The following is a 68,190-nucleotide window of genomic DNA, read 5'->3' on the forward strand; positions in this document are numbered from 1 at the left end:
GAGCAGTCGGTGGATCAGGTAGATAGTCTTTGTCAGCATTTGTACGTCATCCTGCAAAATTTCCTATTGATTCCCACAAATAATCAACAGAAGGATATCATTTGCAATAAGAATCGAATTCATATACTGTCCGATTCAACTTTGCTCATGCAACTGGAATTATTCTTAGAATCAATTTATAATAAGTGTAAACCACACACTCCAAGAATCGTTAACTTATATGAAGTTATGTTTTAAAAGGCATCGATGGCACAATTTAAATCGACGAACATATGTTCTCTAAGTAATTTGGAATTCCAATTATCTTCTCATGTTATCTATGTAATAAGACGCATGTACGTATTTTGGTCAAATCACGCGTGACGTCGACGAGTTGAGCGAGAAGTAAATATTGACACGCGACCTGAGTTACAACAAACAATTCTTGACAATTTCAATGATTTGGGCATTTAAAAATTAACAGTGAAATGGCAGGCTGTTGTATAGCTTTTCTTGTTGCTATTGCCTCAATTGATTTAAATTCTGAAGTAATAGTTTTTGAATCATATTTGCCTATTTACTAATTTTTATCTCATCCTCATACAAATGAAAAATGGGGTCTTTCATATTCTGCACTTGTTGAACAAATATTAGCAGTTCAGTTAAATATTAAATTATCCTAGCCATATACTTTAAAAGCCAAAATTGGCGTAGAAAATTAAAGGTTATGGGGGAATCAATCTGTCTTCTTCATTTTTTTTTAACAAAAACAAATTTTAAAACTTTATGCATCATTTATAACTTTAAGTTCAATTGTTATGTACTGCAATTTCAAAACATCCCCAGCAGACGACTATCGACAAATTACCAATATAGTATTGTGTTATACTGGTCGATTTCCTGGGTATACTCTCACAGAGCTCCACCGTAACATAGCAATTAAATGCTGGATATGCAGCTTTTAGTGTAATATTCAGAGTAGGAAGAGGTGTAAAATTGATTAATAGATCTTTCCGTGGCTTCCGGCCAGAGGAGAATAGACTTTGCCTTGTAAATATCATGCCATTCAAAAATTATTTTACATTAAATATTCGCTATAGACATTTCATGATAATTTGATTCTCTTCAATGTCAACAGCTGGACCAGAATTATTCTAACACAACAAAGAGACTGGGCTCACTCGTTACTCCTAAGTAAAACCTAAATCCTTCGCTGGTGCACATTGTACAAGTACTCTTACTGAAATCATTGTTCTGGATGAGGTGTGATTTGCATTTTCTGTCCTTTTATATAAAGAGTCACAAAAGTTGAAAATACATGGCACGTAAAACACCCAATTTATAAGAAAAGTCCATGGATAAATAAAATAAATGCAGAAAACAAACAGTATTCAAGCTCAAAAGCCTATTAAACAAGTCAAAATTAGAGCAAAGCAAACAAGGATCTCCAAAACAACAGAGGTGGAATCAGATGCCATGGAGGAGTGCGTATTCCCTGCCAACTGTTCAAACGAGACTGGTGATATTTTTGTTTCAGCAACTTGCTTGTCAATAATTCACCTCGCTTTAGAAATTGTTCATACGTACATTCACGCGAATAAACTGAGAGATATAAACCCCATATGCATGCAGATGATGAAGGAAAATTGCTGCATATAAGTAAGGGAAGTTGACGATTGAAAAAAATTCATCACGTCTATGATGAAGCTTGGTTGTAAGATTACCATTAACGTCTTTTACAAATATGAAATTGATGTGTCAGACACCGGGATATCGACATAAGAATGGAAATAACCATCGTTAAATAATTTACAATTCGTCGTCAATATATGTAAATGTAGAGTTGAAGGCCACAGTAAGTGTTTCCTTTTCACGTTAAAGATTTTGGACAAAATGGATACATCATTGCCACGTCGATACGATATACAGGCAAAAGTGGCTCACTTAAATTTTATATGAAGATTGATTGTATGTTGTTTAACGTCCCTCTCGAGATTTTTTCACTCATACGGAGACGCCACCACTTGCCGGTGGAGAGCTGCAAATTTTGTCCTATGCTTGAAACTCAGGGCCATTGAGCAGTGAGGGATCTTTTTCGTGCCAGCACCTACTACGACACAGCTGACCTCGGTTTATACGGTCTCATCCTAAAGACCGGTTTCCACTTCCCACAGTTGGATTCGAACCTGCGACGTAAATTTCAACTCCTATTTCGCTCCTGTATAGCGGACGCTCTAACCACTGCTCCACGCGGGCACGAAATTCACATAAATGATATGTGAAATTTTTGCATGGGAAAGACATGAAAACAAGACGTGAAATTTATGTGAAAACATATTTATTTAAGGAATGACTCTAATTCTTGGTCAGATTATCGAGTATAATATGGTTTGGGTCAGTTTACGCTTTATAATCGCGGATTATAAAAAAGCGTAAACTGACCCAAACCATATTATACTCGATAATCTGGCCAAGAATTAGAGTCATTCCTTATAATTTAATTTTAAAATAATTAAACAACTGGGGATGTAAAATTGTGTTGTTTTTATTAGTTCAAATTTACCGCGCAATAATACAACCGTAGTAACGGAAGTGATGGGAAGCAAGGGGAGGTAAAAACTGATACATAGATCTAGCAGCCATGATGCTTGTTTACATGAGGTAAGATCGAGCAGCTGTTTGAAGTAAAAGGTACATTCATTAAATCTGGAATTTTTCATGAAGCCGAAGGACTGGAAATGAGGGGATTGATGGATACAGATGATTCAGCTGGTTGTCAAGGGGGTGTGTCCCCATACCAAACCAGATTATACAAAATGTTATGCGTTCCTTTTTGGAAATCAACCAATGAGAGACAAGAATACAAACAGAATTAAATTATTTTGAAATAACTTTCATCTGAATTTTACATGAAGAGCATATATCACATTGCACCAGGGTGAAAATAGTAACTCGCAAACATTATTGCACATCTACAAGACACTTTGAACAAATCATATTCCAAAGCTGTTAAAAGGAAGAATAGATCAGATAACCATGTAGGTAAAAGAAAATTTCTGCGAATCGCCACAAGGGTGAAAAGCGAAATTCTGAAACCTTATTGCACATGTACAGGACACCACCAATCAAATTCAACATGATGAATATGTTACTGCAAAAATTTAAGAGAAATACATGGTACGAGTTTTTTCCGCCAGATAAAAAATCCTTTTTTGCCCAAATTGTCCGTGATGAACAGTGAAATTCCGAACTCTTTGGAACATCTTTAGGACAATCCAAAACATATTCTAATTTATCACTTTGCAACTGCGAAAAATATCAGAGCAGTTCAGGAAATCAGGTTTTGTAAAAAAAAAAAAAAAAAAAAAGTGTTACGAACCCCTAAAAAAAATGAAAATTTCAAAAATGTTTTTCCACATGTTCTAATAACAATAATCATATTCCCACAGATTAGTTGCAATTACCTACTGCAGATAACGTAATCTAGTAGTTTGATAGAGGAGGAAGATAGTGTAATAGTAGGACGGGCGAACCAGGCCCCAGGATCATGAAACAGACTCAGACTTAAGTCAACTTTTCAATCGCCTGTAAAATGTTTATTAATTGTTGAATTAATATCAAAATTTGCAAACAACCACATTTTTATGAATCAATATTGAAACATATGTGAATTTTGACCTGTTTTCCTGCCATAACATTTATGTACAACATGAAGACTTTGACTTAAGCTTAAGATGTTTCATGAACCCAGGGCCAGGTCTATAACAATATACCCTGACGTTCTACAGGAAGTCCGGGTATAATCGGCATTGTTGAAAGCTGATAAACTGCTCAAGAAAAACATGTAAACATGCAAATTTTATATATGCATGCCTAAATTAAAGTCAAAGAGTACAATGCCCTTGGACGGCATTTTTTCTAATTCTTAATTAAGGTCACTTTTAGTCACTGATAACATAATGCTGTCATTTCTCTTCTGTCGTAGTTTTTCGATAAAATATATGGAGACAACGAACATGATTTAAACTCAAAAGTCAATTCAAACAAAACAAATCAGAAGCAGGGCAAATACGAACCTCTAAAACATCAGAGTCGGGATCAGAGTGAGCATCCCCTCCTGACCGGTTATACCCGCCATGTGCTCCCTGTCTTGTTCGGGAAATGACGGGAAAATCCGACGATGATTCGATGTGAAAATAATGGTCTAACGATTATTATGAAAAATGTCAGTCAGCATTTGACTCAATAATAGATTGTACGTGTTTGCTGACATTGTATAAACCATAGAACTTACGAAATGCTGATTTTAAACGAGACTACTGACTGTCAAAGGCTGACATTTTTTATACCAACATACTAACTACTAATTGTTAGGCTAGAATTTGCACACTGATTTGTCGACAGATTTGTTATTTCCCGATCAAGACAAGCGGGTGTGACCGGTAGGCAGGGGATGCTCTTTCCTCCCATGCACCTGATGTCACCTCTGATCTGTTAGACACTAGTTTATCTTTTAGACACTAGTGTTTGCTTTGCACCTGATTTATATTAATGAGAAGGACTTTTGAGCTTGAATACACTGTTCATATCTCCATACATTTCATTTCATATTCTTATTTCAACTTGTTTGTAAATAAATTACCTCGTTATATTCAAAAACGGTTTATTGTTCTATTTTTTGCAAATACTAACTTAATATCAAAAAGTTGCCCATGTTACGGAATGGCCAGAGCATTTGCTCTAGAGACGCGGACTAAGGAGTTGATCCTTGGGTCGCTGGCTCGAATCCGATTGTGGGACGTGGAGACCGTTCTTCAGATGTGACGGTTAAACTGAGTTCTTGCAGTAGGTGCTCGCACGAAAAAGATCTCTGTTTAATGCCCTTTTTACCGGGTATTAATGTATATTTGGAGCCCTCTACCAGCAAGTGGTAGCGTCTCGATTTGCTTGAAAAATTCTCGAAAAGGAAGTTAAACAAACAAACATGGTCAAAAATTCTGGCATACACGTATACGGCTCAACGCGCTTTTTAAACTCACATGGTTTTTCGCACAAATTAAGGTCACAACCTAAAATTATCGAGCTTCCGTGCGAGACATTACCCGTATATTATTAAATTTTTTGTTAAAAGTGCACATTCTCTAAAATCATTATCTTAAGTTTTTAAAATCGATGTTTTAAAAGGGAATGAGTTTATAAACTGCATGATGTTACACGTGTATGATTCTTCCATAGGTATTCACAAATTAATTAATCGAGCTCTCTTTGATACTACCTTATAGCGGTTTATTTTAGCGGGGTGCTAATTTTGGCTTATTTTGACGTTTTGATGGAAGCCCACTAAAATTTTTATCGCTTAAATAGTCAGTACTCTTCATATAATGTTAATTTGCATACAACTGAAACCCTGTGTCCGCTAAAATAAATTGCGCCGAAATTATTGGCATACCTTTGAGCAGGCAAAACGCCAATTTTCACACCCGCCAAGAAAACCCGCTACACGGTATTTAATAAAAAATGTTCAAATTAACTTCTTACAGATGAGTATTTTTCTAAAAACATACTTTGCACATTTTCCGTACTTGTCTTGGTTTTGTCAAAATGCAGCGACGAAAAATGACAAAACTGCATAAAGAAATCATGTCAAAGGATAGAATAATAAAGTATTGTTTATCTTTCACCATAGTGGATTGTTACTATTGAAAATAAAATTCTTTTACATTTATGATCTGAAATTTTCAAATTTTGCGTTGGAAGGTCTCTTTCATGATGCTAGATTTCAGAAAGTTAGCCTGAAAAAGTATCTTTTTAACATGGGAGGCAGTCGAACAGATGAGAAATACATGTACTTCTATCATCTTGCGCCTCAGTGCCATATTAATGCACAGAAGATACAGAAGTTACATGAACTGCACTGTTTCTGTATTTAGGCAAGGCAATGGTATGCTTGAAAATGAACGGACACAAAGACGCCTTCATTTGAGGAGAAACCTTGAAAAAAAACCATTTGGGAATGGTCATAATCTTTCACCCACGAGCATATAAAAATCCAACCAATCATTATTAGCCGGGCTTATTGCTCAAAGAGCAATTGCCGGCTTATGTCATCCTGTTCAAAACAGGAAGTCAACCCCATAGTCGCCATTTTAAAGTTACGTTCAAAAATATAGTTCTTACTCTCAATCGCTTTTGAGATAAAACAAACGCTAAATAAAGCAACAAAATAAAACGAAGTTTTATCTAAATAAATAAACATTAGAAGTAATGACTTTGAAAACTTCAGTCTTAAGTCAAAGAACATGATAGTTCATTAGCGTAAGGATTTGTGATTAGTCAGCCCCCGGGCTGACTAGTTACGTTAGGATGAAACTGCAAGTGCGCTTGCGTTAATTGGAATTGTGGGAAAAAGATTTGCACAATTTTCTCCGACCAGAGGGCGTGCTTCTTCACGCATAATCACGACTTCGATCTATTTATAGACTGCATTGTTCTTCATCGTTCTCGGTGAAAGTGAATGACATAGACTGTTCAGCAAAAGTCTAGATGGGATAATTGTCAGTTTTAAATGATTCTATGAAAATATTTCAATGCCTCTAATAGAAGATAAGTACATTTATTCCCTCAATCGCCATTGCAAGCCGGGGATTTGAATTGTGTATTCTTCTGGATGCGTGATGCAAGACTCCAATACCTTGCATAAGACATGTACGGGTTGGAATTCACACAAATCCACTTGCCACAAAGGTCCCAAAATAGTGAAAAAAGAATGATCAATTTCTTTTCACTCTAATGATAGAAGTTATGAAAACATCAGAAGACCACTGTAAAACAGTAAATTCTTAGAATTTACATGATGATGGACGTGTAAGTCCGCTTGTTGTGCACGTGAACCGCGCCCACATTTGAGAAATTGACCACAGTGGAAATGCAATAGATGAGAGAACTGTGCTGATTTATAGACAGGGTCAACAACCCCCCCCCCCCAATGAAAGGAGAGAGAGAGGGGGGATGGATTCCTGTATTTTAATCTATAGTTTTGCTATGATGGTAGACATCATCAAAGACATTTTAAGTATACGAACTGCAGGTATAAACATATTTTGAATTTCCATTTTAAATTGTTTTCCGTGGCGTTCATTATTTTTTTTTTTGGAAGCAATTCTTTTCTTTCTTAATAACACTAATAAAATGGATGCTCAAAGATAGAAATTGAATTAAATATACATGCAGTATGCCCCCCCCCCCTCCACATCATGCATTGCCTCGAAATTCACAACTGAAAACTGTTATTTAATAATATTTAAAACAATCTAACACAAAGTCTACCTTCCTTTTATTCATCATAATCTATATCATTTTTATAGAATTCAACCTGATCTTAGTTGCCATGTTGGCTTTTGTTCATTTACCGGTATGAGATGAACTTTCTCTGACGTCTGCCTTGAAGAGAATTTATTGGAGATCATTGCCCAGATAGCATGACTATGTTGGGCCAACATATGTAAAAGGTTGTATGGTTGGCGTTGGGGGAACAACGTTGGGCCAACATTGGACCAATGTTACCAAGCCAACCTTCTTGACCATGACAAAATTCCTATGTTGGCCCAACGTTAGTCCAACGTAGGCAACTTCCATTCAGTTTAGTTCCCAAGGAAGGAAGGATCCTGGTGTTGGTCCAACGTTGGACCAATGTTTATAATACACCCTTAAAGAAAAGTGTATTTACAAGTTGGTAGTAGTATGTTGGCCCAACGTTGGCCCGAAGTTTGTAATACACCCTTAAAGAATGTGTCTTATCAAGTTGGTAATAATATGTTGGCCCAACGTTGGCCCATTGTTAGTAATACACCCTTAAAGAAAATGTCGTATCAAGTTGGTAGTATTATGTTGGCCCAACCTTGGCCCATTGTTTGTAATACACCCTTTAAGAAAGTGCCTTATCAAGTTCAAGTAGTATGTTGGCCCAACGTTGGCCCGATGTTTCTAATACACCCTTAAAGAAAATGTCTTATCAAGTTGATAGTATTATGTTGGTCCAACGTTGGCCCATTGTTTCTAATACACCTTTAAAGAACGTGTCCTATCAAGTTGGTAGTAGTATGTTGGCTCAACATTGGCACAATGTTTGTAATACACACAAGTGTTATTTTGTTTAGGTGTTTAAAAGATGGGATATTTATATAGGGCCAACGTAGGCCCATTTATTATACTGCCAATTAATTGATGGTGTCAAGCATAAACACAATTCAAAAAACACTCTTTGGTGCTGTGATCACCTAAGTGCAAAGTTAACATGTTGAAAATATCATATCTAAACAAGAGCAGTCATCCAATGATAAGCATGGACATAGAAAGTATGATCAGAATGTGCCAACGTTGTCCCAACGTAAAGCTCAGCAGCTAATTATAAAATTGTATATTTATATTTATTTGTAATAAACCAGATAGCAGAACATCGTTGGCCCAATCTTACATTATGGTTGTATTATCTATGTTGGGTTACCTTTATTGGGCCAACAATGGCCCAACATGGAATATCGATAGCTGGTTATGTATAATGGTGCGCTAATGTTAGGCTAACTGTTCGCATTATATCATAAAATTATTATCATGAGAGAAAATATTTGTTTGGGGATTGGCATCGGCCCAACGTTGGCCCAATATACCATGAAGCTGACTGAGCATCATGGGTAGACAACAACCGGGCTACTTGTATATATCCGCGCCATTTTTAATCTGACACGAGCGAGCGTAATGAGACTGATACCTTGCATATCTGCATCCACTTTGTAAGTATTTATAATATGTTTGCCTCGGCACAGCTGAATTAAGGTTTAGTTTTTAAACAATATCATGTACAAATCTGCGCAAAGCAGACACGGGGAAGTGCAGAGGCCAGGTGCTGTTGGGTCAACACTGTACCCCAGATGGCATGATAACATTGGGCCAACGTTTGGCCAATGTAATCGGTTACATCGGGCCAATGTTGGCAAATGACATTGACCCAATTTAAGTTTGCTCATCGGCCCAATGTTGGCCCGATGTGTTGGGCCAACGTTGGCCCAGTGTAGAGTGTTATTTCTACAGATATTGGCCCAACGTCGCGCCAACATTGGCTCGATAAATGCGACATTGTTTGACCAACGTCAATAGGAACATTGGGCCGATGTTGGCAAATGACGTGGGTCCAGTGTCATTTTGCTTCTAGGCACAAAGTTGGCCCGATATTTGGACCAACATTGGGCCAATGTGTATAAACATTTAATTGTTACAAATCTGTATACTGTGAAATCACTAATTTTCGTGGGGGTTTAATTTTCGTTGTTTTCGTTGTATGAAGAGACCCACGAATTTATGTCCACCACGAAATGTAAATTTCCATATGCACAACTACTTATAAGTTCTTCACCCAAGAAATCAAATCCCCATGAACCAGCATTTTTTCCTCAAACCACGAAAATTTGACCCCACGAAAATATGTGATTTTACAGTATTAACAAATCTGATAGTCTCTACAATCAAAAATAAATCTACAACCAATCCTACTTGAAAGTACAAGATTGCTAAAATGAATTTACAAGGCTTGTTAAAATTCTTATAATTTATCAAAACAAAATAAATTATCAGTGATGAAATGTTTTGTTTTTATGCAAGAAAAATAAAGTATAAAATAACAAATGTGTTTTGATACAGTTAAAACAATAAATAATTTGCCCCTTATTTAGATTGAAATGTGTGACTAGTAAAATACATTTCCGAAGTCTACCACTTAATTTACTTATATACACTTAACGTCGGGCACATGATCAAACATTTTGAAAATGTTGAACTTGTTGAAGTTAAAACTAAATTTATTCAGTACTAAACATAAATTGGGTTCTTTCAATTAAAATTTGTTCAGTGTAACGAATTTTCTATACATGTATTTTATATGGGGCAACATTGAATCAAAATCGTTGTGATGATGATGATGATCAAGCGTAGAAATGTTATGCATAAATGCCTTCATCATGCAAGCTAATCACTTAATCACACCATGAAACAAAAAAGACGGTTATTCCTTAATTGACAACTTAAACATATAGTGATATACTTGTAAATTTAATCGTATGTTTACTCTTTACTGAGAAAAGTAACAAATGTATTAAGTACCAAATACTACAATTTTAGTGCTACTGGAGATTCTAAAAAGACATTCAGAACACAATCAAAGAATGGCTAAGGTATGCCAAGGACAGGGATGGGGGAAGAAGAAACGGACAGAGAAGAAAACAAGAGGGAGGAGGAGACTCGGAGAGAGAAGAGAAGACTTAGGAGAGGGATCAGATGGAAAGTGGCAGTGTCTAGCATTTTTCTGTTATATACTGTGACAAACCTGTAGTTCTATCGTTTTTTGTGTCTGTTTGTCGGTTACAAACACGATGCAGATGCCAGAAACATTTTTTTGTGTAAGTAAACAAAATGACGGGATTCATTGTAGTATTATTTTAAGAACAGGGGGGCTTTGTTTATTTGTTGGACCTGCTTATTCATACCAGCAATTTACTTAACTTGTGCATAAATTTACATCAGAGAGGGAGTATACAGTCATGTAACCCTACATGTATCGCTTGAAGTGAGCATCAACTTTTATTTCTTTATTAATGTTTTCTTCATGCAATGAGCAATAAAATACTAGTATGTTATAATTTAATTTTATATTTTGATTTCTTTTTCCTCAGTTTTTTAATTAATGCTATGAGATATATATTGAGAATATGTATTAAACTATTAATCTAGCATATATATCTAGTATTAAAGGGCTTTTACCATTAAATTGTACTACAAAACTAGTATAACCTTAATATATGTATTTGTTTGTCAATTTTGAGGACGAATGGTCAACCAGTGAAGAGCAAATGAGTTGTCATGATGGAGAGCCAATAAGATACAAACCAACGTTGGCCCAAAAATGATGTTTGCCTAATATTGAAAGAATAAGTGGCCCAACAATGGCTCAATAATATCCGTTCGTTGGTCCAGCAATAAGCCAACAAGTTGGTCTGATTAAGGGCAGATGAGCAAATTATCGTTGGCCCAACATTAAGTGCTTACAATGGCCCAAATGTACAAAAATGACGTTTGCCCAACATTGAAAAAATACATTGGCCCGACAGTGGCCTAATATTAACTGTTACATTGGCCCAACAATAAGCCATTAAGTTGGTTTGATTAAGGACCGATGAGCAAATTACCGTTGGCCCAACATATACTGCTTACAATGGCCCAATTGTACAAAAATGACGTTTGCCCAATATTGAAATAATACATTAGCCCAACAATGGCCCAATATTAACTGTTACATTGGCCCAACAATAAGCCAACAAGTTGGTTTGATTAAGGGCCGATGAGCAAATTACCGATGGCCCAATGTTGAATACAAACGGTGGCCCAACATAAGGAGCATTGTTGGCCCAACAAAGGTCCAATAACATCCTGCTATCTGGGTGAGTTACATTAAAAGTTTAAATCTAAAGTTTAAACTTATCTATAACTATCTAGATAGATATAGATAAGTTTAAACTTTAGATTTAAACTTTTAATGTAACAATTGCAATGATCACGATGCAGACTAGCTAAAATTTACTCTATGTTTTATTATTTATTGTGTACAGCATTATGTTACAAATAAGAAAACGATTACAAGAATTTAACTTTTCTTACATTGGCATTTATTACATGTAAGGAACACAACATGATGGATAGATCAAATCATAAACCATTACAAAACAAGAAAGAAACTTTCTGTATTCCAGTGGCTGACCCTCAGCTTTTTTAAAAAAGCTAACCTTGTAATCAGTGTTATCGTAGCTCTCTACACATACGAGGAAAAGCAGGAGAGGGAACCAGACTGGCCTGTTTGTTTACATTCAGCTGCGGTACCAGATTAATTCTGATTCTGACAAAATCGGACCGTGGTATTAGGATCGCAAACTCACTGTCAGTGTCTTATTATTTATATTGATAGTTTTAAAATAATTTTTTCATCGGAAGTTTTAATCTGATATTCTTGTTATTTATCTGTTAATACAATATAAACGTATGATTTATGTAAGAAATTCATTCTACTTTGTAAATGAGCCCAGCTCTCTCTACTTCTGAGTACTTTGATTTTTTAATTATATTTAAAGTAATGGAATAAGATCAAAATTAAATTATAAATCACTTTTAAAATATATTTTGCTATCACGTTACACAATTTTGCATTATGACAGTGTAACCTTAATTTGTGCGAAAAACCATGTGAGTTTAAAAAGTGCGTTGAGCTGTAGTTTGAGTGGTAGAAGATCAAAAAATTACGCATTTCAAGCTTCCAAAGGCTTTAAGGATGGTATCAAAACTTTAAACAATATATTTCACTGCTTCATGTTTAGCAAACAAATGGTTTGTATTTTAACAATAAGCATACAACACTCCTACTTAAAAGTTAGTTCTTCTTGCCCACTAAGTTGATTTTTCTTACACCCTAAGAAATGGCTTTAAGCTCAGTTGATTAAATATTAAAATGCAGTTGATAATACATTAAAATGCAGAAAATCTGTAAAATTCACTTGTTTTAGTGTATGTATTGAATACTTTTGCTGTTGTAAATCAAGCATATGTACTAGAAATTAACAATACAAGAAAGATAACTCGGTTTTCAACCAATGACAATGCTGTCCACGTAACGATATAGGGCTACACAATTATCATACACAAATTCATAAAAAGAGCGTTTGCGTAAAGGTTCAATAACCATATCTGATAGCATCTCAATCTCGTTTTCAATTTGTTTAAGCTTTTGGAGATATCGTTGACGATACTTGGCAATTGTCTGATCTACAACAGGACTGTTTACAGTAGTATCGTTAACGATATTTTGATACCGATTCAAAATACGTAGAGCTAGTGCATTTTTCCTCGATTGGCACAATTCAATAGTTGTTCTCCCATCACCAAGCTTCACCTCTGGATCCACTCCCAGTTTTAGGAGAATAAGAAGCTGCACAAGCAACTCCTGGTTTCGGTTAGGTTCGAAGACCACAACTCGTTCATTAGAAATGAACGTTTCTGGAAGACATTGTAAAAGGACGTGTAATGGAGTCTTCCCCTCTCGGTTTTTTATACTTGAATCGGCTCCAATTTTAATAAACTCTGAGAGAGATTTCCATTTCTCATTTGATTTATTCATCAAGTCAGCTGTTCCCCTTCGGCTGGTCAGTCCAAAATCAACCATTAGATCGCCGTCTTTTAATTTGTTCATCCTCTCCAATACGTACTCGACGGTTTCGACTTCCTTTTTCTGATCGAATACTTGTTCCAGAGCCGTCGGTTCCAGTGATGTATCAGAGAGCAGCAAATGAAGAGGTGTGTTTCCGTCACGATCTTTCCCGTTTATCTTCACAGATTTTGACACGAGAAGTTGTATGAGAAAAACACTGTAGTTCCATGCAGCGAAATGCAACGTGCCTCTTCCGGAAAAGTCACAGGCATGTACATTGGCTCCTCTGTCAATCAGCCATTTTGCCACTGCTTCGTTTCCTGCTCTACATGCTATCAAAAGTGGCGTCATGCCATTCAGTTCATCACGGAATTCCAAAGATGCACCGTGTCTGAGCAGGTAGCGACATACATCGAGCTGATTTGCCCCACAAGCCAGTAAGAAGGCATTGAAGCCAAGACTGTCAGTTTTCGATATTAAGGCACCCTGAGAGCGAAGAAATTTGACCAGTTTCAGATGTCCTCTCTGACTTGCTATCATGAGAGGAGTGGTTCCTTCGAAATAACCATACAGCGCTTTTTGTCCATCCTCAACACAACGAAAAAATCTAGGTCCTTCTTGCAGCTTTTGATTTGGGTCCGGTCCCTCTTTAATCATACATTGAGTAAATTCAAGGTTACCTTCAAACACAGCTTGATGCAGTCGTGGGACATCAAATGCGTTACTTTCATCTGTAGATGAAAGAAGTTTTTATTTGAAAATCAAAAAAGGTATCTTGAAAAGTTATATAAATAATGGTTTTAATTCATATGTCATTTGTATGGTGGCATATCTATCACGTGGTCCAAGAGCACTGGATACTAATAATTTGGGGGGGGGGGTGTAAAAGAAATATTGGCTCATTTCATTGAGTGATTAACATAATTGTATACCGTATAATTAAAACTCAGAGATTAAAAAAGTTAGAGTATTTATATTTGAGTATATAATTTCATGTAAATCTGATTTTGATAAAATAATTGTTTTATGCTTTATTTATTCAGACGCTCTTTTTTACATTTGAAAAAGTACAGGAATAATTTTATGTTTTATATTACCTAAGGTGATGTGTTTGCCACATTGTCCTTGATAAAAACTGACACGATGCACTTCAGACAGAACTATAAGTCGTTGACAGTTGGTTTTAATGTCTTGATAACATTCAGCATAATCTTCCAACTCCTCGGTCTCACACATCTAAGGAATAGGAAGGATACAATTTCAAATTTAACTTGTAATTTAAAATGAAACTAAAATTTTATAAAATGACTTTGTTATGTCTTACCGTGTAGTGATTCTCTTCTAGGCGTGTATGTTATGCGAGACAAAATATGTTGTGAATTATTGTCAGCAGGTATACTGTTTTTCCGCTTCGGTGAAGTTGTTGACAGACGTTACAATTCATCAAAAATTGAAATTTCGACTTCCAACGCTACGCTAACTATTAACATGTACATTTTAAATTAACTAGTTTAAAATATATCACAATAAATAATTGGTTGAAGTATTCTTTTTTTTTTTTTTGGCCATGATAATCCATAAGAAGTATTTTTCGTAATATAAGATACCTCCAAGTCGTTGTTTCCATTTTATGTTGTATTTTGCAACAATGAAACATATTCAAACTATACTCTTTAAGGTCAAGATCTAGTAAATGGAGGGTGCCTACAGATTTATCAAATGCAAGAAATGAATTCCTTAAATGATGCTTTATAACTTTAGTTTGATCAAAAAAGGTGTTTCGGGGCATAATTTGTAGGAAAATAAGATGAAAAACCATATTTCAAACTGTCATTTTCAATGAAAAATTAAGAAAACGAGTCATGAATATGGGAGTTTTTTCCATATCACACAAACAAAATGTATCCAGATTGCCTACAGTCTTTCAGAAAACGGTAATTTGTATGTTCTTGGTCTCTTCTTTTAAATAATGTTTAATTTAATATAGGTATCCGGACTACTTTTCAGGTGATTTCAAATTGAATTCCATGAAAATACTTTATTTTCTACATAATTCTATTAGAGCCGTAAAGTACGGGAAAAAGAAAGTTGAAAGTGATTATGACGTCATAATGGATCTAGCACCAAAAAGTTAGTCTAAAGTCATTTACTAGATTTTGACCTTAATACTCCTTAGACGCAATTTTTCTTGGTCCTCTTGCAATAAATTTAAAAGTTAAAAAAATCGTTCTTTTCTTTGAGTGTAAGGAAAAGCTCATATATTCGTATACTCTTTCTCAAAGTTTCATCCAGTCTAAATATTAAACAGCTTGATTATTAATTTCAGGCAAAATTATGTCATTTCTGGGCCAACATTTTTTTAAATCAGTATTTTCTTGGTAGATCGTATCCATACATATGTTATTTCGACCAAATACAATAATCAAGAAAATCCGATCAGGTTTTATTATCACGAAAGTGAAGTAAAAGAAACAATTTAAAATGAGAATATTAAAACATTCATATTGATAAAAATTGAAAATCATTTTTGGCTAATAGGATGTTAAGATATATATATATATTTTTAAAAAGCATCTTATTGGAAACGATAGGAATAGGAGTTTGGCAGTTGTAGTAAAATGTGTTTATTATTTAGATAATTTGCTTAGACATGTGTGAATTTCAGCCATCTATAATACGTTTTCTGCTTTTCCGAACTGATGCAGTATATTATTTTATAAGTTTGAATAACAAAAAGTATCCACTATCTCTCGAAACACATTTTTGAATCATGATTTTATTCTCTTCTTAATTTACTGTAGATCTAACATACTTTAATTGAGAGATATCATCTGTACTCCTTTCTTTAAATCAACCATTATGAACAAAGGGATTTTTAACCTTAACATGCCTAGAAAATTCTTCCTCAAATGCGAAGAAAACGAATAGGGATCAGTTTACTGTAATTTCAAGGAAGGCCATAATATCGACATAACTTGCAAAATATATTGATTTAATTAAAGAAGATTGTTTATATTTTGGTATCATCACTTATTTGTCAATAACATGGCTCGTTGTAGAAACTTTTCGCATGCGGAAAATATTCAGCCATTCCCCACGATAAATTAAAGTCCAGGCTTTTTGATATCATTGACAGCTGCTTTATTTATAAACAAAATTGGAACTTGTAAATTTACTCACCTTGTCATTGGTCATTTGCAAATTTATTTTGTTTAATTTAAGCATTCTAATTGTGCACAGTAGTACACTGAAGTTGATATTAAAAAGATGGTAGAGTTTCTGATTGACAGTATCAATGTAGTATTAGGAGACCAGGTTTTCCAACAGTCTATTGGAATCCCCATGGGTACCAATTGCGCCCCGTTGTAAGCAGACCTATTTTCGTATTCATATGAATCAGAATTTGTCCAAAATATTAACGGGAAAAGAAGTAAACACCTGCTGTGGCCTTCAACTCGACATTTAAATATATCGACGACGTATTGTCAATTAACAATGTTTATTTCCATTCTTATGTCGATAAGATATTTCCCTGTGAGCTTGAAAGATACCACAGATTCTGACAAATTTGTTTCATATCTACATATTTTGCTTGAAAAAGATGTTAATGGTAATCTAACAACCAAGCTTTGTGACAAACGAGATGAATTCAACTTTCTAATTGTGAACATCCCTTACTTATGCAGCAATACGGGCTTGATATCTCCCAGTTGATTCGATACGCAAGAGCATTCTCTACGTATGAATAATTTTTAAAACGAGGTAAGTTACTGACCGATAAGTTGCTGAAGCAAGAATATCAGCAGTCTCCGTTTAAAGTCATAATTAAAATGGTCGATACAATGCCCTTGTCGGCAAATACAATGTATCATCAAATCAAATGCCGACTAACGTTTTTCATACTAATTGTTAGGCCATTATATACACACTGAATGAATTCTCGGCGGATTATTCCGTTATTTCCCGATCATGACAAGGAACACACTGCGAGTGTGACCGGTCGACAGGAGATGTTCACTCTTCAATGGCACCTGGCGCCACCTCTGTTGTTCTGAAGGTCCATGTTTGCTCTGCTCCTATTTTATTTTGGACTTTTGAGCTTGAATACTGTTCGTTATCTTCATGTATTATATTCTAAAAATTTACAGTATGAAAGACGTCAGACATGTTGTATTTGCAAGCAAGATAATTTCATAGCCCATGGAATATGGAAAATGTTGATTTTTACGGGATTGTTGATATCCTTATATTATTAAATTATTTGTCAATTATAGTTTACCTCGTTTTAGAAATTGTAAACATTTGCACGTAGAACTTATGTATCGAATCCAATGGAAGACATAAACATACAACAAACCAACGATTTCCACAATTGGTGTTGATAAAAGATTCTGCATTTTAAAAGACATTCGTAAGACGCGGTTTACAGGAGAAAATACATAGGATTTTTTTTGGGGGGGGAGGGTTGTTGTTGTTATTGATGATGACACTCATTGAGAATGATTTTCAATGCAAAATGTTTAGGCAGTGAAAAGCAATAAAATATATACATTACTGCTCGCTTATACACGACTTGCGCGGATCCAGAGATGCTTTCGTTTTTTTAAGATCTCAACAGACAATTCCTAAGGAAAAATCACTTCTACATTTATGCTAAACTTCTTACATTTGGCAAGGCACTATGAACTTCGGATAATCATACTGTGACCTCCCATGGCTTATGAAGCTAGCGCCCAATCAAAAGGCTACAGTTATGTGATCAGTACCCCAGTTTTAATTTAAAAGAACTACTTGCATTTATTCATATCATACAGCTGTATTACTAATAATAGTAGTAAGGGTTTGACATATAGTGCACTCACAACTGGGTTGTGCATAATGTGTTAACCCTGACTACTATCTCGGCACAGCAACACTATTTTATAAACAAAGGTCCAGAATGACTCTGCCTTCCTTTCATCTTTTAAGACAATAGAACATTTTGAATTTAATCTTAAAGATAATATAAAATTATTTCGAAACAAGAATTTGTCTATTAAATATGTGAAGGTATCTAAGAGTATTCGAGCTAAAATTCCATTGAAGATTACAAAATAGGAGCGGCGCAAATATAGATCTCCAAAACACCAAGAGGTTGGACCAAGTGCCATGGAGGAGCGAGCACCCCCCATCTCCACCGACCGGTCAACCGCAGGGTACTCCTTGTCATGATCGGGAAAAAAAAGAAAACTACGTGGACAACTCAGTGTGTATATGAAGGCCCAACAATCAGTATGATAAAAGTCAGTCAGCATTTGACTTAATGATTATTGTATTTGCTGATAAGGTCATTGTATTGACCATAGAACTTAAGAATGGTTGCTTTAAACGAGACTGCCGATAATCTTGCTTCAACTACTTGTTTCTCAGTAATTTCTCGTTTTAGAAATTGTTCATACGTAGAGCTTGCTCTTCCGTATCGAAACAACTGAGAGATATATAAACTCCCTTTGCAGGTTACAAAGGTAGATCGATGCATAAGTAAGGGAAGCTGACGACTGAAAAGTTAAATTCATCTCGTTTATCATAAAGTTTTGTTGTTAGATAACCATTAACATCTTTTTCCGGTAAAAATATCCTAATATGAAACAAATGTGTCAAACTCTGTGGTATCTTTTAGTTCAATCTCACCTGGATATATCATATAGACATAAGAATGGAAATACATGTAACTACTGTAAATTGACAATACGTCGTCGATATACATATAAATCTAAATGTCGAGTTGAAGGTCACAACGTGTTTTCTGAAAGGTCTGCTTATAACGGGGCGTAAATGGTACTCATGGGAATGTCAATAGATTGTTGGAAGACCTGGTCTCCGAAAACATATAAATATTATCAATTAGAAATTCGACCTTCTTTTTCATTAAAACTTCAGAGTACTTTTGTGTACAATCAGATTGTTTTTTAACAACGTAGTTTTGAAAATTACCTATAAACAATGTACCATTTAATGTTTCATTTCTTTTTAATTTATCATCCATGTATTAATTTTTGTCACAATTTTATCCGTCTTAAAGTATAACGAAAAAGTCATAATCTATTGTACATTTTCGCTAGTCCTGCAGTTTGAAAAGTAAATATAACAAAGGATTAAAGAATTCTCTCCATTTCCTTGAATAAAGGTACAACTTCCGTACATTTTATGTTTGCTATACAATCAGTGATTTTATCTAAAGCAGTTATACTTGTGTCATGCCTTCCTACAGAATGAATTATATTCTACAAGGCGAGAATAACCTCTGTTGATGAAGAGTCTCCTTTAGTATATTTAAACTATCAAAGAATTAGCCTTCGATTTCTGACAGTTACTGTAGAGTTCGCATGGTATTTTAGTTTACACTGAACCTAGGTTGATTTTTGTGTAAGAAAGTTTAATATACTGTTTTGTTTAATTTCGAAAAGGTTTCCACCTTTTATTACTTTCAATATTGCTCGGAACCAACTCTCGTATATAACTAGCCTGATTTTTACGTAACAAATGCTCTAGTATTTACTTGTATCTACTTAAAATACAAATATGTGTCGCCCGTAAGAACACTTGATGATAGAATTTCTTCAAATTTGCCAATTAGTTGTCACTGTATTTGTAAACTTCGTAAAAATACGTTAATTTTGTTCAATTATGCTTTGAAATAGAACTGAGTTTACTTATAAGTCCGTGCCGAGCAGAGAAGGACCACAGAGTTTAAATGAAAATATTGATTCTTTTTCTTTCTTCGTCTTTGAAAAAATATTTCTTTTATGTGAGACACACCGGAGTTCCCTTAAATCCAGGGTAAGAATTTTAAAGCTGGTGGACACAAATGTAAGTTGGAAAATAAAGTAACTTCTATACAGGAAGGTCCGTGCGAATGGTAAGGGGTTTTCATGTCTTCTTTTTGTCAATTATAAACGTGTAAGTCAAGAAAAGTTCGTTTCTTTCTACTGTACAATTTGTGTATAAAGGACAAATCAACTTGGTATTCTGATGTTGATGTATTTGTATTTATACGGAACATGTAAACTTTGATAGCTTAATATCTATATAAAGTGTTTTGAACTTTCTATAAATGCTTTAAGTGGTCAATAAATTACAGGAAAAGACTGAGTATTGACGAACGGTTACGAAAATTATGAGACGAGCATTCGAATAAGTTGCGATAAAGCATGTCTCCAGATCTTTTGATATCTCTCCTGGGAGTATTTCAATACTTCTTGAAGGACCTGAAAAGAAACTGCAAAACTTATAAAAATTAATCAACAACAGGCTAAATCTCCCTTCCGAAATTAATCTGTCAGAACGGGTCATTTGTACAAGCTCGATATAAAAATAAAATGCTTATCAAAATTTTAAATGGATAAGAAAATCCTCCCATAGAAAACCTAAAATATCTTTTCAGCGAATGAATACAGTTGTGAAGTGCCTCTTATGATTCGCGGACAATAGCGCACTTACAAAGTAACTCTCCACTTAATGGGGACGTCTTAATGCAGGTGAAGAAACAAAAACTTTTTTAAAATAATAAATTTGATTGAACCAAGCACGTACCCTGTTTCTAAGGATCCGAAGTTCAATCAAGATACTGTTCGAGGTAAGTAATGATTAATCACAAAATCTGAGAGTGGTTTAAAGAATTGGGTGATCAAAGATAACACAGATAGTTTTAAACGCGTTATATTACAGCCAGAAATATATAAGTATTATATCCAAATTAAAACGTCCTCCTATTTCAATGTAATAAAAAATATATTATGTCTAGCAAGTTTTACAATGACATCGCTAGTGAAAGAAGCTTAAAGATTTGGAAGATAGCGCACTACGTGTGAAATAAGCAGGATCTTATATTTTTTTAATTGTGTATTGACATGTAATGACTAATACTTGTATTTGAATGATTCTGGGAGTATCATTATAACTCTATTGAAGAAAAACGACTTCTAGACACCTGCAATAAGACAGAGTCGACTACTTTGGAAGATTTACGTGGAGAACGTAAACAGAGGTTATTGAGATACAAAATCTTCCAAGGCTGCTCCTACTCGAATGATTTATCTCTCTAATACCGCGATCAAACATCTTGTTTAAGAACCGTACTGATATTGATCAATTTTTTACGGGTATACCACCGAAAAGGTTACCTTTCCCATTATAAATGAGCACAATCATTGATTTCACGATACTTTCTCTTGCCGTTCACCCCCTGTTGTGGAGCGACCAAAGACCTTTGGAGGAACTTACATTTACAATGCGTTTACAATTGCTTCTCGTTTGGGACATATCAGCTTTAACGCTTCGATTAACTGTTTAAACTTCCAATCGGAAATTAATAATTTTCATTTTTTTTTAAATTGAATTGAAAAATCCATCTTTTCAGGTGTGAAAGAAATGACGAGGAGCATAATGAAAACGGTATACACCTGATTGTAAATGTAAATAGCGAAATCAAACATCACGACAGACATCTTTAGTGAGCAGTAAAGATTACAAAGACTGTAAAAAATGATTTCGGAGACTAGTGCTGGACAGAAGTCTGGGAAGCGAGCGAAGGCGAAGAAAGTGTCAAAGGAGATAGAGGCTGAAATGAATGCAATTAAGGAGGTAACCATCGCCAATAACCTCATCACAGCGGAAGTCCCAGAACCGGAAGACTATGATACAGATCTGGAAGAAGAAAGTAGGTCTTAATTATTGTGTTTAATAGTGGTGACTGTTTTAAAAACGGTACCAAAAAAAATTCAACATCACTTAGTGAACTTAGGATTTTGGAAATTTATAAAAAGTAAGGTAATGTTTTCAAATTGCTTCTAAAATTAAACAGACACTGGTTTCATTTATGCAAATATCATCAACAATATTGACACAAATTAGTTACTTGTGAATTTAATTGCTTCCCATTTTCCTTTACAGAAATGTAATTGGCAAATCAATGTTTCTATTATAGAAATTATACACAATGTAGAACTATTTCTGGCATGTTAATTGGTTAAGCATTGGAATCAGAACATTTGTTGCTTTGTATTCACAGAATTCAATGTAGAATTACGTGTCAAAAATATGATTGTTTCTCAAATTTTGCCACAGCACTTGCCAAAAAATATTCTATGCAATTCAGGTAACTTTTAAAGTAATCAAGAAACAATGGTTTTTACGTTAATGAATCTAATCGTCCTTGTCAATTTTTTTAAAAAGCTGATAATGTTACGGAAGAAGAAAACGCTTGAAAATTAATAAACCAAAAAGAATGCGGATATTTCTTAATTCTCTGATACAGAGAAGGAAAGTAACATTGTGTAAGCAGAATTTAATTATATACTTCAATGTTTTACTATAGCCTCGATCCTTTTTTTTTTTAATTTGAAATATGAAAACCGGTAGGGAAGCTTGTAGAGGGCCTTGTTATTTAAAAGCTGTCGATATCAGTGACAGAATATATTGACAGACTTGTTAAATACATGCTTTAAAACGTATACCAGGTATTTGTAATGTTTAATTTAGGTCGACAACGACATATACGCGGAATTTTGATAACTGTTAAGACATTCTCACGAGTTTTCTATCAAACTCAGTTTAAGATTGTCAATAAATCCAATCGAAGTACTAGTATTTACGGTATTACCCTCAACAAAAATTGTGGATATTTTCTCAATGCATCATGTTGCTGACAACGATAATTTTATCATTTAGATTAAAGCATTTCCAAAGCATTTTGTTTTAATTTTTCTGTTATTTAGCAAGTTAAGTTTGACATTCTGTGGGAGTATTATTGCTGTGAAACATCCATTAGACTTAATTAAGTTTTAAATACAGGGGCATTAATCCGGAGAAAGCAAGCAGACAAAGATAAAAGGAACGGTAATGGTGACAGATTGTATAATAGAAGATCTAGACACAAACCACGAATTAATATTTGTTTTTCTAGTATTTTGGTTTCTTTGTCACAAGGGCGAGTAGTGGATGTACCTTTTAGATTCGGGGTTTTTTTGGTTTTCAAGAATCACAGGCCCGTAGCAACGGTTTCAAAAGTGGGAGGACCAAACCCCCATCCCCCTAAAAAAATCTGACAAGCAGAAACACATATTTAACTGTCAAAATCGTGGGATTTACCAGTGCTTGATCTAACAGTAAACAAGGGGGACGCAACTTGTATCTAAAGAAAAAATTACCAAAGCAAACTACTATACCCTGAAAAAGATCCCGAGCCCCTTGCCTTGTACGGTTCTACGGGCCTGTAAACAATCATTTTACTAACACAGTGCTGGATTCTTAGGAAACCCTTATTGTGTCATCCATTCTGTAACTTTGTTCACTAGGTTTTTGTAGACACACGATGTAAATGTTGTCAAGGATTTCCGTCTTTCGGTCGAAGGTACTTCTTGTTATATGAAATGGGATTTTGTAGTCGTAAATTTGCCAAGATTCAATAATTCAAGAATCTCCTTCTAGCAAATTCATTACATGCTTGTCATAAATTGTTCTAGAAAATTTGAAGTCATAGATGCATTACACCATTTTGGTTTCTTTATATATATATTATTAGATTTTTCGTTTGTTTCAAAGTTCAAACTTGGGTGTGTCTTTGCTTTAGAATACCCTAAATGCTATACGGTGCCTTTAGAGGAACGTCCACGTGTAATTTACACAAAAGCGTGTCAAAAATTCAACTTGACTCCATCTTCCTCCTGCCTCAGGGGAATGACGTCAGGGGTCGTGAACCTGAATCATCAAAATCTGGGACCAGATGGCGCCAAAGCTGTGGCATTAGGCTTGGTTGTAAGTTAATTTGCAAAATTAATGCATTGCCTCTTTCGTTTCAAAATTGTATTTATGTATTTCTATGTTTGAAGATTTTACCGATATCATTTAAGCACACTTGGCATTTTGTTGTTATTGTAGTTATGTGAGACGGTGTCTGAACTTCACATGTCAGGGAACAATATGGGACACACGGGAACCAAATATATCCTAGACATGCTCCGAGAAAACGAAAATATAGCAGTAGTGGTAAACTATTCACATTTTTGTTTAGCAGAAATATATAATTTATTACAAATGGGACAAAAGCATTTAGCGTTTATAGGTCCATTCATTGAAGATTCTGGGTGTCTTGTATTTGGTCTGTTTGCGCGTACATCTCTCTCTCTTTCTCTCTCCAGCTGTCTGTTTGTCCAGAAAAACTTTTAACTTGGCCTTATCCCATGACCGACAAATTTTTCTTTGATCTTCGCAAGGGTGTATTTCTCATATCAACATAAGTGTGGTGATATATTAAATATCACATATGTGATATAAAGCTAGTGATATCCAACGGTTATACTCATGATGTAGGAGGAGCTATGCAAATGAGACAAAAATTCGTTTAGAACTAGATTTTCATGAACTAACAAAAACAAGAGAAAAACAAAACAAAACAGATAACACAGTTTAAATCAAAATGCACAAATCTTTACAAAAAATACATCGACACTGTCAGGCGGAGCATAATTCTCGAAGCGGATAACTTCATCTCCCATGATAGAAATTCGCACATTCAATAGTAGCATTTTCCTTCCCGGCATCCTCTGAAAAGTTCATATAATGAACACCTTGCTCTCATGTACCGTAGAATATCGGAACAAATCGGATATAAAGTCCTCGGGGTAGGGGAAACCATATGCGCACCTGGCTTCAATTACAGTGTACAAAACGTGATATATAAAGTACACAACTAGCGAGTATTTCGGGAATGGTTTTAAACTCACCAAGTTGCTGTTTTGCTGAGATTTCCAGTCGTTGAACACTTGAACCATGTTGACTGCCCAAAATTGAATTTACTTTCTTGATTTTTTAAGCGCACTTATTTCAATGGCCGACACATGTTTTTGGTATTTTCAGTCCATTTAAAACGTTTCAATCCCGGAAACTGTAAATCGAAATTCATAAAGTCCTGGCCCCATGGGTGTGTGCTTGACTCGATTGAAAATTATCCTATGAAAAACGACGATTCTTTACGCTGAACCCCTTCTGCCATTTTCGCCAGATCATAGAACAAATGAATTGATTACCTCAAGAAAGTGATCACGTGTTACAGTACTATGAAAATTACCAAATTTGTAAATCCGTTACTTGGATACCAAAAAACCCTTCGCGTTAAGACTATCACGTGGTTCTGTTTCAGTGTCTTTATTAGTTGATGTAAAGAAAATACCAAATATGGGAAAATCAAATGAAGGGTCATGGGATAAATCAGTTACATGATTGACAGCTCGATGATGCATACAAAATATCGTTTCGTTATTGCAAACTCGGAGGCTAACGCCTCCTCGCGTGCAATAACTCAACGATATTTTGTATGCATCATCTCGTGTCATCATGTAACTATTACATAACTTTTGACGGCCTTATTCCTTGTGACAAGGCCTTGAGGAGTGAGGCACCTTTGGTACCAATAATTTAACCTTCTGTCACTGAACTTGAAGTTAAACCTATTTCTGAAAAAATTAACCTTCAGTGGTGATTACTTTTAAAGAGGTGCGTGTCCTTTTGTTTTATCAATTACTTGCATTTCCCTTATAAGAAGACTTTTCTTTGTATACCATCACGTTTGATCATTTGATTTTTGACCTTGGGAGTTTAAAGTTCTTTAAAAAAAAACTTTAATCTCAGCCATAACTTTCGAATTGTAGGTGATTTGGCTTTCACATTTCAGGGATGCATTCTTTGTGACTTTGCCTTTCGTAAAATACAAATAGTTCCATATCATGATGTGAGCTTGGAGTACGGCATACTTTTGAAAAATCTTAACCTGAGTCATAACTTTAGAATAGCTGGTGCAAAGGCTTTCATATTCTTCATATTCCTTGTAAGAATTTCTCCCTTTGGTGGCAAAGTTCCTTGTCTCAGAACGTTGAACTCAGAGAATGTCCTGTAGCTCCTTTTGAAAAAAAAACCTTTTAATTTTGACTTCTAGTATAATTTCTGTATGATTGGTGCAAGACCTTTAATATTCCTTATGGCAAGACATTTCTTTGATTAAAAAATTTCTTTCCTTAAAGATTGATTTACATTGAAACTTTAATTTTGGCCATGAGCTGTCACTTGGAAACATCCTGCTTCACAAACACATTTTGTTGGAGCTGTAAATCAAGATTTTATTTTACAGAACCTAGCTGAGAATAACATGCAATCTGATGGTGCCGGGTTATTGTGTGAAATGTTAAACGAGAATGATGCAATTTTGTCTGTTAATGTCTCAGGTAACCTATATAGATTCAATGTTAAATATAAAGAAAATCTCAGCTTCAATGCACGTACTCGGAAAAAGAATCTAATTATGAATAATTTATCTCAATAATAAACATATCCGTCGATTTTTTTACACAAATGATATTAAATCAAATTCATTGATAATATTTAGGGTCTTAATTACTCGATTTATTAAATATTGATGAACATAAACCATTGAACGAATGTTTCGCAGATTCGATATTTTTATACCGGTATTTGCATTTTTGCAAGTTGATACCCGGGTTTTCGAATCATTAACGTGTTTTATTTAGGACTTGTATCAATGCATTTTATTTCATAAAAGTAAATGTTTTCGAATTTTTTTTACAGGGAACAATTTTAAACCTACAGATGCCCATTCATTTTACACAATGATGTCATATTATGTACGTACATCTGAGCTTCTTTTTTGTTCTTGTTGTTGTTTATCTGTAATGATCCTGAATTTGTTATCTGCATCTGGCTATTGTTTATAAATTATATTGTACAAATTAGATGTTAATAATTTGACGAACTTGAGAAATCCACTATTGCTTAATTTTGTAGAGGTGTACTTTGAAGGAACTCGATATTTCTAACAATAATTTTGGAGAATATGGTGGAAAGCTTATAGGTGAAGCAATAGGTAAGATCACTGTCGATGATTATATGTACTGTATACAGTCTTCACAGTTGCAAACAATTTTGTCTTAATTTAAATTCGCCCGATCACTTAGTTGTCCTTCTCTAATTCGCCCCCCCTTTTTTTTTTTAAATTTACCTACTGTGGAGAGAGTTAAAGGGGCGAAAATAAATCGGTAGCGTAAATTTCGCTGAATGCCGTGAACGGATCATGAATAATGTAATGTCGAGTCCATGTATGTATTAAAATATTGGACAGACTGGTTGCCTGAAATCTTTTTTTCTCATTTACCAAGGCCTTGAATGGAATACTAGATACAGCCGCCATGTGAATTTTTAAATCTAATGACAATTCAAAAAATATATCAAAAAGATGAATTCCTATGTTTATTTCAGGTAACAATGACACAATTGAAACACTTAACATAAGCTGGAATGGATTTGGTGTCAATGGAGCTAAGGCAATAGCTAAAGGACTCGAGGTAAACTTGTTTTTTTAAGTCAAATTGTTCGAAACACAAGTATTTCGGTTATATGAAATTATCACGTTGCTTACTTGCACAAAGTATTTTCATTTTTGTCTTCTAGGAAAACACGTGCCTGAAGTCTTTAGACATATCGTGGAATGGACTTGAAGATCATGGGTCAGAAATGATCGCTGCCGCGACATCAATTAATGACATCATGATTAATTTAAATTTATCAGCCAATAGAATTGGACAGAAAGGACTTGGGCTAGTTTTAAAGGCCATATCAAATAATAAATCAATAAAGTCGTTAAATGTAAGATTTTAAAATATATGATACATTTCGTGAAATGATAGTGTTATTTAGAAGTCTGTCATTTTAATGAATTATATTGCTTATAATAGGTGACTCGAAATCCTATAACATTTGAAGGACCAGTTATTGCAGTTCAAATAATATTGGAACATCCTGAATGTGGACTGGAATCCATAGAGTTTAGGGTAAACGTATCCGTATTAAAACAAGTTTATTAAGGCTAAATTAAGGCTAAGTAGAGACTAAGGTTACACTTTTTACAATTATACAAGTTTATTTTATAAACAAGATAAAGCGGAAAATTCTATAGGTTATGATGTACTGTGCAAATATAAAACATTCAAATTTCGAAAAAAGTTATTGATACTTTCTTAATAAGTATTTCATTTTAAAAGAAACTTTTTTCACTTTTTGAATGTAGGATATGTGTGTTCCTCGTCAGTTTTTACCCATTTTAATGAAAATCCACGAAGCCAAACCAGAGTTCCGGGTCAAACATGGCGGATATGTGAACGCCTCGGATGTTCTCCATCACTCTATGGAACAGAGAATGGAGCACGTCCTAAATGACCCTATGATGAGATTATTACAATACGTTCACGACCGAAAGCTTCGACTCGCCGACCTTTTCTTCCAGTTTGATACAGACAGGAACATGACCATCAGTGACAGTGAATTCGTCGCTGGAATCAGGGTATTGTGTCATTGTCTTGTTTGATATTAGGAGTTTTCGCTATAAACATATTGTCTTGAATCTGAGTTTCAACCTTTGTTTTTGTAGAAAGCAGGAATTCCGATGACAGATACCCAGATACAAGAACTTGTAGATAAACTAGATGTTGATGGAGATGGCGAGATTGATTTCGGGTATCTCTTAAAAATTGTATATTTATTATACTTATATAATTAACCCCCGTTTATCATAACCAAGAGGCAAAAGTAATTTAAATATACATGTAATTGAAATATAAGAAATGCGTTATCGAAATTTTTTTTTTTGGGGGGGGGGGGGGGAGTTCGATAACAACTGTGTCAAAAAAAGTTTTCTTTTAGTCGGATTTTTTTGTTCTGGTTTTGTTGTGATTGTCTGTTCATCGGTTTAACTTTAATAACTTTTAAAAAAAAATCCATCAATCCAATACTTCGGTTAATTTAAACCACATTTGATTCAAGAGAATCAATTACTTTGAAGGAAGAAAATACTCATGAAGGAAGAAATATTTTATATGATACTCAGCCCTAATACTTAACTATTTTATATAAGGGGCTTTTGTCTATAAAGGGAATTGAAACTTGGAGAAAAGAAATATCTACAGAGAATACAAAAAGTTGGCGTTGAATTACCGTTTGGGAGCAAGACAGGAAAATCAACATCTCGGCCGGCCTCCAAAATGTCCAATGCGAGATCTAGACCAGCGTCCAACACGTCACGTCCGGTTTCAAGCACGTCTGTGCAAGCCATGGACAGACCTATGTCCAACACGTCACGTCCAGTTTCCCAAAGATCTGTGCAAACCATAGAAAGACCAATGTCTAACTCTTCACGGAAAACGGAGCGTCCTAAAACAGTTCCAGACACAATTTTATTGTCAAAGTAAGTACTTTTAAATTTTAGGCTAAATCTTTTACTTTTATAAAATTTTCAAAGTACATTTTTTTTTAGTTATTGATGACTGAGTATGAAGTATGTTTGTAAGTGTGTTAAAAACGGTTCGTAAAGCAAATAAAAAAGTAAAAGTCAAACACTTAAAGGATGACCTATTTATTCAAAATTCACTTTGGATATTTCTTTAGAATGAATAAAAAAAAACCGAATTCAGGCGGCGTACACGACGAGATGGAGCTCAGATCGTCGGTCTAACTTGATTCAAACTCTTCTGGAATTAGAGCAAGAAATTTCGTTTATATTAGATATTTATTCCATTCAGAATGCCCACCAAAATGCTTAAGCACCAAAACAATCAAGTAAAAAGGTACAGAGGATTATAAAAAGGTTACAAGATGTTATAAAACTCATAAACTAAAACTCGTAAACATTCATATATTAGGGAAAATCCAGGTTTTGCTAGTGCTAAGGTAATAATCACTGGAACAAATCAATCAGTCCATGTAATCATAATCATTAGGTACCGTTCATTTATATTATTCACTTTAAATCATATATCATCAACAAAAAGTTTCAGTCATATAAATTAGTGTATGTATGTCAGGATGGCCGAGCGGTCTAAGGCGCCAGACTCAAGAGCTATAACTCTTCAATCACAAAACGTGATTTGCGAGTGTTCTGGTCCACGAATGTGGGCGTGGGTTCGAATCCCACTTCTGACAAACTTTTTTTTTTATTTTAAAAATCCAACCTTTTTATGCTTGTTTGAGCAAAAATCAAATCATGTCTCTTTCTACAATAAAATGATTCATATTTAATTTTGTATCTCTTCACACTTCAATTATACACCTATGATTTCAAAAGTGAAGTACTTTTTTTAATTATTTGTTATTTAACATCCCTTTCGAGAATTTCTTACTCATATGGAGACACCACCACTTGCCGGTGAAGAACTGTAAATTCTGTTCTATACTTGGCACTCAGGGCCATTGAGCACTGAGCAGTGAGGGATCTTTTTCGTGCCAGCACCTACTGTTGCACGGAACCTCGGTTTATACGGTCTCGTTCGAAGGACGTAACTTAACCAGGGATCGACATTAACGGTTGTCCGATTGCCCGGGACAAGTAAATCATTAGTTACAAGTGAAATTATCGAAGTACTTGTCCGATCGGGCAAGTGGATATTTCTGATAGAAACATTTTTTTTAATCTTACACTAGTTTATAAACAAAACAATAAATTGAACAGTTGATTTCCGCCAAAAACGGGACATCGTTTTTGCATTTGGAATCCCTCGGTAGCGTTTCTGGATCATACCTGTACTTTTATTTAAAAAATCGGGCTTGTTATTGTTTTCTTTCGTAGTTAACAAAAAATACGCTCTCCGTCTGACGTACAACTTATAATGAACTTACGTTAATGAACTTGCCCGAAGGACAAGTGAATATAAAAGTTAATGTCTATCCCTGTTAACGTTCAACTCCTTACTTTGAGACTATAGAGTAGACGCTCTAACCACTGTGCCATGCGAATGACCCTTTTTTTATTGAATAGTGAGAGAATATCATAGTGATATTTTAAAAATATCAAGATTGCAATTAAACTCTTAATTAAATGAATCATCCTGACTGGGATTTACAAAATTGTTTCTTATATGTAGTTTAAATCCATATTTACAATTTTTTTAATCACCGTCGTTAACCTTTTAGTCTCAAATGCTCAACTGTGATACTCACCCAATGACTGGGTATAGCTTGTATCGCACTGTCCCAACACTGACTTCTGAGGGAGACACAATAAAGGAAAATTCAAGACTATTCATATTTGGATCTGATTGTTAAATCATCGAGGAATTCATGGGGACATCTTGATCAATCGTATGATTTCCAGTTGATTTTTCAGGCTCCAACAGCAGCTTTGTAAGCGGTGGCAAAATCTTTGGCATGCCAACAAATTTCGAAGTTGAGTGCGAAGCATCCATTTTTAAAACTTTGAATGCGTTTGTTCATTTTACCATTCGTAGCACCATCATTTGAGCATATTGCATATCGTGGTGTATTCTTATTAAATTTATCTTCGCCTTACGAAAACAGAAGGATTCCGATTGTTTCCCTTTGTCTTAGAAAGACAGCGCTACTACGTTAAGGTCTCGCAATACCAAATTAAGTGTAGCCCTTGTATTAACATGTATATATTGCTATGACAACTAGATGGCACTACGGTGTCGGCTAAGTCAAATTCGCGATCTGTTGAAATGTTTCACGAGATATTATAAGCTTGAACCACAGGCGCTTGTTTAATTCATACAGTAAGTTTAGTTTTCTACTATATAAAATGTAGTAGAAAACTAAAGTTACTGTATGAAACAAGCACCTGTGGCTTTAGCACATGCCTCTAGATCGCTTTAATTCAAGTTACAAAAACGGGAGTGGGGTTTTTTGTTTGTATTGTTTTACGTCCCTCTTGAGAATTTTTCACTCGTAAGGAGACGATATAAAACCTAGATTTAACCAGTTTAAAAATGTTTAATGCTAATGGATTGATAATGGCAATGAGTTTTGCATCCTCGCAAGCCACAGTTACTGAGTCAACATGTGGACCCCAGGGGTCCAACGCAATGTGATGACTCTGGCAAATCGAGGATGTGTGTTTTGATAACAAGTAAAGGAGACTATATTCAATGTATATATTTTTAGAAAGTGTTTGAAAGGTTTTTAGTTTATAAATATATTATATGAATACTATTTCAGAGAAATGAGCGACTTGAAAACGGATTTAAAGGACTTGACAGACAGTTCCTCGTCAGCAGGATCAGAGGAAGAGGCAGATGACACCTAACCTACACTGATGGAACAGTTTACTCAATGTGCCAAAATTATTTGAACAAGGACCTACAGCAATCGCATTCCATATTATAATATTCTAACATATTTAATAAATATGAATACATCTAGATACAATCGTGAAATAATTTAATAATGCATGAACATTGTTTATTACGCTTAGTAATAGACAATAATTGCAGCCCTGTTCTACCCCCGGGGTCATGATTTGAACAATTTAAAATCTAAACTACCCCCAGGATGCTTCCACATAAATTTCATCTTTCCGGCGTGGCTCAGTGATTCTTGAGAAGATTTTCAAAAAAAATTTCCTATATAATTCAGTGTAAAACTTGGATTCCCTGTTGTGGCCCCACCCTACCTCCTGGGGTCATCAGACATATGATTATAATAATATAAAATATACACAACACCATATGCTTCCATGAAAGTCTCAGCTTTCCCGGTTCAGTAGTTCTTGAAAGAAGATTTTCAAAAATAGCTTCAATGTTTTTCATTTTCAGTGTAAAACTTAGATGTGACCGCCCTATACACGGGGTCAAAACTTGAACAATTTTGAATCTACACTACCCCAGGATACTACCAACTAAGTTTCAGCTTCTATGGCCCAGTGGTTCTTCAGAAGAAGTCTTTTTAATGGCCCTACCCTATTTTTTGTCATTTCTTGATTATCTTCCCTTGTAATGAGATTTGGTCCTTCATTTTAGCGAATGAAACTTCACTTCATTCAAAGATGCTTTGTACCATATTTCATTGTAATTTGCCAAGTGGTTCTTAAAAGATGTTGAAAATGTGAAAAAGTTTACAGACGGACAACGAGTTATCAGAAAAGCTCACATGAGCTTTCAGCTCAGATGTGCTAAAAGTGTTGAACAACTGGAAAACACACCAATTCAATGATAGGCGTCAAGGAATAGCAATAATTACTCAAATCAGGTTTATTTTTAAATGAAATCATGAGGTAAATTTCAAAAGGTTTCGTTAAATGTCATAAATTTGCATGTATCAATAAAATCTGCATTCAACTAAATGTGGGTGCATGTACAATGTCAGGATGGCCGAGCGGTCTAAGGCGCCAGACTCAAAAGCTATAACTCTTCGATCACAAATCGTGATTTCTGAGTGTTCTGGTCCACGAATGTGGGCGTGGGTTCGAATCCCACTTCTGACAAATTTTTTAATCATCCATTCAATGAATATCAAGTAAAAAAAATTATCTTTTTTCCTAAAAAAAAAAACTGTCATTTTTAAAAATAACTCTGACAGTTTACACACCTTTCATTATACATTTCTACACATATATAAAATTTTCAACGGTGAAATACTTTGTCACAGTTTGTGAAAATTTCAAACGTGATATTTTGAAAAAGTTTGAAAGAATATCATAAGTGATGAAGCAAAACAGGAGATTTTGTCGCTTCACGAAGATTAAATTTATCGTCCTTAAAAAGGCAAAAACTGCCAAAATGTTATTGAAATCCAAATTTGCATTTTTTTTTTTAAACTCAGTCGCTTAGCTATTAAATCTGAACGCTTAAATATTATGTCCAAGCCTATGATGATATGCTGGGACACATGCAGTAGAGGAAAGTTCCCATTCCAGTTCGTATTTAATCGAACCATATATCGGTAGACTCGTGAGGACATCTTAATCAATCGTGTGATTGCCATTTGATTTTATCAAGCTTCGGCAAAACTTCGTATCTGGTGGTATATTATTTGGCATGTCACAAGATTCTTGCAGGTCCTTGCGAAACATCAGTTGCGCGTGTACATTTTGACATTCGTAAGACAAACGTTTATGCATCTTGTCAAATCATTATGTATTCGCATTGAATTTTAAATTTACATGTATTATATTCGGTCCATCGGATAATTTACCCTACGAAGGCAGTTCTAAAAAAAAATAATAAATTATAAAGAGGAAAATAAAACAAACATGATTTTAAACACGTTTATTTTGATTTACCGATTATTGGCCAAGTTCAATTGAATAAAGGCTCTAAAAAATAGTAGCCACTGATTTTTATAAAAGTTTCAGTAGAAACAACACATGTATCCTGACTTGGACAATTTTCAATCCAAGCCAATCGAGTATATCTCTGAGAAAGAATAATCCAGCCATGCCTCTAATAATCAAATCAGATATTTGTCCAGAATATATTATTAATATTTTGTTAGACTAGTTTAGAAACAATGTGATTGAAAGTATTTCCCCCCCAAAATTCTGTCTGCTACAAACTTTGCGCACCTTTCGTTTTAGGATCCAAGGCAAAGAGAGGGAATTTGAGAAATTCCGATCCCGATCTAGATTATGTTCTATTCAACCCAACTCAAATGACAGCAACAAAGTTTTCCACATGAAATAAATTCTTTAAATTAATACTAGTATATATGCTATTGCCTTACAAATGTAAAGGGACTATGTGAAGGCCCCGCAGTACCACTGTGTCCATCATATTAGTGCAGGCAAGTCAAATTAATTCAGCTAAAAATATTTCAGATGAGGTTCGTTTGCTTGTATGGTGTTTAACGTCCCTTTCGATAACTTTTCACTCATAAGGAGACGCCACCATTTGCCGATGGAGAGCTTTAAATTTTGTCCTATACTCGGCACTTAGGGCCATTGAGCACAAGGGATCTTTTTCGTGCCAGCACCTACTGCGACACGGGACCTCGGTTTATACGGTCTCATTCGAAGAACTGGTCTCCATGTCCCACAGTGGGATTCGCACCCGCGACGTAAGGATCAAGTCCTTACTTCTCGACTCTACAGCATACGCTCTAACCACTGTGCCGGCGTACAATAGGGTGAACACAGTACTTTAAAAAAGGGCTGTTCTTTGTGCTTTTAAAAGGTCCAACAGTAACAGCCAGTCTTGAACAACTATATAATATATAAAAACCTGGTTCTGACACACCCGTTCCATACTATAAAGTTTGAGGAAAAACGCAATGCTTTTGGAACCAGTAAGCCATTGATAAACCTTACTTCCACAAGAGGTATGGAGTAGTTTATTGAGAGAATTTTTAAATTTATGTGCCCAACTAACTGGAGAATACTTTTTGAATTCTTGCACATAAGGTTTGCTGATTTGCCGAAGACTATGGACCAGAGGACAAAAACATGTTAAAAAAAAGCGTTTTGTGAAGTTTATTTCATTGTTTTGAAATTCAGTCTGTAATATTATTTCTAACCTTTAATAAATGTTGTGAGTAGGAAACGTTTTATCAGGAGTATCAACGACAGCGCACCGCTATTGATACGACTTTTAAAATCATTAGTGGTAACGACGGCACACCACTGTCGATACAATTTTATCATTAGTGGTAGCGACGGCGTACCACTGTTGATACGATTCTATCATTAGTGGTAAAGACGTCGCATAACTGTTGATACCATTTTATCATTGGAGAACAAATACGTTTTTATTAATTCAGTATTTTTATACCCCCCGCTTGGAAAGTGGGAGGGTATACTGTAATCGGTATGTCCGTCCGTCCGTCTGTCTGTTACGCTTTGGGGTACCCATCTCTTATCCGGAACTCCTCTTATACCACTGAGTGAAATTTAATGAAACTTTCACAGAATCTTTATTACATATTGCCATTGTGCACCTCCTATTTTACTTTTTGATCCGACATATATTTTGGGTTTCCCGGCCACAGCATATAACCATATGGGAGGCGGGGGGTATCATTTAGTGAGCTGATTGCTCACAGTACCTCTAGTTTATAAGTAGATTTTTTTAATTATAAATGGTTACTACACGGCACCCTGAATAACTGTCCATTGTTCTCTAACATCAATGAACAGAAATATAACGTTTCACACTGACAGACTTAAATCAAAATGCGGCTATGTAAGACTATAAAGTGCTTTATTGAAAATAGCAAAGAGTCCTTGTTTTAGACTATTTAAACTGTAAGATCTGTGGTCTGGTGCTTGTGAATTCATTCTTCATGGATTAAAACGTTATGTAAACCTTTAATAAGTTTGTGTTAAGTAGGGAATTTAGATGTAAGATAGCGGTGTACATATAGTATATTTGATCTATTATAGTATGCTTATTGCCTACATATACATGAACCCATACTATCTTAAAGCAGTATTAATGTTACACTTATAAAATGATCATTCTAAATCATATCTTTAAATGAGTATTTTCTTATTATTCAGATAGGCCTTAATACAGCTAGGTAGAAGAAATCTTTTATGCCTCCATTAATCTTATGCTAGACAAATGCCTGTATTATAGAATGTGTGAAAACCAGTACCCTGTTGGTCCTGCAGCTTTGTTAATTTTTACCTCCATAAAACACTACAAGACATCATTGATAAATATTGTCATTTCTTAATGACGACAAAACAATTACTAATATTTTATTACTTACTAGTATTGAGCACCTATGTTTTTTAAGGAAAAGTACGCTCTTCTCTGAATATGTACAAATATATTTATTTGGAGTTTTCCTTATTACTTTTTCAACCCTGTAATAATTTTATGATATATGTAGTAGCATTTAATCATCTATTCACTTTTTTGTTGCATCTTTGCGCATTCTAAGTTGTTTTTCATAAACTGCTACCTCACAATTGGTGACCAAGGAACAGTAACTCCAATGATCCTAAATGGTCATTGTAAGATTCATGTAGTTTTGTAACACTTTTCTATGGCAAGTCCTTTTGCTATTTATTCGGAAAATAAAATTTATCTCAAAATTACAGACATTTCTCTCATTTTAGGAAGATATCTCTCAAAAGTAGAGATATCTTCCAACTTAGAGAGATATCTCTCAATTTCAAGTTATATCTCATTGAGAAAGAGATATCTCTTAAACATAGGGAGATAGCTCTTATACTTAGAGAGATATCTCTTCCTCTTGAACAGATATCTTTTTCTCCTTGGGAGATATCTCTTTCGTGAAAAGAGATATCTCTGAACGTTAAAGAGATATCTTTTTCACCTAGAGAGATGTCTCTTTTACTTTTTGGAGATATCTTTCCAAGTTAAAGAGATATCCCTTAAAGTAAAAGAGACATCTTTCTTAGTTAATCTTAAGATCTCTCTCTCTCTCTCTCTCAAAGTGAAAGAGATTCTTTCAAAAGTGTCTAAAAGAGATATCTCTCAAGCAAAAAGAGATATCTCTTTATTGCAAAGAGATATCTCTCTTCATTATTTTCATTTAAATTCCAATTGAAATAACTTCTCCCTTTCTCGGGAGTAAGCTTTTTATTCACAAAAGTACATAAAAGTATTTTTAAATTTCGATATATTCCTGATATTCTACATTATAGCTTTACTAAACATGACAAGTAATTCAGTTTTGTCTAGATTTCAAAAAAGTAATATAGTTGATTATTTTATAAGCTGAGAAAATTCGGTCCATTGTATTTGAGAATTTATGCTTACATTCGTTTTCCTAAATAGCAAACTTTTAGTATTTTTATCAACGAAGTTGTCATTATTATGTGTTGTTTCAGCAAGGGATTAATAGCATTTTGTCTACAAAGTACATATCTTATTCTGGGTATTGCATGCTCAGTCTTTTTTCTTGTAAAAGCGAAATTATTCCAGCGACTTAAATGCCTGTTTCGCTTTCGGTTTAAAGGGGAGAACTAATTATTCTATTATAAGGTTGACTGAAAAGGAGATATCTCTTTCATTAAAAAAAAGATATCTCTTTAGTTAGGAAGATATCTCTTTTTGAAAATCTAAAGAGATATCTCTCTATTTAAGAAAGATATCTCTTTTAATCTTGTTAAAGAGATATTTCTCTAACTTTAAGAGACATCTCTCTCGCTTAAAGAGATATCTCTCTGGCTCATAAAGATATCTCTTTAAATAAAAAAGATATCTCTCTTACAAAAAGAGATATCTCTAATATATAAAGAGATATCTCTCTAATGTATAAAGATATCTCTATTAGACAAAGAGATATCTCTATAAGCTAAAGAGATATCTCTCTTATTGAAAGACTTTTTTATTTCACGAATAAATAGTAAAAGGGCTTGCCATACTTTTCAGAATTAGACTCCTGAGGTATTTGTTTTTCATCTGCTTGCTTTTAAAAACGTGTGTTCAAAGTGAATTTAGTTGATTAATGTGCTAGTAAATACGAAAGATATACACGTCCATTATTAATTATTTATCAATAAAAATTATTTAATTTTTTTAGTATCAAAAATCATTTTCTGATGTCAGAATTTTTTTTTTGGATATGAAAAAAATCAACGAAGATGTGTTTTTGAAAAAACTAATGCTCCCGTACAGCAGCTTATGGCGAGAGTCAAAGTCAAAAGGCCAAAATTGTTGATATCCAAAGGAAGATATTGTCACCAGGAATACATCTGTGTAATATGAAAACCTTGGTATCATCTTTCAAAAAGGTATAGCCAAGGTATAAAATATTAATACTGATTGAAAGGTCTTGTCACAATGAATATAAATGTGAAGCATGAAATTCCTAGCACCAACAATAATACAGTGTATACTATTCAAAAGTTAGGGTCAAAGTTAAAGTTTGGAAAGAGAAAAGGCTATGACCTCTTTTTGGTTCCTGGTTTGGGGTGTCTTTTAGAACGATGCTACAGTTTTTCAATAAAAACCTGTTGTCACCCCTGCCACGAAATTAGTATTGGTTCTAAGTTATGGGATACACAGAGGTCACAGAAATGGTCGGAAAATATGTCGATTTCCGATTTTTCTCATTTCAATGGAAATTTTCATAGATTTTACAGCACATTTTGTTTCAGAAACCATAGGGCACAAGCTTGCCTATCTACAAATTTTATATAATTCATACATTTATACACTAGTATCATATGCATCTTACTTTAAAAAAAAGATATCTAAGATAGGCAAGCTTATGCTCTATGTTTCCCAAAGTGAAAAGTATCTCAAATTTGACGAAATTCCACCAGAATTGAGGACATCCGGGAAAACGTCCTACTTCTGCACCATTCATGTAAGCTTTAGTTAAAAAAAATAGTGCTGGTTTCAAGACAAGCATCATTTAAAGTTCTTAAAATACAAATATTTCGAAATATCTGACGCTTTTTTCACGATTTTAATATTTTACGTGCCATTGAGAAAACTGAAAAGAACGAGGGCGCTTTTGATTGACATTCGGCAGGAATCTGGGCGTAATTGAAAAGTGAAAATTTTATTGACATGTCACATGAAATTTTAACATTCATTTTATTTATAGAGTTTCTGTGCGACAGAAACGTAAAATATTTTCCCAAAATTGAGCGTTGATTTCCTAAAAAATAGCTTGAAAATTGGCCAGGTCAGACATTTGGTACAAAATTGTACATTTTGAAACATGTTTTTCTAAAAATTTTCTATCTCTGGGTCTTCTCTCCATGATTTTGAAACATTATTTGTGTGTATTCTAATTCAAAGAAATAAATACACATTTTAAAAAAATGGAGAGAAGACCCAGAGACCACGAAAAATGAACTTTTCCCAAAAAATCCAAATGTGTGAATGTGGTGCGTCTATGTCCTTTTAAATTCCTCGAAATATCTGTAGCGGTGATAGCTCAGTAAGTTGGATAACCTGTTCAGTGCACTAGATGCGAAAAGTTTTTAGTTCAAGCCTGGAATGAGGCGTTATTTTTTTTTATGCAAACAACCATTTATTTTGTCAGTTTCGTTTCATCTGCTGATGTATTAAAATTTTGATTTATATAAATTTTGGTTCAGTTTTTCTCGAGCGAAATCAATTCTGATCTTCTATTCTATAATGTACTGTGACATGTACATGTATCAAGCGTCTATGCATTAAACATTTTAGGTGTTAATTTTTTTAAACATTACTATGTTTTAGTACCCCTTAGGAAAAACGGACATAAATGTTTCAATCTCACAAGGTCTTTCAAACTAAATGAAAAAAAAAACCTTTGGAATTGTTTGTAAAGTCTGATCAGCTATGTAACCAGCCAACCAAATTATGGACATTTAAACCATAAATGTTTCGTACAAATGATTCCTGCAGATCACACGCCAAATGCGCCCATCTTCTTTTGCAGTCTCCAACCATTTATTTCCGATATTTGCAAGCCGATATAAATGCCAAAATCACAATTTATCGATAGTACAATGCCTCTAGTAAACCAATATTGATGAAAAGAAAACATTACTCAACATTTTGATACAGGACTTGCAAGATTTTAAAATGCACGAAATAAGGAATAAAACTCGTAAGTTTGATAAAATGTTTTCATCGAATTTTCCTTTTATAAACGAACCTTAAGAACGATTTTAGTGAGTACCAAAATTATTGTGCTATTATAAGTTTTGAGTTTTGAGTTCGACGTTTACTAGTAATTCGGTTTGCAAGTATCGAAAGTCAACCCGAGAATGCCGCCTCCGGTTGGAAGCCGCGAATTTCCAGTTTTCGTAATTGCGCCAGTTCTGGCGTTTTCCTAGGCCTTACAAATTCGTAGAAAGGCTGGAAAAACATCAGATATTTCGGACAAAACTACAAACTTTCAAAGTTTTAACTAGCTTTGTTCTGACTTGACATCAAATAATGGGCCAGATTCGACAACTTCCATACCTTGTCCTTTTTGGTACAAGTGGTCCAAACTCTAGGGTCATGGTCACGAAGTCAAAGAACAAGGTTCACTTGATATTATAATTGGCCCTGAAATTTTCCAAAAATTAAAGTTTAAACTGAATCAAAACTTAACACGCATTCTCTGTAAGCACCAACAAATTTACTATAGGGCGGAAACGACATGTCTCAGATTTTGATGAAATTTTCACCATAGGTGTGTCTTGGTACAAAACTAGTAAATATGGTGTCGGAAGTTCCACACGTGCACTTGGTTGCCATGGAGACGGATCCATTGAATTCGGCCATTTTTGGCCCATTTTGACTAAATGAAAACATGAAAATTGAGGAAATGTAAATGAATATTTCTCGGTATCTAATACACTCTAACAAAAATCATTGGATCATATGAAAACATGAACTTTTAAGGTACACAGGGCATATAATCGATTATTCTAGAAATATTCCTCCTGTAAGAAAAAGGTCATGCAAACTGACATGGTTTCTAAAAATTTGAAAAATGGGGAAATTGGAATTTTTTGAGATCTTTGAGGCTTAATAAGAAAAATTGTCCGCGGAAATTTCCCAAATCTTATGTGTGTTGGTATACTTGGGAATAAGTAGTGTCATCTCATGAAAAAAAATAAGTGGGCTTTTGATCCTATTTTTAGTAACATGTATCTATAAATAGATATATTTTAGAAAAATGTGAAAAAATCAAATTTTGGCAAAGTTTTAATTGTCATTGCTGCATAATTAGAAAGTATTTCGTAAAATTTGAGATTCTAATGACAAGAGCTGGACACCACTAGCTGGTATGGATAATGGTTGAGGGGAATTCCCATTTCTATTTTTAGTATCACGTGGCAAAATATAGATATGTCTGTGAATATTAGGAAAACTGGCATTTTTGTTCTAATTGGAAGCTTCATATGAAAAGTATTCAAAAATACAAAGCTTTCTACAATATGCTTTAAGAATGTACATGTGTTTGTTCAAAAATTGCTACAGTATTGAAGATGGACTCTTGTTTCATTTCATGGCAACAATGGTCTAAAAATAGATTACTCGAATAATTGAGAAAATGTAGATTATTGCACCTTTTCGGGCACTTTTTAGATGTAGTTGCTGCATAATTAGGAAATATTTTGTAAATTTGAGATGTTAATGACAAGATCTGGACACCACTAGCTGGTATGGATAATTGTTGATGGGAATTCCCTTTTCTATTTTTAGTATCAGGTGGCTAAATATAGATATGTCTCTGAATATTAGGAAAAATGGCATTTCTGTTCTAATTTGAAGCTTCATATAAAAAGTCCTAACAAATATAAAGCTTTCTACAATATGCTTTCAGAATGTACATGTGTTTGTTCAAAAATTGCTACAATATTGAGGATGAACTCTTGTTTCATTTCATAGCAACAATGGTCTAAAAATAGATTACTCGAATAATTGAGAAAATGTAGATTATTGCACCTTTTCAGGCACTTTATAGATGTCATTGCTGATTACTTGGTAAGTATATTGTAAAATTTGAGATGTTAATGGCAATAGCTTGACACCTTTAGCATGTGTGGACAATGGTTGAGGGGGTTTCCCATTTCTATTTTTAGTATCACGTGGCGAAATATAGATATGACTCTAAATATTAGGAAAAATGGCAGTTTTATGCTAATTTGAATCTTGAATTCTTGAATATTCTTGAATTAGAATATGTCTTTACAAATATACAGCTTTCTACAATATGCCTACAAAATGAACACTTGTTTGTCCAATAATTGCTACAATATTGATTGAGGTTGGACTTTTGTTTCTTTTTAAAGCAACAATGGTCTAAAAATAGATTCCTGGAATAAATTTAGATATTGCACTTTTTCTGGCACCATGTAGATGTCATAGCTGCATAATTAGGAAGTATATTGTAAAATTTGAGATGTTTTTGAAAGTAGCTGGCCACAACTAGCTAGTGTGGACAAAAGTTGAGGGTGGGTTCCTATTTCTATTTTTAGTATTACGTGGCGAAATACAGATATTTAGGCCATTTATAAGAAAAACTAAAAAAAAAATTCAATTGTTTTGTAAACTAATTCCTGATTGTCCTAATTCTAGTCTTTGACAATGTACCTGTATTTTCATCTACAAGTTTATTTTGTCCAAAGGCTTTTAATTTTTTTAGACGAAGACTCACTGAGCGTATTCTATATGGCAGTTTCTGTGGTCTGCATATTTTTAGCTCACCTGAGCCGAAGGCTCATGTGAGCATTTCTGATCAAAATTTGTCCGTCGTCTGTCGTCGTTGTCGTCGTCGTTGTAAACTTTTCTTATTTTCATCTTCTTCTCAAGAACCACTGGGCCAATTTCAACCAAACTTGCTACAAAGTATCCTTGGGTAAAGGGGATTCAAGTTTGTTCAAATGAAGGGTCAGGCCCTTTTCCAAGGGGAGATAATTATGAATAAGAGAAAAATAAATGGCATCTTTAAAATATCTTCTTCTCAAGAACCACTGGGCCAGGAAAGATGAAACTCATGTAGAATCATCCTCAGGTAATGTAGATTCAAGTTTATTCAAATCATGACCCTCGGGGTAGGGTGGGGCCAAAATGGCCGATCAAAGTTTAACATAGGAATATATAGGAGAAATCTTTAAAAATCTTCTTCTCATGAACCACTGGGCCAGGAAAGATGAAACTCACATGGAATTATCCTCAGGTAGTGTTGATTCAAGTTTGTTCAAATCATGACCACCGGGGGTAGGGTGGGGCCAAAATGACCAATCAAACTTTTACATAGGAATATATTGGAGAAATCTTTAAAAATCTTCTTCTCAAGAACCACTGGGCCAGGAAAGATGAAACTCGTGTGGAATCAACCTCAGGTAGTGTAGATTCAAATTTGTTCAAATCATGACACCCGGGGGTAGGGTGGGGCCAAAATGGCCGATCAAAGTTTAACATAGGAATATAAAGGAAAAGTTTTTAAAAATCTTCTTCTCAAGAACCACTGGGCCAGGAAAGATGAAACTCACATGGAATTATCCTCAGGTAGTGTTGATTCAAGTTTGTTCAAATCATGACCACCGGGGGTAGGGTGGGGCCAAAATGACCAATCAAACTTTTACATAGGAATATATTGGAGAAATCTTTAAAAATCTTCTTCTCAAGAACCACTGGGCCAGGAAAGATGAAACTCGTGTGAAATCATCCTCAGGTAGTGTAGATTCAAATTTGTTCAAATCATGACACCCGGAGGTAGGGTGGGGCCAAAATGGCCGATCAAAGTTTAACATAGGAATATAAAGGAAAAATTTTTAAAAATCTTCTTCTCAAGAACCACTGGGCTAGGAAAGATGAAACTCATGTGGAATCATCTTTAGGTAGTGTAGATTCAAGTTTGTTCAAATCATGATCCCCGGGGGTAGGGTGGGGCCACAATGGCTGATCAAAGTTTTACATAGGAATATATAGGAAAAGTCTTCTTCTCAAGAACCATTGAGACAGGAAAGATGAAACTCCTGTGGAATCATCCAAAGGTAGTGTAGATTCAAGTTTGTTCAAATCATGACCGCCGGGGGTAGGGTGCGGCCAAATGGCCGATAAAAGTTTTACATAGGAATATATAGGAAAAGTCTTCTTCTCAAGAACCATTGAGACAGGAAAGATGAAACTCCTGTGGAATCATCCAAAGGTAGTGTAGATTCAAGTTTGTTCAAATCATGACCGCCGGGGGTAGGGTGCGGCCAAATGGCCGATAAAAGTTTTACATAGGAATATATAGGGAAACCTTTTAAAATCTTCTTTTCAAGTTCTTCAAAGCCATGCTTAGTGATATTTATAGGGAATCATTCTCAGGTAGTGTAGATTTTAGTTTGTTCAAATCATGACCCCCTGGGGGGTTAAAATTCAAGCCTCCTCCCCCCCCCCCCCCCATCAGTAAACTTTCAGTTCTAATCTGAATGAAATGTGCTTTTTCCTAGCCAATTGCTCAGGTGAGCGATGTGGCCCCTGGGCCTCTTGTTTTAATAGTCACCATATTTCGAAAACCTTTTGTCATTTTTTTTCAAATTTGTCACAAAGTATCTAAGGATTTTTGTTAATACCAAACATAGGGATTTTCTCTTTAAACAAGAGGAGATACTAGGGAATCTAATCTCTAATAACAAGATCTTGTTAAAATGTACTGATCAGTAACAGGGTTATTCTCAGATGACTGTTGAAGCCCTCTGGTCTCTTGTATAAGAAGGTACGGTTTGAGCTTTATTGTGCCCTAAAAAAATAATGTTCTTAAAAAGTTGTGAAATTGGCTTTAACAATCATTGAATAGATGAATATGATAGATCATTAAAGAATATGACACGAAGGGGGGTCGTTCTGGATATATGACGTCATTAATTTGGTACACTTCTACGTTTAATGCAGAGAAGCCTCAAACTAACTCATTTCTGTGCTGATTTTCCTTTAGCCACCGTCGCCCTCTTTAATTTTTGGATATATTTTGTAAACTGCTATGAAAAATCACATACCGGGTTTTTCAAAATCTTTCTGGGCGAGAGTGGCAGAGTATGTTTTCTGAAAGAAAATATTCCACTGAAAATTGATGTCTTCTGCAACTTTTTAAGAAAATACGGGAAAATACACAAGTTAATGACGTCACAATTAGCATTTAGGAGGACATATGAGAAAAACGATTTGTGTATTTTTACTGCAGGTAATTCTAGAGTGAATTTTGATTTCATATATCACTTTCATATTTTAGAAAAATATAGGGCTTATTTTGTATTGAAACTGTACCTTGTTCTTTGTTTCTATTAATAGAACTGGAAGTCCTCATTGATTTCGCATACATGTATTTCAAATATAAGTACAACTGAAAATCATCATGGATTTTATGCTTGTTAGTTAACGGTTACTACCGATATTACATATAGTTCATACTTATCAGTCACATGATTATTTTACTAGGAAAACTTTATTATACACATGATGACTGCAAATTTTCAATTGTCAACTTCCTGTTCTAATATAGCAATATACATGTACATATACATACCCTTATCACCTACATATGTGGTTTTTTCTTCGCACAATTAATTCGTTACGCAAGAACATGTTCTTCCTTTGAAATTTGTTAAAACGAGGCAAGCAATTTGCCAAACAAGTTGATGAAACAAGCATATGTAGAGTCTCATTTGAAGTTATCATTTCGCAAGTTAAATGGTCGATGCAATGACTGCAGGTAAATACAACTTATCATTAAGTCAAATGCTGACTGACGTTTTACATACTAATTGTTTGGCCATTATTTCACACTGAATTGTCTACGGATTTTTGGGGTTATTTCATGACAAGGAGCATACTGTAGATATGACCAGTCGGGATACTCACTTCTACATGACACTTAATCCAATGTTTTGGGAGGTCTATGTTTGCTCTGCATCCAATTTGAGCTTGAATATAAGTTGTTCTCACTATATTACATTTCGTTTTCATCATTCATTTAGTCTACAAATTTTCCATCAAATTTATTCTCATTTTGTGGCAGGGGTGACAAGAAGCTTTTATGGATAAACTTTTGCATCATTCTGGAAGACATCCAAAATCAGGGGCCAAGAAGTGTCTTATCCTATCTTGTTCTTTTTATATTCTACCTCATATATTAAGATGAATCAAAGGTTTATTTTTGTGCTAAAAATAGGAATGAGAATTCCCTTAAAACATTTTAAATTTAGTAATTTCTTTCTAGTGCTTGACAGTGACATTATGTTTCTAATAAAGAGTATTCAAATTGCCTAACAATGTCTAAAACAGTGCAAAAATCTATATTTTCTGAATACCTCTATGAATCTACTTTTAGACAACTGTTGTTATAAATATAAGAGAGTCCGTCTTCAATAATGTGTCAAATATTAATTTCCCAGGTGTTCTTGTTCATGACATATTGTATACAGCAGTATATTTCGTAAATATGTTTATCAATGAAGCTCCTTTAATGGAAAATTGTTATTTTTCTTCTTCTGCTGAGAAGTTTCTACATGTATATGAGTGGGTGTGCTGTAAATAGCGTCAGTTCAGATAGCGTGCATTTCACTAAATAGTTTGGAAGTATTTGTCAGTCACACAACGTCTTCCGTAAATCTGGAAATTTTTACGTCGATTTTATTTTACGAATTCGGGTCAAAATAGTGCGTATTAATTTTTGCATTTCAAAATTTTGCGAATAACCACTGTTTTGTTTACATTTTCGTATTTGCAATTTATTTTTCAGAAAACTATTTTTGTGAATGCAATGAACTCGCAAGTTTGCTAAAAATTTATCTACAGCAAAAATGTCCAGACTAACGGTATAACATTTATTTTTCTTTCCAACATTGCCTGAAAAGGTAAAATGAACCATATTTTCTCGATTATTCGAGGAATCGTTTTAGTTGCTATAAAAAGAAACAAGAGTCTGTCCTAAATATTGTAGCAAATACTGTACAAACAAGTGTTTATTTCGAAGGCATATTGTAGAAAGCTTTATATTTAAGACATTTTCTAGGAAGATTCAAATTTGCAATAAACTGCCATTTTTCCTAATATTTAGAGACAAATCTTTATTTTGCCACGTGATACTAAAAATAGAATTGGGAAACCCCCTCAACCATTGTCCACACCTGCTAAAGGTGTCAAGCTATTGTCATTAACATCTCAAATTTTACAACATACTTACCAAGTAATCAGCAATGACATCTATAAAGTGCCCGAAAAGGTGCAATAATCTACATTTTCTCAATTATTCGAGTAATCTATTTTTAGGCCATTGTTCCTATATAATGAAACAAGAGTCCATCCTCAATTATTGTAGCAATTATTGTACAAACACATGTGCATTTTGAAAGCATATTGTAGAAAGCTTTATATTTGTTAGGACTTTTTATATGAAACTTCCAATTAGAACAAAAATGCCATTTTTCCTCATATTCAGAGACATATCTATATTTAGCCACCTGATACTAAAAATAGAAATGGGAATTCCCATCAACAATTATCCATACCAGCTAGTGTTTTCCAGATCTTGTCATTAACATTTCAAATTTTACAAAATATTTCCTAATAATGCAGCAATTACATCTAAAAAGTGCCTGAAAAGGTGCAATAATCTACATTTTCTCAATTATTCGAGTAATCTATTTTTAGACCATTGTTGCTATGAAATGAAACAAGAGTTCATTCTCAATATTGTAGCAATTTTTGAACAAGCACATGTATATTCTGAAAGCATATTGTAGAATGCTTTATATTTGTGAATACTTTTTATATGAAGCTTCCAATTAGAACAAAAATGCCAGTTTTCCTAATATTCAGAGACATATCTATATTTAGCCACCTGATACTAAAAATAGAAATTCCCATCAACCATTATCCATACGAGCTAGTGGTGTCCAGCTCTTGCCATTAAAATCTCAAATTTTACGAAATACTTTCTAATTATGCAGCAATGACAATTAAAAATTTGCCAAAATTTGATTTTACACATTTTTCTAAAATATATCTATTTATAGATACATGTTACTAAAAATAGGATCAAAAGCCCACTTATTTTTTTTCATGAGATGACACTACTTATTCCCAAGTATAATAACACACATAAGATTTGGGAAATTTCCGCGGACAATTTTTCTTATTAAGCCTCAAAGATCTCAAAAAATTCCAATTTCCCCATTTTTCAAATTTTTAGAAACCATGTCAGTTTGCATGACTTTTTTCTTACAGGAGGAATATTTCTAGAATAATCGATTATATGCCCTGTGTACCTTAAAAGTTCACGTTATCATATGATCCAATGATTTTTGTTAGAGTGTATTAGATACCGAGAAATATTCATTTACATTTCCTCAATTTTCATGTTTTCATTTAGTCAAATGGGCCAAAAATGGCCGATCTCAATGGATCCGTCTCCATGGCAACCAAGTGCACGTGTGGAACTTCCGACACCATATTTACTAGTTTTGTACCAAGACACACCTATGGTGAAAATTTCATCAAAATCCAAGAGATGTCGTTTCCAAGATTTTTTGGTGCTTACAGAGAATGCGTGTTAATAGTTTAAAAGTTTGAGAATGTGTCCCCGTTTAACTATTTTATGGCGGTCAAAACATGCATGCAATGCGTAATTCTGGAAAAATCGTGAAAAATTAACTACCTACAAGCATATACAAAATGTATTGATAATTTCATGAAAATATACACTCATCGAAAGAATTTTGAGGAATATTATTTAATTTTGACACGGGGGCAAATTTTGCAAAAAACAAACCTTTTTCTTTAGTGAAGTACTCTAAGGAAGGTCTTCTTACAAAGAATACACCTCTGTAAGCCCTTTTATTATATACCCATCAATTTCCTTCTTTTTGTTACTGTTAATTTTACAGAGTTTGATCCGATTTTCCGGATCACCACACTTTGGTTTTCTGAATCCATATCACCACTCTCTGAAACTGATGACGTAGTACGCAAAAACATGACGTTATTTTTCTTGCACGTTAAAGAGTCCCTTGTTATTATGCTTTGTTTTATGGATAAATATTATACAATTGATCTATAAAGTTTTATTCTGCTATATTTAGCTTCGCGTCTCGTTAGATCTGATGATCCGCGCCTGTCAACTCGACGTGATACGACCCTTCGGATCAAGTTACTGTTATAATAATATATATATATTATTATAACAGTAACTTGATCCGAAGGGTCGTATCACGTCGAGTTGACAGGCGCGGATCATCAGATCTAACGAGACGCGAAGCGTCGAGTTTGATCTGATGATCCGCGCCTGTCAACGAGACGTGATACGGCTCTTCGGATCAAGTTACTGTTATAATGATCAATTTATTATATACCCCCTTATAACTGGCTAAATATATTTAAATAAACCTTTAGAGATAAATTGGATAATATTAATCCATTAAACACAGCATAATAACAAGGGACTTTTTAACGCGCAATAAAAATAACGTCATATTTCTGCGCACCACGTCATCAGTTTCAGAGAGTGGTGATATGGATTCAGAAAACAACATGTTGGTGATCCGGAAAATCGGATCACGACGTCACGTGATAGCGTAAATTCAACAGTAAAATTGGATGATACACATTAGGTATATAATAAATATTTATTATATACCTAATGTGTATCACTCGATTTTACTGTAGATTTTATGCAGTCTTGTGACATCATGATCCGACTTTCCAGATCACCACACTGTGGTTTTCTGAATGCATGTCACCACTCTCTGAAACTGATGACGTAGTACACAGAAATATGACGTTATTTTTCTTGCGCGATAAAAAGTCCCTTGTTATTATGCTCTGTTTTCTCCTTGACAGGCGCGGATCATCAGATCAATCTCGACGCTTCGCGTCTCGTTAGACCTGATGATCCGCGCCTGTCAACTTGACGTGATACGGCTCTTCGGATCAAGTTACTGTTATAATAATATATATGTACTTATCGTTCAAAAGTTAAGGCCAAGGTTAACATTTTTTATTAAAGTGGGTCAAACTCTAAGGTAAATGTCAAATATTTCTACTAATTGAAATATCTTACCACAGTATAAACACATATGAAGGATGAAAGTCCTAGCACCAACAGTTCAAAAGTTATGGTCAAGATTAAAGATTGGAAATCTTTGGTACCAAGGTGGTCAACCTCCAAGGTCAAGAGGTCAAGCTTTGAGGTGCTCTAAGCAAGGTCTAGTCACAAGGAAAACACCTATTAAATATGAAATCCATAGCTCCACCCACTCAAAAGTTATGGGCAATGTGAAAGTTTTTGTGGACAAACAGAGGTTTATATAGTTTTTGCAATGTCCGTCCGTCTGTCTGTCTATGTGTTTGTCCACAAAATCTTTAACGCTGCTCATAACTTTTAATTTGATGACGCTATAATGGCTTTCAAATTTCGCAAGTTCTCTTCATTTGAGAAGACTTTCTTTGGGCACAAACATATTTGACCTCATGGCATTGACCTTGGTTTTTGATCTAGTATCATAAAAACTTACCAAACTTTAACCTTGGTCACAGCTTTTGAACAGTTGGCATTAGGGCTTTCATACTTTAGGTTTATATCAATTGTGACAAGACCTTTCACTGGTAAGCGTAATTCACGTATTTATTTCTTTATCTTGTCCTCTGAGTTTGATCCACTTGAAAAAAGTTAATCTTTGTCATAACTTTTGAATGGTTGGTGTTTGAGCTTTCATATTTCACAAGTAAATTCATTGAGACAAGCCCTTTCTTTGCTTTCTTTATCTTCTGACCGTCGAGTTTGTCTTGTATTTGATAAATGTATAACTTCGCCATCAGCTGCTATACGGGGGCATCAGTGTTTCACAAATATATTTCGTTACTATCTGCAATGAGTTTGATTACTTCGTGTTGCTCAAAATTTTGGTTTAACCATAAGGAATAGAAAATGGGGTTGGGTAGGTCACACTTTACGTAAAATCTCTAAACAAAATCACAAAACAGGCTCTGGATTGCAATCCACAAGGAAAGAGGAGGGTTGGGAGACCCAGGCAAACCTGGAGAAGATTCTTTGGAAATGTAGGCAAAAGGGGCAGGTTTTACCTTGACCCATTTGAAAGACATAGCCCAAAACAGAGTCCCCAGACGCGGTGTGATTGCGGTCCTATGTTCCCAAAAGAATGATAGTGATAGGTCAAGTAAGTTAATGCACTAATTAAAAAAATCTTAGAAATGCATGACACACTTACTGATATTTCATGAATTTCTGCTAAAAGTGTACATGTATGTTTGTCTTAGCGCACTATTATTTTCCTTCTTGGATATTTTTAAATACACTTTTTTAAAACCTTATAGAGTTTTGTAATGACTTGTGGGAACCCCGGGTCGTCGTGGTGTGAGACCGCCCTAATGATCAGGTAGCCACATCTCGTTCTCGAATCTAACAATACTTTTGAGTTCCAGATTAGGAATAACTGAGCCAAGACCTAATTTTGATTTGTCGTTGGCTGTACCAGTATATACGTTAGCTCAATAAAATTTAGTATAATGATTACTCTGTTGGTTAAGATTATTCTTTAAAATAATAAGTAAATAAAAATTAAACAAAAAAATAAAAGAAACACACACACAACAAATAACAAGAGATTCTAACAGGATTTTCCCCTTTTTATTCGTGCAAATATTTTTTTATATATCAAATGCCTATACACCGTACAGTAATTGTGTAAAAAATGATTTGCGGATTTTCAAAGTTCAAAAGGTTTCCTTTTTGTGCTCAAATTTTACATGATTATGTTCTTATATAAAAAAATCTTTGCTGATTATGCATCATTCCTCGTTTTTTTTTTCTAAGTAAGGACTGGCGACGGGGTTCCTAAGAAGGCGTCGATTCTGACATGTCAAAATGGCCTTAAACCATTCATACTCAAAACTCCAGGCCCAAAAAAGGGTCAAATTCTGTAAAATGCATCGTATATAGCCCCAGTCCATGGAAATACACATTCCTCTAAATCCGAATTTTCTTCAATTCAGCCAATTAAAGTAGAATTATACCTTAAAATTTCAATTTAATTTAACATTTACAATTAACAATTTAGTCCTCATACGCTCAATTAGCTTAATTCTGTTGGTGATACTTTTCACAGTCGCTGTTTACAAAACGAGTCCGCATAATGCTACTTTGAACAAATTGCGTTGGCTAGTCACTCGTTAAGGGATTAACTCAGCATTTTGGTGGAATTAAAATTGATCTTACTAGAGACGGTAAGCCGGTAACGAGTGTAAATCGTATTGCAATTTTCCACTTGTTTGCATAAATAAAGTTGAAGTGTTCTTCGGCCAACGATCTTAAAGCTTGTCGATACACATAATGATATTTGTGAAACTAACACCCAGGATGAACTTGGAAAAGAAGAAAAAACATGCTTTAACCCTATTTGTTCCTTGTTCGCTCCATTGGTGAAATATCAAAGCTGTCCTAATTTGAAGGGTCCTGGAATTCAAATATGTTGATTAAACTTTCTGTGTGTGTGTGTGTTTGTTCTTTCTGTGGTGTTTTTTCTAGCTTGGTCATTCAAACAGCGGGGATTATGTTAATTTCACTTACTGTGAGAGTGTTGTTTAAAGTTGTAAAATCAGACACATTAAAAAGGTCGCTCAAGTTTCAAGAGAGGTTTATTAAATCTACTTCTGTTAAATCGAAAAATCAATAGATAATGTTGGCTCTGGACGACAAATAAATTTGTATATCTATGAATTGACCAAAGCAAACAGCACTCTACATTAGAAGACATGCACCCCTCGTCATTCTATTTACAAAATGGCTTTTGGGTTCATTTTAGGACTATTCAAAATATAATTTTTAAAATTAAAAAAAATGCAACGAAATCTTTAAATTTATCATTATAAACTATTCATGCCCTCTTGAATTTGCAGGTTCTTGCCAGTAAAACAATTTGTAAGAGTAAACTTTGCTCACGTTATGTTGAATACACATTATAAATTAAAATACATGTATTCCTCAAAAGAAACTTTTCTTAATTTTTTTTTATTTTCTTTTTACGAGTCTAATTTTTTTAAAAAATTTTATACTGTAATCTTCTAATCATCACATTTGTCGACATAAATGGTGTCAAATTTGCCGATCACAGCAACCGTATTTACCAAAGGGACTAGGGGTCGATTATCTTATCCTCAAAGACTTGCAACTTTTGTGGCTTTTAATGTTATCATGAACATTGAGTAAATCGCAGATTACAACAAATTTAGAATTATCTCTTTAAATGCGAAGAATCAAACCTTTCCCCGCCCTTGAATTTGTTAAGCTGAGCAAAATTAACAGTTATTGGACACTTGTGGAATGCATGTTTACGTAATCATCTTACGAAATAGTACTGAAAAGAAGATTATAAGAATTTTGGCAATATAATTTATGTAATTCTATACGATATATATTTTTAAAACAAGTTTTACATTGTTAAGAATCTACATTTAATTTAGAGAACAATTGTACACTTATAAACATAAACAAGCCCCAATACCATTTTATTATAGAAAAGACTTCAGTCAAAATTTTAATTTTAAATATACCAATATATTCTTTTTTTTCAATTTTAAAAGTCGCATTTTTGTGAATTTCAAAATTATAATCATGATAAAAGAAGATGGGTGAGCAATACGTGCAAAATGCTTACATATAGCTTCAGATATTTAAATTTGTGAACAGAGTATTCAAAGTTAAATTCTCATTAATAAAATTTATGAAATTATAATAAACAATTTTTTTTTCTGTGAAAAAAAAAATCGGGGAAATATATTCCTCTATGAAAACATTAATATTGCATTCGTGGGTTTCGAACCCTAGCAATTAAAAAACTATAGGCATTTCGCCCTATTTGTTAACCCATCTTCTATCGTTTAATTTATTTTTAAAAAATAAATTATTTGAAATTCTTACCTAATGTGTTATCATTTTATGGTATTGATTAATGATTATCATTAAAAGAACATATATGTGTACGAGTATTTTACGATCTTCGTTGTTCATGTTCTAAATTTGTAATTTATTTGGGTGGATGTAAAAGTAAAAATGAGAGTCTAGCAAGCGACAATATATACCCGGTACTAAACTAATAAAAACAAGATGTGTTTGTGAAATACTATGCGCCCGGTGGCAACAAATTAAAGTTTAAAAAACATTTTTAGCATATAGGTCACAGTCAAGGTCACAAGGTCATTGATCTTGGTGTCATTTGAAAGAATTTGATTAGTGAAGTAAGCGTACCAAATATGAAATCTCTATCTCTCATGGTTCAAAAGTTATGGTGAAGGTTCAGAAAAGCTATCTTTAGCACATAGGACATAGTCAAGGTCACAAGGTCATTGATCTTGGTATTATGTGAAAGGGCTTAATTAGTGGAGTATGCTTGCCAAATAATAAGTCTCTGTCTCTCTTTGTTCAAAAGTTATGGCGAAGGTTAAAGTTTGCCGACAAAAAAACTATATTTAGCGTATAAGTCACAGTCAAGGTCACAAGGTCATTGACCTTGGTGTCATTTAAAAGAGCTTTATTAGTGGAGTATGCATACCAAATATGAAGTCTCTTTCATTCATGGTTCAAAAGTTATGGCGAAGGTTAAAGTTTGCAGACAAACAGATAAACATACAGACAGAAAAAAACAATATATGGGTCGGATCTTTCGATTCGGGCGCATAAGAATAAATGTAATTCGGTTGGTTTAGATATATGGCACTATTTTGTTTAGAATTTTTACATACATTTTCATTTTGAGATCAAGGAGACAAAGTTAGAAAATATTTACTACTAGAGAGCTTAAAACACGTAACATCATTGGCAAAACATACATAACAATCAATGTTTACACAATTTTTGTTGTGACAAAACGCACTACTTTTTAGACGACAACAGAGGTGTAAGCGGAGCGCGCCCTCTGGTGAGAGATTGATTTTGAGGCTGTTAATCGAAAATGAAATTAGTGGTTGGAGCGTCTGCTCTCGAGTCGCAAAGTAGGGGGTTGATCCTTACGTCGCGGGTTCGATTCCCACTGTGGGACAGGGAGACCGGTCCTTCGGATGAGACCGTATACCTGTAAACCGAGGTTCCGTGTCGCAGTAGGTGCTGGCACGAAAAAGATCTCTCCCTGCTCTATGGCCGCCCAAAGTGTCAAGTATAGTACAAAATTTGTAGCTCTCCACCGGCAAGTGTTGGCGTCTCCATATACATGCATGAGTGAAAAATTCTCGAGAAAGGCCGTTCAACAACATACAAACAAACAAGAACGATTATTTACTATGCGAATAAAATCTGAATATACGGACATCACCTTTTACTCAGTGTACATATATTCCTAAAGGAGAAAGTAGGAACTTTGTTGCAAGCGCTTTTGAGTTTATTTGCAAAGTTTCCTCTATTTTTTTTTAACTGACTCTGACTACACTTAACCAAATTTTAGATATCCATTTGTCTTGTTTGATCACGTGACCGATAATCTGTAACAATTTTGTAGAAAAAGGCGCGGGATTTTGATTGATGTATCGCAAATTTTCCTTTAAAAAGATGACCAAAGACAAACAAAATTCCTCGGACAAGCGCCGTTTCGACACAACTACCCGTTAAATAAAAAGTCTGTCAACATTAGAATTGTTTAGAAGGCTCGACCAAAGTTTATGAATCGCCGCAATGGAACGCGAATTGTCTGGTCCCTAGGAGATATGCCGGGTAAGGGGGTCCGGCTTGATAGTCAAATGAGCAGGTACCCCGTCGTAGAAAACCAGCGGATGTTTGCTGAAAACCACGTTATCAATGGTCGGCTCTGCCAATTGATTTTTGCCTGGTTTAATTGGTATTACGGTATCTAGAATACATACTTTGGACAGGCTGTTTAGGGATTTAGCCAGACTTAACTGTGATCCATGAATATATAGTCACATAATGAAAACCCGAGAGATTTCAATCTCCTGGGATTAGATTTTTACAAGTTTTTAAGTTAAGTGGTTCTCGGTTTAAAGTGTTGTTGATAAGAATCGCGTTTCTCTTTGGTTTAAAACATATATACCCGATATCAATAGATTATATATATACTAGCATACATAATATATTTTACTCTGTTTACATATTTCGACATGTAGTTTATTTATTTATGAATTCATTTTTTTAATCCTAGTTCAAGTTTAATTTTAGCCATTTTTGATTTGGAAATCAAGATCAAATTAAATATCGGTATTTTTTCTGCGGATCCCCTAAGGAAAAATATATATAAAAAACAGTAGCAGTTTATAAAGTCAATTTTAAGTTTAATTTTAGCCATTTTTGATTTGGAAATCAAGATCAAATTAAATATCGGTATTTTTTTGCGGATCCCCTAAGGAAAAATATATATACAAAACAGTAGCAGTTTTATAAAGTCAGTTTGAAGAGAGCAATTTTTAAAGTCATTTTATACTGACAAAACAAGAGTAGTTTATTATAAAGTCCCATATACAAAACAGAAGTAGTATATTAAATAATGTAATACAAAACAAGAGTAGAATGTAAAGTGATTTTTTTTAAGGGTACGGAATATTAAGGAATTTTATGCATAAATAGAGCAGTTTATAGTCTATCTAATTTAAAATAGGAGCAACCTGACCAAAGATAAATTGTTATTGATAAATATAGTCGGGATTGAACTTATTTAGCATCGTTGATGTCGACAATATAGTTGACACAGATGCCCTCTAAAGCGGTATTTATTATCGGCTACAGCAGCGGCCAGGGAAATGAGGGTGTATTATTTACTGTTCCGATTACCTATTAAATCTGTCTTTATAGAACTGCATAAAAGCCATAGATAAAAAGTTAAAACAATCAAAATTGTTTTATATTGCATAGTACATCGTAATTATCATTAGTTATGTGATGATAATAATGATTTTTTTCCCCCGTTATCCAAAAGGTTTACAAGAAATGCTCCTTAGAATGTGAAAATAGAGAAATATGTGTTCTAAATTTTACAGACACAAATGTCACATTACTTTAATATTTTCGACACCACTTGACATTTATTCTGATTCCCACTGTCTGCAGAAATCATCTACATCATCGAGTGTCATAGATAATCTCACGTTGAAAATTTGCGGCCAATTAAAATTTTTGCAATCAATATCTTGTTCATGTATACTGTTTCCGTCCGTCGCATAGTGTACCGTAGTAACGTAGCTGCAGAAATGTAATTCTGGTGCTGAAAATAACGATATTGAAACTTTTTTTGAGAATGTAAACATACCTCTTGACAGGACTGTTCAAGATTTTTCAAATACATGTAATAACTTTGGTTATAGATTTTTGTATAAATAATAATATGTATTGTCAATGGTCGCGTAGGTAGCGATAGAGATGTAGGTTTAGAACCACAAATCACCACCTTCCAATTGAAACAGGTAGATGCAATGGTACTCAGAGAAATGAAAGAGTTTGTAGCTTATACAGTAGTAACCAGATAGGAGATGAATATCATTATATCTTAGAATGTAGTGCTTTAAACCAACTGAGGAAAGTTTATTTGAACTAAAAATTTTGCTCTAATCCAAATATTATCAAGTTTTGTAAAGTCATGTGCCAAAATGATGTTGATTCGTTGAAAAAATCATGTACATTTATTCGTAAAATTTTAATATTGTCTGTTCTTCTTAATTATCACCTTCTCCTTGACCCACTGTTATATATATGTTTTATATGTTTTTGTACCTCATGTACCATTTACATGGTTTTGAGTGAATAAATTGAATTGAATTGAATTGTTATGGTTTTACATATTAGTCTTACCTTTATAGTCAACGACTATTGCATGTAAAACCATAACGCTATGTGAACAGTAGTAACAGTACACATACATGTATGTATTATCATAGTTGAACAGATTCTGAGAACACTGTATTTGTGCTCTTCGGTCATTTTCAACGTGCTGATCTGTGTAACATTCTCGCTATTTTTGACACACTTGTCATCGGTACAGTAAAATATTCTGCAAAACTTTTTTTAAAAATTAATCGATTATCTCGCGTGTGTTCATAATATTACAAAATCCGTCAATAGGGGATAAAAAGTGTTTCATCAGACTGTTAAGCATGCTATCGTATTTAAAATAAAAATGTACGAGTACATACATATTTTGTATATATTTAAAGGCCTATTTCTCAAGTCACAGGAAATGTATACTTTGACGAGGAATCAGTTGTACAAATCTGCATTTACATTTATAAATCAGTGCAAAGTGATTAATTACAGTTCAGGAAAAAAATTTAAAAATTAACCATTTTATTTTACTCCGTTTTCCAATTAAGCTAAATACATAAGCATGATTTTCTACATTAACTTGTATATTTAATAGCGCATATTTTCTTTAAAGCCATATTTTAGAGTCCCTTTAACACATACATTTTATTTATTTTTTTATTTCTTCATGCAGTGTTCACAAAATAAAACTTCATTGATTTCTCGATTTTTACTTGCGATTTTTTTTTCTTTACTTTTTACAAGTATATTGTTCTTTATGTAATAATCAAACTCGACTGCAATTTTTTTTTATATATATCTATTAATGGCTTTATTAAAGTAGGCCTAATTCAAATGATAAAAAATCGTTTTCATATACCGCCAAAATTTTCTAACGTGTCAGCCAGTGTAGGAGAGGTGTACACTGAGAAAAATATTTTACGTCGGGGCGGGGTTGGAGGGAATATAAATCAGCGAAGAAAGAGTGTTCGGGGGGTTCAGTGGATAGTTTAAAACTATTGTATTCGAAAATTCAAAGTCGTTAGATTTAGTAGGGAAAACTAACAAAATGAAACTGTTAACCACTTTTAACTTTAACCTCTACTTTAAGTAAAAATCAACCATAATATAATGTAGGTTTTCATGATTGCATAGTAAATGAAGGGTGCCTACAGATTTATCAAATTCAAGAAATGAATTCCTTTAATGATACTTTATAACTTAAGCTTGTTAAATGTGAAAAACCATATTTTAAACTGTCATTTTCAATGAAAAATTAAGAAAATTAGTCATGAATATGGGAGTTTTTTGCATATCACACAAACAAAATGTATCCAGACTGCCTACAGTTTTTCAGAAAACGGTAATTTGTATGTTCTTGGTCTCCTCTTTTAAATAATGTTAAATTTAATATAGGTAGCCGGACTACTTTTCAGGTGATTTCAAATTGAATTCCAAGAAAATACTTTATTTTTATATATTTTTAGGGGAAAAAGAAAGTTGAAAGTGGTTAATTAATTAGCACCAAAAAGTTTTAAAATTTATTTAAAAAATTTCTGTTGTACATTTATATATTTTTCTTGAAATAATTTTCACAAATTTTAAAATTTATTTAAAAAACTTACAATGATAATTTCATTGCAAAATACACCCCCTCCCACTTTATGACCCGATTCCGGTGGTAGTTAGATCATAAATTGAAGTATCTATGCACTAAAACAATTTATGGTCAGCAATTTGGAGTGGTTAATTGTGTTGAGTTTGTAATGAATGGGGGACCAATAATCGGTGAGGGGGGGCTAAGTATTTTATATCCGCCTGTTTATGTCCATGTTTGGAGATTACAGATAACTTTATCTTTTTCAATCCGTGATAATTCACCAAGTGTTCTAAAATGACAACAGAAAAAATCTATTGTATTGGTATTGTGAATGCATTTTAATATCTATGCATATTTAAACTAAATTATATTAATAAATCGAGTTTTATGCTTTTTTTTATCGTTACAAACTGAAGTTTTACATGTAATTGTTTTTTTTAAATTCCTTGAAAGATGCATGAATTGTTAGATTAAACAAGTTTATAAATGCTAATTTGCATTATATGGTTATGGTGAGTTAAAACAGGTTTTATTTGCTATCCAATCATTTAAAAAAAACGGTTAAAATTTTATTGAAATAGTTTATGATTCAAATTGTATAATAGATAGAAAGAAATTTGTGTATATTTGTAAATTATAAATAATTTGATAATATTTATATTTGTAAATTAAAATAAAAATTTCTACATATAAACTTCAGACCGGTATGAAAACAGTCCTTATTCCGCGATTATTTTTCTTTCTTTTCTAACAAAGTTTTTTGAAGGTTCTTGATCTTTTTAGTAAAGTGGCAAAAGTTCATTAGTAAAATAAACTTTTATGACATCGATAATTAGTTGTAATGATTTGTCAAAACACGGGTATCCACGTGCCGAAATCGTCAGTGTAGTTTTACACCCAGCACGCGGTTCCAGGACCCTGGGGTGAAAGTAACAATCAACAGCCGTGCACAGGTGTAAAATAGGTGATCATCATGAACCGGCGAATCTCATGCCTCAAGTCCATTTTCTGTTCCCAAGAATAACCAAAAATAATATAATAAAAGCCCCAAGGCAAGAATCACAAATATAGTAAGTGGAATTTAGACTGCTGTAAAGACCATGTAAAAACTTTGTTCTTATAATGAGTTAACTGGTTGGAAAGTGCTGGGCTTTCTTTCTTCAGGGGATTAGCTCGAACAATGGCCACAATAGGTGTGTTGATAGAACAAGCGGAAAAATGACCCGTTAACGTATTAGCAATCTAGATACAATTATATTCAAGGATCAGTTTTTGATTGGGTCTCTCAAAAATATATAAGAGGGTTAATAAGAAGTGGGCTTGATTAAGACACATACTTGTGTCCAATAAGCCGAACGGAAGTTATCTACAAGTTTTTCTCATATCTTGAAGTTTTCTCTTGAGATAAGATTTGCAGTGCTTTGGATAGACCCCTGTCAAAATCGACTTAGCGTGGTTTCTGTTCCAAAAAGAGGATAAGGGACCCACAAAGGGATTGTCACTGATTTTTGTCATAATTCTGTCACCGACAAAAACCGCCAGTTTATTTTTTGTTGTAGATGTAGGATATTGCCTTGTGTATATCGTTAAGGTGTGACAGGTAACTTTGACACGAGTGTCCCCCTCTACCGCCTGGACAGTTAATTTTGGACAATTTTGAACTCTGTTGGATCGTTGGACGTGTAATAAACTGTCTTAGATAATTGTCAGTTGTAACATTATGTGATAGAGAAGTTCCGTGCATGATTGTGATTAGTTTGAGCGCAAAGTTTTCAAAATGTTGGAAGTGGAGGGATTCAGAAGAAATTTTTCTAACACGGGTAAGCATACTAATAAAATAATGAATTGGAAGTTCACTCTAAAATAAATTAAATGTACTTGTAAAAACCACCAATTTACTAAATACAATATAAAATATGTCATGAAAGTAAAAAAAAAATATACTGAGGAAAATAAAATTTGCACCTAAAGGAAAAATCCCTTTTTTAAAAAAAAATCATTTTTATTTTTAAATATTATAATTTTTGAAATCCACAGTTAGCATTCACATGCTGAACTTTTGATTGTTATAAGACTGAGCTTGGAACAATCAAAAATTTTTGTGTGGTTTTTGAAGGGCATACTAATCCCAGACGGATATAGAAGCTATTTTATCAATAACTCAGGGACTTATTTAAAGTGTCAGGATTATTTTTACATATTGTAGGATGGAAAGAGGGGAGGGGGAACCGAACAAAAATTACACAGCTGTCCAGTGTTAAAATAAATTATTTTATTCAAATAAAATTTTATCAAAATGTTTAGAATTTTAATATTTTTTCTATAAGACTGTCATTAAATTTATTTAAAAATAATCAATATATAATTATTTATAATCTAAATGATTTATATAAAATGTCTTTTATATATCTTTTTTAGAAAACTAAATTCATTTAATTTTATTTTCATTATTTTATTTATTTATTTTTTGTTTATTATATATATATTTTTTGAATACTAGTATTTGAACTGCATTATTTAGCGTCGGAATTTTTGAGATCTGAACCCTTTTTAAAAAAATCTCTATAACTTAACCGAAATGAAACAAAAATTGCTTTGAAAAAAAAATCGTAAGATGTATTGCTTAGAAGGTGGACGCATACCGATAATGCACGACTTTCGAGGGAGTTAAACCAAAAGTCAGGATTACTTGTTTGACAGGTGTTGTAGTAGTTTAAACTAACTGCACATATTCTAGGACCAAGACTAAACGATTTTGAAATTCTAACGAATTTTGTTTGTCCCCCAGGATTTGCTCAACCACCCCAGATCATCTACACAGGCACAAATAATGCGACAGTACATCCTGTTTCCCATCATCCCTTTCTTCCTCTGAACCAAGGGCAACCATGGTTACAAGAGCAGGAAGGAGAGAGGCCATCACGGTCACCTGACACGGGGAGCCAATCAGCAGAGGAGGATGAAGATGATGGTAAATAATCTACAGCTTTACGAATTAGGCATTTATCCATTGAAATGTAGAAACCTTTTATATATTGATGGAGACACCGACAAGAAGAAACACTGTGAATATGAAATGATTAATTGAAAAATATACACAATTGCATAACCCAATTGCTCAAAGATCACTGGTTTTCACACCAATTAACACATGCTGGGTATCAACACCCGAAACACAATGTCATTTGTTATATGTATAAAGGATTCAATAAATACAATTTCTTGAGTGTTATAAACATTTTTTATGTATAGGTCACTATAGTTGTATAAATAATTGCACCACACAAATAGAAGTAAAACTACATGTATTTATTTTATAGAATATTATAATAAAAACACAAACAAAAAAAAACTTTTTTACAATTTGTATTTGTTTCAGCACTAAAGATACAGAATTGCACTTCATTTAAAACATGCTACTCAAAAAGATATAAAAATGTCTCTTCGCTAGCTTTAAATATTAGAAATAAAATAAACAATCTTTTTCCAGAGTATCGCCCTTTCACGCCACCGCCGCCCCGTGAGCGCCTGAGCTACACCCGTTATCAGTTAGAACTGCTGAACTGCATCTATAATCACGTGAGGTATCCCAACAGCACCCAAAAACAACTGATCGCAAAACGTGTCGGTATCACGAGAGAACAGGTTAAAGTAAGTAATAATTCGCTAATACAAATACAGGCATTCACGACTTATAATCACCTTATACATTAACAAGTGAAAAATATAAATACATGTACATTTTTAGATATGGTTTCAAAATAGAAGACGGAAAGACGTTGTTGGTAAACAAGAAGAAAAATCAAAACCGGAAGACCCAGAAAGTCCAGACGACAAGAATGGTGAAAGTGACAAAAGTGACGTCAGTGATAAGGTTCATAATGGCGACAGTGACTCGGGAGTGAGTGACACCGGAAGTTCTAATGACGAACAAGAAAAATCAATGGTCCCAACAGTTGTACTCAAAAGTATAATAGCCGAACTAAACAGATTTGAAAAAGATGCGCTAAAACCGAAAAAGAAAACGAAAAAGAAGTCTAAAACCGTGAAGAAGAAAGAGCTTAAGGCCAGCCTTGCGAATGCTTTGTTGCAAGGCGGCTTTGATATTGTCAACCCTCCAAATCAAGTTGTGCCTTCTGCCAGAGGACAAAAACATGTTAACAAATTCTCACATTGCTCAAAATCCTCAGCTTTTGAATCTCCCAGAGATTCATCCAAAACCGTTCCAAATATATTTGACTTTCAGTCAATTGGTAGTGCCGCCATGATGCGAAGTCCAACTCGAGCATACATGTCGAACACTCTCGGGTTGCCGACAGGTGCCCTTGGATGTGATTTACCAGTATTGTCTGACTTACTGACCGCAAGTGCTGAACAAAGGAAGGAACCTGGTGAAACACGCAGTATTCCATGCAGAAACCCAAACAGTCCGATGGATCGAGAGCGACGCGGCGAATTCTCACCAAACCACCCACATTTTCCATCCCCCTACTCCAATCCCTATGGCTATATTCACCCCTACCATTTTTTAGCTGAGCCAGGTTTTATGCTTTCCACGTTACGACATTCGGAACCCTACAGACATTTTGGTCACTACCCACCCATATTCTGTTCCGAACCGTCGTCATTTCACCAGATCACTCCTGCACATTTAAGCAATCCGTATTATTCGACAATTTCGCCCGCTTCCTCGCTTCCGTGGAACAATCATAATTTTTCATCTTCCTCCTCAAATGACTCTACTTACGAGCAGTTATAGGGAGGGAAATCATCCATAAAGACAAATTCTGCATGTGAAATTTTTGCCTGAGCGGGTTCAACAGAAGCAATGCTTTGTCAAATCTAAAGATGTATGTATTTATTGTATATGACAATCTACCTCAATACAGAATTTCGCTCATATTTATTTAGCATACAGCGGTGCTACACTTTTTTGTCACTTAAAAAATAATTTGTGATTCGTGTTTTACTTTGCATATGTACAGAAGACAATGAATATGAATTGTTTTGAAAAATTCATGAAAATGTAATGCAGTTTTGTGTTTTGTGTTGCTTTTTTTTTTACAAATATAATTAAGAGAAAAAACAGATTGGCATGGAATACAGTATCAATACATGAAAAAGCAGCGCCTAGTTTATTTCCTCACTTGGTATTTGCATTAAATATAACAAATTTGACTCACATAATAACTCTCTGATATAACAATGCAAACGAAGAATGGATCGTAACTTAAAAGCTAAATGCAAAAATTTACCTAACTTACACAGCTCAGAAAAATTTTGTACACTCAATAATTGGACTAGTTTGAATGCTGGTTTTTTCCAGTAATAAAACGTCCTTGTAAAGGGGACAAATTAAAACAAAATGAAATTCGTCTTCTATGATATTTTTACAAAATTCACAAAAAAATTCCCAATTTTCTATGCCTGCCAGTTTATGCAAGGTTTGGGAAGACAATCTATATACTTATTTGTTTTTTATAAAGATTAGGTAAAATAATATTGCAAGGTTAAATAATCTACAATGTGTCTGTAAAAAATACATTTTGTTGAACAATTAATTTCTGCCATGAGATTTTGTATGAAATTATCTTTTATTCTTTGTTTGATTACAGGAAATTGTTTACAAATCATTTCTTTGTCTTGTTCAAGCCCTGTTCTCATAAAGTTTTTGTGATATGGAAATTTCTGCAGGTTCGAACAAATATTCATAACAAAAAAACACAAAATTTAAAAATGAAAAATGACAATTTTCATAGGCAGTCTACCAGTGTGATTTCCATATTTAATAAACATTTACTTTTTCAATATGGCGCATTGTGTCCCCCCCATATTTCACAACCGTAATTCAATATGCTTGCAACATAAGTATCAAAAAGTGAAAATTCTGTTGGTGATACCCTGGATTGCCAGCTGTTTTTGTGTATTATTAAACATTTTTTATTGATATATATGTCAACAATTTCAATTGGTTCACCATTTAAATGCCATTTTTCTTCCTTACGTATAGGGTACTTCTGTATGGCACATTGTTTCTACTCTCTTTCTTGATTTCACACTGTATGGAAATTTCTGTAGGTTTTCAGGGGGAAAAAACACAAATTTTGAATTTTGACATCTACCATGCTAATTCAACAATGAACAGTTTCGATTGATTGTATGTTGAAATGAATGAATTTTTCACTCATATGGAGACCAACAGTTTTTAATTGACCATGTTAATTTAATAATGAATGAGGGGAAAATAAATCGAAGCTACAATGTTATCATCTTCATTGCAACCTATTCTTTTTAAAGAAGAATACATCGCAACCATTTAAGTCAGCACAATATACGTCAGCATAATATTAAGTTAATGTATAGAACTAACGAGTTTCGGGTTGAGTCTTGCCCTCGAATCCATTCAACATGAATATATTACAGCTTGTCACGTAGTTACAGAACTGTGGTTTTCTGGATAAAAATATAATGACCGAACGGAGAGCTACAGTGCCACAAATTGAAAAAAAATATATATTTATTGCGCACAAAAAAGTGCGCTTTTTCTAAATTTATTTTTCCATGTTTTTAATATTGTCAACTCAAAATATTTCTAATCGTATGTTCCTATTGTATTCTGTTACTGCTTCCACAACAAAAGATTTCTTATAATTGTTGTTAATAGCCCTACTGGCCCTGAAATTGAGATCATCGAACATTTCGTCTTTTTATACTGCCATTTTGGATTGCAAGATTCGATTTCTATTCAAAATTCGATTCAATTTAAGGGGCTCCGTGCAGATGTCAACTACGAGAGTACTTGATACATTTTAATTTTTTTGAAATCTAGCTTTTTTGCAACTGGGGTAAGAACTTGGAAGAATTTATCCAGAATCAAGCGCAACTTATTGTGCGCAATAAATATACACTTTTTTTCTTCAATAAGTGGCACTGTAGTTCCCCGTTTGTCAGTGAGAGATAATCCGCAGCTGATAAAATATTGAAAATATTACAAACTTTTGTCCATTTTTATTTTATCGTCGATTTCCCTTACTTCTGCAGTGATATGCCCTTATCACCTGCATATGGGTTTTATACATGTATCTCTCATTAAATTCGATACATGTCAGCAAGAGCATACTCTACGTAAGAACAATTTATAAAACGAGGTAAGTTATTGAAAAACGAGTTGATGAAACAAGAATATCAACAGTATCATTTTATAAAATCATCATCTCGTAAGTTCTATGGTCGATACAATGACTTTGCCAGCAAGTACTGAATTGGTGACAGATTTTCCCGTTGAATTCTCGATCATGACAAGGACCACACGGCGGGTATAACGGCAGGGAATGCTCTCTCCTCCATGGCACCTGGTCCCACCTATGATGTTTTGGAGGTCAATGTTTGCTCTGCTTCTTTGTATTGTTTGAATAAATTTTTGAGGTTGAATACTGTTCCGTTTTCCCCATATAATTCATTTTATAGGAATATTCAGATTATGGGAATAAAGATGAAATTCATGATGTCATAATGCATTAACTAGCAAGAAATGTGTCAACTGCATTTAGCAAAGTGTCACTTAGGGATAACTTAATCTGGTGTCTGTCTGTCACACCTTATACATGTACATGTACCTCTATTTCAGAAATGTAAGAGATAACCCTTGGTGTACCGCTTCACGTTACAAAATTGGTGTAGTGACTCTGGTGCTGGTGTTGCTTAAATTGCAATGGTTGCATACCTCATAACCATTTAACTTTGACCTACTTTATAAAATTGTTCATAGTGCATTTTTACTTTAAGAGATAACTAAAGTCTATGCTATTAAGAAAGTGCACCGTTTGTCACATTATTAGAGAACACTAAGCTTTGCAATACTTCCGACAAGGGGGGGAAGTGCATTGTAAACCAAAACTAGAAGGGAACTGCCTCGCCAGTGAGCTAGCTTTTCTGGTGATGGTAGAGTCTTGCTTTATTTCAGGCAAGTTAAGCTTTATAAGCCTGGATTATTTGATATTTCACGTTACAGTCACACCTTATACATGTACATGTATCTCAAGAAATGTAAGAGATATGGTGTATTGCTTGTAACTATGGCTTTTGTAAATTGCCATGGTTACATACCTCACAACCATTGACCTTTGACCTACTTTATAAAATTGTTCATAGTGCATTTTTACTTTAAGAGGTAACTAAAGTCTATGCTATTAAGAAAGTGCACTGTTTGTCACATTATTATTACGTTAAACACTAGCGTTGCAATCCATTTAACCTTGACTTTTAGGGCTTTTACCTACTTTGCCAATTTTTTTTTCTATTTTCTCTGAAGGCAAATGCATGAAGTTTAATGCAAGTAGCAAATAAATTACTGACCAATACCAGATTTATGCAGTCGACAAAGGTGCAAGTG

General features: G+C 34.0%; 4 protein-coding genes and 2 non-coding genes across 13 annotated transcripts in view; 4 read left to right on the forward strand and 2 right to left on the reverse strand.

Moving 5' to 3' along the window:
- The window catches only part of LOC134230581 (trichohyalin-like), a 49,793-nt gene extending 49,581 nt beyond the window's left edge, over positions 1 to 212 (reverse strand). For all 7 annotated transcript variants that reach the window (XM_062712411.1, XM_062712410.1, XM_062712408.1 and 4 more), the window contains exon 1: positions 1 to 212. This exon is cut by the window's left edge and continues 673 nt beyond it. The gene's annotated coding sequence lies outside the window, so the exon portion shown is untranslated.
- Positions 213 to 12,339: 12,127 nt separating this feature from the next.
- On the reverse strand, positions 12,340 to 14,455 carry LOC134230595 (putative ankyrin repeat protein RF_0381). The gene is made up of 2 exons (XM_062712437.1): positions 14,317 to 14,455; positions 12,340 to 13,950 (listed from the first exon to the last, which is right to left on the reverse strand). The coding sequence occupies exons 1-2, from the start codon at positions 14,453 to 14,455 to the stop codon at positions 12,659 to 12,661; spliced, it is 1,431 nt and encodes a 476-aa protein (XP_062568421.1). The 3' UTR covers positions 12,340 to 12,658.
- Positions 14,456 to 19,896: 5,441 nt separating this feature from the next.
- LOC134230575 (leucine-rich repeat-containing protein 74A-like) lies at positions 19,897 to 32,463 on the forward strand. Of its 2 annotated transcripts, none has more exons than XM_062712403.1 (14): positions 19,897 to 20,117; positions 21,618 to 21,917; positions 23,829 to 24,013; positions 24,137 to 24,244; positions 26,382 to 26,475; positions 26,837 to 26,892; positions 27,053 to 27,131; positions 27,524 to 27,609; positions 27,716 to 27,910; positions 28,000 to 28,095; positions 28,332 to 28,604; positions 28,692 to 28,777; positions 29,193 to 29,504; positions 32,267 to 32,463. In XM_062712403.1, exons 2-14 carry the CDS (start codon positions 21,743 to 21,745, stop codon positions 32,352 to 32,354), a joined length of 1,833 nt encoding a protein of 610 aa, XP_062568387.1. In that variant the 5' UTR covers positions 19,897 to 20,117; positions 21,618 to 21,742; the 3' UTR covers positions 32,355 to 32,463. The 2 variants fall into 2 exon arrangements, with proteins under 2 accessions (XP_062568387.1, XP_062568386.1); XM_062712402.1 differs by lacking the exon at positions 19,897 to 20,117 and adding an exon at positions 20,553 to 20,834.
- On the forward strand, positions 30,116 to 30,238 carry Trnal-caa (transfer RNA leucine (anticodon CAA)). Its single transcript has 2 exons — positions 30,116 to 30,153; positions 30,193 to 30,238. It is a non-coding gene; the product is annotated as a tRNA-Leu (tRNA).
- Positions 32,464 to 33,407: 944 nt separating the features above from the next.
- On the forward strand, positions 33,408 to 33,530 carry Trnal-caa (transfer RNA leucine (anticodon CAA)). The gene is made up of 2 exons: positions 33,408 to 33,445; positions 33,485 to 33,530. It is a non-coding gene; the product is annotated as a tRNA-Leu (tRNA).
- Positions 33,531 to 61,086: 27,556 nt separating this feature from the next.
- Positions 61,087 to 64,727, forward strand: LOC134230576 (uncharacterized). Its single transcript, XM_062712404.1, has 4 exons — positions 61,087 to 61,618; positions 62,587 to 62,769; positions 63,289 to 63,449; positions 63,547 to 64,727. Exons 1-4 carry the CDS (start codon positions 61,576 to 61,578, stop codon positions 64,555 to 64,557), a joined length of 1,398 nt encoding a protein of 465 aa, XP_062568388.1. The 5' UTR covers positions 61,087 to 61,575; the 3' UTR covers positions 64,558 to 64,727.
- Positions 64,728 to 68,190: the final 3,463 nt, after the last annotated feature.

The sequence above is a fragment of the Saccostrea cucullata genome, unplaced genomic scaffold (assembly GCF_032062105.1).
Source record: "Saccostrea cucullata isolate Sc308-1 unplaced genomic scaffold, CSIRO_AGI_Scuc_v1 ctg320, whole genome shotgun sequence".
Lineage (NCBI taxonomy): Eukaryota > Metazoa > Mollusca > Bivalvia > Ostreida > Ostreidae > Saccostrea > Saccostrea cuccullata.

Bases quoted from the DNA above. Each gene is read 5' to 3' on its own strand.
- LOC134230595 (XM_062712437.1), bottom strand. From the start codon at position 14,455: ATGTGTGAGACCGAGGAGTTGGAAGATTATGCTGAATGTTATCAAGAC. The intron at 13,951-14,316 runs GTAATATAAAAC...TTTCATCTACAG, and splicing joins TGGCAAACACATCACCTTAG to ATGAAAGTAACGCATTTGAT.
- LOC134230575 (XM_062712403.1), top strand. From the start codon at position 21,743: ATGATTTCGGAGACTAGTGCTGGACAGAAGTCTGGGAAGCGAGCGAAG. The intron at 26,476-26,836 runs GTAACCTATATA...TTTTTTTTACAG, and splicing joins TTTGTCTGTTAATGTCTCAG to GGAACAATTTTAAACCTACA. The intron at 28,605-28,691 runs GTATTGTGTCAT...TTGTTTTTGTAG, and splicing joins AATTCGTCGCTGGAATCAGG to AAAGCAGGAATTCCGATGAC.
- LOC134230576 (XM_062712404.1), top strand. From the start codon at position 61,576: ATGTTGGAAGTGGAGGGATTCAGAAGAAATTTTTCTAACACGG. The intron at 61,619-62,586 runs GTAAGCATACTA...TTTGTCCCCCAG, and splicing joins AAGAAATTTTTCTAACACGG to GATTTGCTCAACCACCCCAG. The intron at 62,770-63,288 runs GTAAATAATCTA...ATCTTTTTCCAG, and splicing joins AGAGGAGGATGAAGATGATG to AGTATCGCCCTTTCACGCCA.